General features: G+C 40.4%; 4 protein-coding genes across 6 annotated transcripts in view; 3 read left to right on the top strand and 1 right to left on the bottom strand.

Annotated features, from left to right (window-relative positions):
• LOC113135393 (G protein-activated inward rectifier potassium channel 1-like) overlaps nt 1-8,985 on the bottom strand; it is a 10,885-nt gene extending 1,900 nt beyond the window's left edge. Inside the window, exons 1-3 of the mRNA XM_026315394.1 lie at nt 7,911-8,985; nt 440-656; nt 1-72 (exon numbers count right to left, since the gene is read on the bottom strand). The exon at nt 1-72 is cut by the window's left edge and continues 1,900 nt beyond it. Coding sequence (XP_026171179.1) covers nt 1-72; nt 440-656; nt 7,911-8,579 — 958 coding nt within the window. The 5' untranslated portion in view covers nt 8,580-8,985. The remainder of the gene's footprint in view (nt 73-439; nt 657-7,910) is intronic.
• Nucleotides 8,986-11,503: 2,518 nt separating this feature from the next.
• On the top strand, nt 11,504-18,876 carry znf281b (zinc finger protein 281b). Of its 3 annotated transcripts, none has more exons than XM_026316427.1 (7): nt 11,504-11,620; nt 13,595-14,119; nt 14,329-14,442; nt 14,641-14,764; nt 15,353-15,436; nt 15,559-15,677; nt 16,066-18,876. In XM_026316427.1, the coding sequence occupies exons 2-7, from the start codon at nt 13,667-13,669 to the stop codon at nt 17,692-17,694; spliced, it is 2,523 nt and encodes an 840-aa protein (XP_026172212.1). In that variant the 5' UTR covers nt 11,504-11,620; nt 13,595-13,666; the 3' UTR covers nt 17,695-18,876. The 3 variants fall into 3 exon arrangements, with proteins under 3 accessions (XP_026172212.1, XP_026172210.1, XP_026172211.1); XM_026316425.1 differs by having other exon boundaries at nt 15,344-15,436; XM_026316426.1 differs by lacking the exon at nt 11,504-11,620 and adding an exon at nt 11,679-11,898 and having other exon boundaries at nt 15,344-15,436.
• Nucleotides 18,877-24,202: 5,326 nt separating this feature from the next.
• On the top strand, nt 24,203-30,271 carry muc13b (mucin 13b, cell surface associated). Its single transcript, XM_026314761.1, has 12 exons — nt 24,203-24,338; nt 24,734-25,603; nt 25,710-25,832; nt 26,244-26,353; nt 26,854-26,912; nt 27,034-27,197; nt 27,564-27,692; nt 27,804-27,849; nt 27,966-28,003; nt 28,510-28,597; nt 28,835-29,102; nt 29,328-30,271. Exons 1-12 carry the CDS (start codon nt 24,284-24,286, stop codon nt 29,574-29,576), a joined length of 2,199 nt encoding a protein of 732 aa, XP_026170546.1. The 5' UTR covers nt 24,203-24,283; the 3' UTR covers nt 29,577-30,271.
• Nucleotides 30,272-32,195: 1,924 nt separating this feature from the next.
• Nucleotides 32,196-67,204, top strand: lrp2b (low density lipoprotein receptor-related protein 2b). Its single transcript, XM_026315296.1, has 81 exons — nt 32,196-32,262; nt 33,153-33,263; nt 33,477-33,599; nt 33,824-33,940; nt 34,152-34,262; nt 34,911-35,027; nt 35,622-35,738; nt 35,941-36,084; nt 36,503-36,619; nt 36,938-37,066; nt 37,373-37,542; nt 37,700-37,923; nt 38,375-38,581; nt 38,701-38,903; nt 39,032-39,172; nt 39,579-39,788; nt 39,976-40,168; nt 40,506-40,631; nt 40,767-40,897; nt 41,125-41,262; nt 41,556-41,834; nt 41,948-42,187; nt 42,284-42,406; nt 42,620-42,736; nt 42,958-43,335; nt 43,670-43,918; nt 44,036-44,244; nt 44,421-44,605; nt 44,713-44,941; nt 45,261-45,438; nt 45,849-45,977; nt 46,211-46,377; nt 46,611-46,754; nt 46,844-46,953; nt 47,175-47,352; nt 47,433-47,646; nt 48,393-48,629; nt 48,746-48,937; nt 49,188-49,660; nt 50,083-50,530; nt 50,687-50,852; nt 50,979-51,137; nt 51,232-51,521; nt 51,874-52,077; nt 52,178-52,420; nt 52,753-52,878; nt 53,039-53,158; nt 53,567-53,698; nt 53,882-54,083; nt 54,184-54,479; nt 54,613-55,126; nt 55,249-55,404; nt 55,641-55,811; nt 55,931-56,154; nt 56,255-56,432; nt 56,632-56,828; nt 57,042-57,287; nt 57,940-58,068; nt 58,595-58,714; nt 58,988-59,104; nt 59,190-59,306; nt 59,466-59,603; nt 59,908-60,030; nt 60,972-61,100; nt 61,344-61,475; nt 61,691-61,816; nt 62,128-62,271; nt 62,385-62,550; nt 62,827-62,955; nt 63,200-63,420; nt 63,555-63,737; nt 63,950-64,069; nt 64,356-64,443; nt 64,749-64,813; nt 64,932-65,076; nt 65,394-65,445; nt 65,539-65,670; nt 65,974-66,063; nt 66,267-66,347; nt 66,591-66,647; nt 66,998-67,204. Exons 1-81 carry the CDS (start codon nt 32,196-32,198, stop codon nt 67,019-67,021), a joined length of 13,827 nt encoding a protein of 4,608 aa, XP_026171081.1. The 3' UTR covers nt 67,022-67,204.
• Nucleotides 67,205-67,519: the final 315 nt, after the last annotated feature.

Below are 67,519 nucleotides of genomic sequence, written 5' to 3'. Positions count from 1 at the left end.
TGACAGGAAGGAAACGATGGCCCCACAAGACTTCATCCTCAGTGTAAGATGTTCTCGCCTGGCATGTCATGCCTGTGATAGAAGAGAAGAGTAGAGAAATATTTTAACTACAGACAAGAAAAAGAGAAAGATGGAAAGACAAAAAAATATCACAGCATTCCACAGAAAACTGTAGAAAGTGGGCTTTTAAAAAATGGACAGAAGCAGGAAACAGAAACGAAAAGTGGTGAATTACTTCAGGGAAAACAGACAGAAAGATGAAGAAAATATGGCAGGGATGGAGAGGAGGCTGTGCTTTTGAATAATTAAACCATAAAATTAAAAATTCTGTTAAATGTTGCTGTGAAATGCTCTATGCCACAGTGTGATTAAATAAATGCTTAAGGAAACGGAAGCTTATTCAAAGCAAGATATATGTATATATAAAATTAGCTCTAACCTGTGGTTTCCACAATGCCCTCTAGGATTACAACAATCTCAAACTGCTCGTTCATGAGGGAGCGTTGCGAAAGATCAAAGAATGGGCTGTTGGTGTTGATCTCGTGGCAGATGGTTAGAGGCGACACCAGGAAGAGCTGGTCGGCCCCCGTCCCAAAACCCACATCTAACTCACACTGGTCCAAAGGGAGAAACTCACCCTCTGGAGTCTGCCGGGACTGGAAACACAAATAATTACAACATACATTTACATTCTTACTTACAAGAAGTGATAATTCAGAATAAATCTTCCACATTATTGCATTTTTTATGGAACAATCTGCTAGGCTTTATAAAACACAACACACACTCCTGGTATCTGACAATACAGGCAATATATGAAAAGGGTGAATAAAATGGAATCACTCCAAAATTCAAGGCACTGCTTTGTTGTTGGGCAGAAAATGTAAAAGGGTTTTTATGACCCTCTCTGCTGGATAATATATGCCTCATTGGTGGACATTTTTTCATTTTTAAAGCTACTGCACACATACATGTGTGCATTAGTTTGTGTAACCCTGATGGAAAAGCAACTGAAGCAGTACTAAGGTTCCCAAGGTCATTTTCTTCTGTGATTTCATGTGGTTTCCCATAAAATGGGATGTTGGGGAATTAAAATGAGGGACTCAAAAGCAGGTGGAGCTAAGTCTGTAACATGGATGCAATCACGGCTGTTCAGGAAGTTCCATCATGCTGACGAGAATCGAGAAGGATGTATTTTTATCTTCGGTCTCAGGCTTCATATTGATCTTGCTGCAAAACGATGACACCTAAATCCACACATCTGGCACAGCTGCTAGTGTTTGTTTTCTTGACAGATCTGCATGTTTTTGTAAAATGGTAAGGCTTCATGTCCCTAAGTCTGACAGTCAGTCTGACATTTAATTGGATGGAATATTTATTTGTCTCTGCAGGATGAGTCAACAACACTTTTTTTGGCAGAGAAATTGTGGATTTCGATACTAAAATTCACAAAAAGGAATATTTTTGACATATAAAACATACAGTGGAACAATACACTCATGGGGAAACCAACACCTCACAGGACGTGATGTTCTCTGTGCAGTCTTGGGTAAAGGTGAGAATAAAGGTGTAAAATACAGTGGTCTCCCACTTCTGTCCCAACACCATCAGACAACATGAGCAGTGGAAACATTGAAACTTTATGATACTTTGGTGTAATAATGTACTCTGTACGAACCTCCTCATTGCCAGCACATTAGAGCACTTAAACACTGTGTAATAGGCTGACCTCAAAGGCAAGTATCATTTGATTATGTAGAAGGCACTAGTGCTCACTCCTGAGAAACCAAGCTCGATAAGTAGCCTTTGAATTAAAGCATTAAAGCAAATATTAATAAGGAGGCTCAAGGAAGGATGAATTAGAGAAAGTTAGAGCGTATTAAACCTCTTTTCCTGACAGTTGTAAGCCTCTTATTCCAGTTAGTATGATTGACCTACACAGGAAAAGGTGTTTGTTTCACCCAGAAGGCCAAAAATAAAAGCCCTGAAAAAGTGACTAAAAAAAATAAAATACATGAAAAAAAGATCAAATTTGTATATTCTGCTATGACACAATTCAAATAGTTTCCACTGTCACCTCATGTTAACTTGCATGCATAATAGTCCCTCTGGCCTTTGGAGTGAGGAGCCACTTGGTCCACAGATGGCAACCAGACTGTCATTTGTATTCACAGTGGTGTTGAGGACACAAGGGTGTGACATTTCACAGGAAGACGTCTGTGCCCACACAGCTCTGGCTCGCCTTGGTGAGGGGAAAGTGTCACCCATCATGCTGTATCATGGAATATGGAGACAGGGAGCCTATGTCGCATGTCTGCTGAAGTTAAATCAGGATAAAACTCTCATGAGCGGTGGATGTTTAGCAGTGTTTAAAAGCAGCGATGCCTAGAAAAAGCAATGCAAAAGAAAAACCCCACCACCTGTATCCTGTAATCTCCCGCTCTACAAGGTATTCTCTTAATAAATAAAACACCATAAATCCATTTTGGCATTTTCCATGATACCGTCCCTAATCACAGATAGTATTAAAGTGTAAAAAATTGTTGACATTTGGAAAAAAACACTGCGTTCCTTTCTTTCTAAGAGTAGTTGGATAAAAACATTACTACCACCTCACGTTTGTAGAAAGAAACAGTCGGCAGCTAGTTAGCACACTGGAAAGCACTAGACAAATTTCATAAACTAGTACCTGTAAAGCCCATTAATTAACAGGCTGTGTCTTGTTTCATAAAACCAATGCATATCTAGTTCTAGTGTTTATGCTAAGCTAACTAGCTGCTTACTGTAGCCGTAGATTTAATAGACAGATGTGAGCGAAGCATCGATTTTAACTTTAAGCAAATGCAATTTTTTCTAAAAATGTTAAACTATTATACTCATATTATCCACATTTGTATTATAGAACAGATTTCCTTTAGGTAGGCCTAGATTAAATTTCTTTGATGTTTTCATTTAATTGTACTTTTTCTGCAGCAAAATGACCGCAACTGAAGTTCTTACTTAAATCTTAATTTATTGCCTCTATCTCTTATTTGATATTGCATATTAAAAAAAAAACTTGGGTATTTAAACATTTATAGCATTTGAATACAAGTGTAACGCTGATCTCTGCTTTTAGAAAAGCTTCCTCCATCTCCTATGTGGGCGGAGCACATGAAATCATTTAAAAAGCCTGTCATGATTATTTATTGAACTTATTTATTTCACCCAGTCATTTACAGATGTAAATTGTCTTTGAGACACTACAGGCAGGTGTCTCATTTGTATGCAATGCTCCCTACAAGTCATGAGATTGGAAACCAATTTCCTGGGAAGTCATATTTAAGCCATTCTAGTTATGAACTTGAAGATGCTATTTTCCAGATAGTGTTCATAGCTCCGTTGACGAGCACCATAATGTTGCAACAAAATTATACCTCTGCTAAGGAAAGAAGAAACCTGCTTGACACTAAATGGTTTTAACAGGGTGAAAGCCTTGTGCGTTATCGTTTTGCCGCTAATCAGTCAGTGCCACAAGGGGGAAATTAATGGCCTTTAGAAGAAGACCTGATATAGAGGGAGTACTTAAATTAACAAGCCACCTGAGATTCAGGTTGAGTGAAAGCAGGCCCCATCCCTGGGGCTCACTTCCTCCTCAGTGACCATGTGTGCAGGTGAAAGCAAAGAAACACAATACAGGCAAAGTTAAAATACATGTGCATGTGCATGTGTGTGTGTGAGAGAGAGAGTCTGTGTCCTTGTGTGGGACGTTAATTCAGCTGTGTATTGTGTCCATGTGTGTCCAGCTGGATCCTTTGAGCTGTTCTCAATCTCTCAACAGAACCGTTAAAGCTAATTAATCTGTCTTTCTGCTCGCCCTTCACTGTTAGACAGTGGCAGATGTGGCGAGTCATGGCGAGACATGTCTGCCCGCCTGTCTACCCAAACGCCTGCATCCATGCCTGTCTATCTGCTGCTACTAGCTCTTATCACTTATTTCCTGCTGTGGACCAACCTACTGAGGCAAGCTTCTGTTGACATTGACGGGCACCGCCCAGCTGTCACTCTCTCCCTCTGTCTCTTCATCTTTTTGTTCAGTTCTCTGTGCCATGCTGCATCTTTTTTTTCTCTCTTGTCTGAGCACTTTTCTTGCTAGGATGAGGATGAGGATGCTTCCTCCATGCATTATTGGCGACATGTTTTAAAATCATATTGCTGCAGTGGTCAGTGCACCACCACATTCCATTGATTTAATAATGAAAGAGAAATTCAAAGAGGGTTATTGTTTTAAGTTAATATACATTATGGACACAGAGAAATGCAGAGTATTGTTTCCACTGATAATTAAATTTGTTATTAAAGTCAGTATCTAGTGAAATATAGCTCACACTCAGAGTATTTGGCTTTATCCATGACAATTATGATAATACAGTAACTGCCTTCCATTATTAAGTTTTCATTAGAATTTATTCATTACAATATGTCAATTACTAGAAAGTTTTTTGCAATTCATAGAGTCAGGTATGTGGGCCCAGAAATGCTGACTGTAAAATACCAAACACTATCTCTCGAACTCGTGTTAATGATTTGTGAAGCATGAGGATCTATTGTGGGTGTACTGGTTCCCGGATGTAAACATCCCATTAGTCCAGCGGCACCACCCATGTGCATGCTGGAAAATAATTGAGACGTGCAGGGTTTTTGGTTCTTAAAAAGCATTTCGTAGAAAGTTCTTTTGGCCCTTCTGTTCATAGGCAATGAATTCACAGTGCCAAGGTCAGTCTTTATATAATAGTCTTCTATCACTGCCTCCTGAATAATTATGTAAAACTGTGAACAAAATAAAGTCAGAGAGTTTGTTTGTGCTTATTTGAGCTGAGTATTATAAACCTTTTATTTTTAAAATAGAAACATGCAATTGATAAACAAGAATGTAGTCGACTTCGATTTCAGGCAAAAATATGGAGGAGCCATAAAGATTTAAGAGCGCATGCCTAACCCTTACTATCCCTGACACTTAATTGCTGTTGCTATGTCACAGTGCCTTTACACAGCTCCATCATTAGGATTTACTGCAGCATGCCTCATTTCTCCAGTCAGCTTTGTACCCATCTGACACTGACCTTGCGCTGTGTGTTACCTGTACTCAAACTATGCCTTTGTTTCCACATTGCAGTATAGTACTTACAGGGCGATGTTGTGCGAGTTTACTCCGCAATACCCCGCTGTCACCACAGTGATATTGTTTTATGGGCTCTAAAGCACTGTCTCTGGTCACCGTAATTAAAAGACACATTAGAAAACCACATCAATGTAGCGGCAATCCTGCAGCGGTATCTTGGATGCTGTATGCTTCTTAAAGACACATTATTTCTACAGTGTAAAAATGAAACTGAAAAAAGGCTTGACCATGGCAACTTATGACTAGTGAAAATTGTGAAAAGTGACACTGTACTGAAAAAGGTCATCTAGAAAACACTTTGTGATTGGTTTCTGTTTGTCCTCTGGGAATTATTGATGACACGTGAATGTGATTCTGTTAATCGATCAATTAGGAAAGTCCTAGATATGTGACCTTTCACAGGTATGTGAATAGCTTATGTGATAAATTAATAACCATTTAGAGATCATCAGTTACTGGCAGAAATCCCAGATCAGGCTTATCACCTAAATCTAATCAACTCATCTCTGAAAGTGAAAGAAGGGTTGTTTACCAAAAAAAAAAAAAACTGATACACAAACACCATCAACCTTCCTACTATCATTTGGCTTGTAGTATATTATATTAGACTCAGGTAGGTTCATTTAAAGAGGGAATGGCTGATTGAAATACAGTGTAGCCAAAATACTAGTTCTCCATAATGTATCTGATCTAGAGCACAGCAATGATTTAGAACAGAAAAAGAAAAAAACTCTGCTCAGAGTAGCTGTACACCATCTAGTTGAACTTATTTTAAACTTTACCTATTATTTCCCTTTAATAATAAATATGCAGTGGCTCTTAGCACCATAAAGAGAGATCATTCTATTAAAGTATTAGATATAATACCGCCACACTTATTGTGCAGATTAATCTGACCAGGCGTAAACATGACAACGGGTCCCATGGATGAATATCCTACTGCTTTCATTGTTTAAAATTGCAATCAGTGGGCATTACAGAGAAATATTACAGTGTATTAAACTGTCTGAATTTAACTATTGGACCTTGTGGGGGGAGTAAAGTTGATGACATTGCATTTGTGCCTCCACGATGCTGTGTTGATTAATTGAGATTAATACAGTATATTTTTCTTTGCCGTTCTGGGCTATTAATTAAAAAGCGAATGACAATGAAATGACATAAAAAATCATCCCAGAAAGAGCTGAAACATTAGTCATAATAAGACTTTTAATGTGTAAAGTGAGTGGCTTTTATTTCTCTAATGTGTACCATTTCAGGTTTTCTTTAATCAAGTGAAAAATGACAGAGACCGGACAGAAACCATTCCTTTAATATTTTATGCCTGGATACAATCCTAGTGCAACACTAAGCACAAAGTAGAACAAACTGGAAGCTTTCTTGTGACTCTCCCTCGAGGTTTGGAAAGTAAACTGTCACTTGAGGCCATCATACTAATGTACAGAGATAAAAAAAAAAAAAAAAAAAACACAGCAAAGCACCGCTGTCCTTTATCTGCTAAGGTGTGGAGGGGAGAAAAGTAGATTTCATGTGTAAAAGATGCCAGTAAGAAAATGCAAGTTTGGACATAAAATTCAAGGTAAGGAACATCAGCCAAAAGGATGTGGCACTGATGCAGGAAGCGCTGAAATGATGGCTGTGTGACAGAAACATTTCACTGATTTGGGAGTGCGACCCCTCTTTTTGTGATGTGTATATAACACAAAATCTGCTTTTGGCCAAACTGAGTGTGGTGTATTGTGCTGCATGGACATGGCTTTTTCAGCAGCTGCAAGAATTTAGACATGCTAGAAAATAAGAAAATCAAAGTCCTGTTCATCTGTTGGTCATGAATTCTACAGAGAACAGAAAACACCATTGAAGGGACTTCAGAAACACGAATCCCCCTGGTGAAAAAAAACAACCAGGTGTGACTTAGAAAATGTAGAGCCCCACACCGCAATTTTAGTCTCTTTCAGTTGTGAAGTTACACGACACAAAATGTTTGCCTCTTCTCTTTTATCACAGCCAGCAGCTGCCTCAGCCCTCCTTTCATCCTGGCACTGAAACCATCATACACACAAAGGTGCATCACAGTATTGAGCTCTCTGCGCTTCAGATTAGTGGCCTTTTGTCTTTTTGTGGCTTTAAGAAATATAGCTTTTATCTCAGCGTGGCACACTAGGTATAGGAGTGTGTTTAATAGCTCTTTTAGTCAATAAGCATACAGTTTCCACCTATTGTCCCCTGGGGACCTGGGGGCATTCTGCTGACAGGTGAAGCAGAGACTGAACTTAGATATACAGCCCATTTATAGCTATTCTGCTGACTGAGTTTGTACCAGCTTGTGATGACCCTGACTGTACCAGGCAACATACTCAGCAGCTCAGAGATGGAGTGGGAGGAGAACAGAAACAGTAGACGGTGTTCAGGATAATTCCTCCACTGATGTAGCTGCTGCTGGGGGGTAAATGTAAATGGTCCCTCATTAAAATGCATCTTAAGTTGAAGTCCCCTGTTAGAAGCATCTATAGACCCGCAGGGAATGCAGTCAATTCTGGAGATGAATGGTAATTCGATACATGACGTGGAAAAAGCTCATAAAACATAATAAGCAATTTCAGAACAAATTCAGTGACTCCCAGTTAGTCTCAGCCTGAACAATGGTATTTCAAATTCTGGGATGAAGCAGGAGGCAAATCCTCACTGCGCCAAAGTGAACCCAGTAGTCCAGTGATTCTGGACAGACTTATTAACCTCTATAGCTTACCTTGATGAGTTTGCACCTGATCTGCGCGGACACCATATGGCTGTTCCGCAGGTTCCCCACTCGGAACATGAGGCACAACTTCCCGTCCCGCTGCGAAATGACCGCGTCCTGGCTGAACATCAGCGTCTCCGCGCGCTTCTTCGGCTGCGACATCTTGATGAACATGCAGCCGATGAGGAAGGCGTCCACGATGGAGCCCAGCAGTGACTGGAAGAGGAAGAGGATGATACCCTCAGGGCACTTCTCGGTGATGTAGCGGTACCCGTAGCCGATGGTCGCCTCCGTCTCGATGAAAAACAGGAACGCGGAGGGAAAGTTGTACACGTTGGCGACGCACGGGGTGTAGGACGAGTCGTGGCCGCCGTGGCTCAGGTCGCCGCGGATGTACGCGATAACCCACCACATTGAAGCCATGACCAGCCATGCAACTGTGTAAGTGAGGATGAAGATGAGTAGGTTCCAGCGCCACTTGAGATCCACCAGCGTCGTGAAGAGATCGGAGATGTACCGGCTGGTCTCCCCGCCAAGGTTACCGTGTTGAACATTGCAGCGGCCGTTCTTCTCCACAAACCGCTGCCTCTTTCTCTTCACCGGTGCGGAAAAAGTCATGCCCCGGTTTGTGTTTACCACCTGGTAGTCCTCTCCAAATTTCCTCCGTATGGCCGACATCCTATCGATCACCTACTTGTGCAGATTCTGGCTCTTTACGCAAGTTTGGTACTCCCTGCCCAAAACTATGCAGTAACATCCAGTGCGCTACTTACATCCTGTGAGCTGAAGATGCGCCTCTGTCCTGTAAATTAGTAGTAAGTGAGCAGAGATTCTGCGCAATACATGATTCAGAGTCTGGTCTTTACGCATAGGAGTCTCCTATTAGTGCCAACTTTTTGTTCAGGTCTCATCCGTGCATGAAAAGACACATTCAATATCACATTCAAAACAAAAGCCGCATTCAAACGGATTGAAAGGCTTTGTCCTTGGTAGATCCACTCATGGGGTGCTATTCAATAAGCCTGTGAATGTGAATAGCAGACAACGACACGCACTTCGGCCAGAGGGAACGCGCGTTCTGGTAGGAGTGATTTCAGGTTAGACTGTAGAGGAGCTGCAGCACGGGAGGTGGGGGAGCTGATGTGGGTTTACAGAAATGTTTTTTTTTTTGTGTACCCAATCAGATAATGGGATCCGAAGGAGTAAACAATTTAACAGGGAAATCAACCATGGCCAACCTTTCAGCCTTTTTTTTACATTTACGTTCAAATTTGATTCCTGGTGCCTAATTATCACTATCTCGGGAAAACGCTTCACTATAAAAATAGTTATTTTAGTTACCAGCGGAGATTGGCGGCTATTTGGGTCCCCCTAGTGTTACTGCAGTGGATGTAAACCTGAGACACTGCCAATTAGTCCAGATGAACAGCACTGAAAAATACAAAGTGTAAAGTTCTAATTTCAGACAGATGGCGAAGACAAATGTCTCAACAAAGCGCCACATGTTCATTAAAATACTACAGGGATTGTTCAAGGAAATGGAAACATTTCTACACTCATAAGCATGCTTCACATCAGTAATATAGTCTGTCTTATGAATTATTTGTTGTCAGAGCTATTAAGGCAGTTGGGATGTGAGATCATGTTTTGATCTTCTGTAGCTGACTACATCATTAGTGAGTGCAGCAATGTAATCAAAACCATATCTGCTCTGTGTATTTTTTCCAATAAGCCATTTGTACGATTGTCTAATAGCTCTGTGGAAGCAGGTAATTGCACTACTCCCAGGAGGAATATCAAGTTGGGATGCACTAGGAATTTTGCAGCATTGTGATTTTCTCTGCAGTTGCCTCAACATTGGTCATATATCATTTCACACTATCCAAAACAGCCTGTTTATTTTACTGATTAACAGAGAATTCAGAAGTGTGAGACACACACACACACCACAGAGAGAATCATCATGTATCCCAGCAGGAACAGAAGCATCCACACAGTTTTCATTAAAATCATATTTTAGATACACAATGGAAGGTGCATCTAAAATATGATTTTAATGAAAACTTTAAGTTAAAACACATTTATTGGTGGATGTTTTTGTATTTGAATATAGGCCTAACAATAATAAACTGCTCAAAATCCAAATTTAGCACTGTGAGAGCCCTACAAAATGACCTTCAGCAGGCTACTAGTGTGTATGATTCTGACCAGACTGTCAAAAACAGACTGTATGAGTGTGGCATAAGAGCCCGATGTTCTCTAGTATGATCTGAGCACAGAGCCCGACACTGTGCAGCTCAATAGGCATTCACCAGACAACACTAGAATTGGCAGGTCCACCACAGATGAGAGCAGATTCACAGTGAGCACATGTGACAGCCATGAAGGAGTCTGGAAACGTTGTGGTGAATGTTATGCTGCATGTAAAAATGTTTCAATTTGAATCAAAATCAATTCACTTTTTAATGTTTGTGCAGTAAAAGATTCATAAGACTAATGTGTTTTTCATCTTTATATATACAAAAGACATCTGTCCCCAAACATTGTTCAGAACACAGGGGAAAGATCTGACTTGTCAGCTCAAATGAAATGTACCTAAAACATAATCTGTGACAATGAACTGTTAAATGATCTTTTACTCCTTTTAATCCACATAACATCAACTCCTGACTGGCAAGTTGACAATGAAAGCTTTCTATATTTATTCAGGTAATGATTATAGATTGATTCTATTCATTTTATGGAAAACCTTTAAAACATCCCATAAGCACAGCAACATAGAATATCACTGCAATAACACTGGAACACATAATAAAATAGTGAGAGTCAAGGTCTGTGTTTCTTACATTGGTTCTGCCACAGTCAGATGAGCCTATTAGGGATCCTGAAAGGTCTCAGGATGAGATGCTGGCACAAACAGGACTACTTATAATGCATGGGTACATGGTAAGATTCATAATGCAAGACCCATTTTAGTTATTACTTTCATGGTGCAAATTCTCTAATGAAATTTGCAGTGAATCTAATGACCTTGGGGTCCAGCTCTGTATTTTTGTACACCAATCTGATACACTGAAATCAATAGCTACTGGCATATTGTGTTTTTTTTCATCCAGGTTATTACAAATGTACTGGGCTTGATTGGCTATATTTATATCAGCATATCAACCAAGTGAGCACAGTGTAAAATGAATGAAATAAGGCATTAACTACTGACTATTAGCTACTAACAGCATTCAGGTCATGAATAAAAGTAAAGGCAGGGGCAGAGCTTCCTCATTACATTTTCATTCATCCATAGTAATACAGTGTGTTTATGCAGTTTTTATATAAACAATCAAGAAAGTAATCGTTACATTTAAATTCAAGAAGAATGCATCTGATCTCACACTATTAAAGGTGCTAAAACTGGATTTTGAAACAGGCCCCTCTATGAGTCTACAAGACTGGACTGCAGTTTTGTAACACCATGTAGGTGTGTTTACATTAGTGCAGACCACACAGGGTTTCTTGTGCTGCCCGATGAGTCTCTCTCAAACCTCAGTACCCTTCGCCTGGCTCCTCTCACGACCCGTCCTCTGCACCCATAATTCCCCGCGCCAGGACAAGATGGAAGAAAGCAGCAGCCGCCGGAGAACAATGTTTTGGCGATAAAACCCCAAAGCGGTGACTACGGAGAGAATATAGGCACGTTTGAAACCAGCTGTGGTCATGTGTAGGTAAGTGGGAAGCTAAATAGCCTTTTATTCGTGGCTAATGCTTTGTCTTTGCTGAGGTTTTACGCGACCCGATTGTCTGGGGCTCGACGCGGACGGGAGATGCACAGAGACCCAGCATCATTGTTTCTGTTGCATGGGCCGTAATGCGGGTTTTCCGTCGGGGCAGCTAGCAGCTAATGAGCTAGCTCGTGGCAGGTTGATTGTTATAAACACAGCTGCCTCGAAGCGTGGGCTGTTTTATTTAGTTCCAAGGAATGCTGGGCTAGTTAAATATACCGGTAAGCATTATGCGATTGTAATTACAGCTAAAGTTAGCCATCGATAAATAAAGCGGCAGCCAGACAGATTTAATTTCACGGGCGTCATCAAAGCTTGGTAATTGGAGAATGAGCCGTTCGTGCCGCTGACCTGACTTTAACGCAAAATTACCTCCCGTTTTCACCTTAGCCAGTGTTATTGTATATTCTTTTCTTAAAAGAGTTTATGCAGTTTGGTGTTAGGGTGCTCTGCTCTGCTTTGGCCGTTTAAATACTCACCAAATTCATTAATAGTTTGAAATCGTGGATTCAGTTTTAGCGTTAGCTAGCTTGGTAGCAACAAAATGTATTAGGCTAAACGTTACGTTGGTTATAGCGGATCAAATTGGATATGATCGACTATAAACATGGGTTGTTTCAGAGCACATACCGAGTGTTGATGTGGCTTTATTTGAATGGGTCATCGTGGTTTGTTTGTGGGACGGTTTAGTCGATTGTTTTGATTGAAGACGTAAAGATCCGTTGATTGTGTTTCATTGTGACTAGCTAACTATGCTAACTAGCTGGCTAACTGTTATGCATCACAAAAGCTCATCCGCTTTCTGTTGGATTCAGTGTCAAGTAGCCAAATGGTCGCCTGGTCTAGACTAAACAATAAATTCCCACTCCAGTCATTCTGGAGTCGTTTCGACGCACGTAGCACTTAACTGTTAGCCAGCCGACTGAAATCACTTGAATGAGTCGCTGGATTTGACCTAAATGTCGTTTGTTTTTGGGGAGGTGTAGTGAACCGATCAAATGGCCAATACTGCAACCGATCCCCTCAGCCTTTGCGTTCACGTCGGGTTTTATTAACCAAACACGGTCAGTGGTTTAGTCAGTGGCATGCGTTAATGTGTAAAACAATAGGGATCCAAAGGCATCAAGCTACAACACTGATTTTATTTTGGCCACGATCCAAGTCACATGTGGTTCTAAATGTCTCAAGGAGAACAATACCAGCCTTGGATTAATTATTACACAGGGAACTTTTTTTGTATAGAACATCTTAGTGCTGAAACATGTTTCATATAGCTTCACAGTTCATACTTTATTAAACCCTCATACAGCAGATCACTGATATTTATCCTTAATGTTTGTTCCTTTGCAGAATTTTAACACGATTTTGTATTTGACCTTAACCAACTAGCAAGCTAAGCACACATCAGCTGCATTTATCAATTGTCATTAAAATAAAATTTTACAATATATATCTCGTATTTATCAAAAGTAGGTGATCTGTTCTAGTTTCCATTCATTACATTTGATTTACCATGTTTCTCTTGACTAGGTTTGTAAGTTTTCATTAAGGTTTTCAGATGTTATACCCAGTTAGGTAAATGTGGTGGGGTTCAGATTATAAGAAATTTCTTTTGGTGAGATGGTGCATACATAGAGCACAGACATGACGAGTAACATGTAACATATATTAAGTGTCCTAAATAAGCAGCATAGATCAAATAAAGTAAGGTGCAGTGAAATAAAAAAAATGTATACTTTTCTTTTTTTACAAAATGAATTTACAGATTGAGTAACAATGTGGCTAAGTAGTGCAGTGGGATAATCAGTGCAGCAAGTCATCAGTTATAATAAAGACATGGCAGTTACAGTTCTATACTTATGTATTCATCATCAATAGCCTGTTTAATGGTCTTTTTTTATTTGCCCTCTCCTTTAGGATGTTCTCCTCCTGCATTCCTCTTTAGATTTTTTGCCCTCCTTCTTCCCTTCACAAAGCAAATCTACCACCATGAGTATTATCCAAGACAAACTAGCCAATGAGTTTTTGCGCAACGGTGTCATGGACCCCAATTATGCACCAGGTATGCTTATGTTCAGCCACCTACCTCCTGTCACCAGCTTTACACGGCTGGCCTCCCAGTCTGTTATGGGTGAGCTTCCCCAGGAGATGATCCTGAAGAAAGAACGTGACTCCCCCCCAGAACATCAGGGCACCACTGCTGGAAACACAGGGGGCTTCCTCCACAGCATGGGCATTAAGCAGGAGCGGCTAAGTGAGCTGGATTACCGTATGCCCCTGTATGGTACGGGTGGAGGAGTAGGGGTGAACTGTGCTGGAGGGGGCGCGGGGAAAAGTGGCACTGACATGCCGGACATGTCTTTTGGCAACCACCACCAGAATCATCAGAACATGCTCCTGCATGACCTCAGCCTCAGCAATGTTCGCTCTCTTGGAGAACCGGTGAGAAGCGGTTGTTGTAAATATTGTTTCAACTTGTTTAACGCAAAACACTTTTCTTCTAGGTTGTCTTTGCTTCTGCTTAGTTTCCCCCTTACTGTTTTGGCATTAATATTAATGCACAGGTTTTTTTAATTGAACCTTTTTTACTTTTACATTCCATACCTGTCATCTTTACACAGTGGTATACTTACTGTAATTTTTGTCCTTAGATTCCCGGAAGACCGGGTAAAGAGCCAAAAGAGTCCTCAGGTAGAAGAGGACGGCGGAGCAATGGGGATGGGCAGGGAGGCAAAGCCCGAAGGAAACGCAGCGACGCTTCAAAGGTTAATCAATTATCTGGTTTGCTCCGTTCATTGATTACAGCAGAAAAATATGTGCTGTTTGGCTGAAAAATATTGGCATACATAAAGAATGGTCTAATGTCTACAATGCTTGTAGTTGTTATTTTAGTTTGAACTGTGTTTAAGTGATGTTAAAAGGTCAACAGAATTCTACCTTTAGTAACGGTTTTCTCCATGTAGGCCATGATGCTGGATGCCGACGGAGGCTGCCTCTCCCCCAACTCAAAACCACATATCTGTGAGCACTGTAATGCTGCCTTCCGCAGTTCCTACCACTTGCGTAGGCACGTGCTCATACACACAGGTGAGAGATGTTCGCTGCTCACTTTCACCAAATACGCCATTGTTTACATTGATTACATACAGGACATGTCATATCAGAGCAGATACATTTAAGGGAGGCTGTGTGTGCTTCTGTCTTCTCTATAACATTTGTCAGACTATAATGGTAGAGGCTGTTTTAAAGAAGCATAATAAAGGAAATGTAAAATAAATAATAACACCAATGCGTATTATACTCAGAACAACTTAAATTTCAAAACCACCAATAAACTGTCCTCTGCCAAATATTCCACTCTAACATATTCTCCTTTACCATGAGTGCCTGGGACCTTATTTAAAACCAGACTGTCGCCAAAGCCGTGGATGACTCAGTGATTGCTCATGTGTTTCTGGACATGTTCGTCATTCTCTTTGCTGGGAATTCCAACTTTTTTTTTTTTTTTTAACAGCCTTTGTTAATTTGTTGTAACATAATCTAACACATACACCAAATTCCTGGTAAATTGCCACAGGTTTTTTTTCCCCATTGATTATATGGTGAAAACAATTGTGAGGCTTGCTGTGCGTTAATTAATGTGGTGAGCGGATGGTTGTACTCTTGATCGCACAGGTGAGAGGCCTTTTCGGTGCAGTCAGTGTAACATGAGCTTCATTCAGAAGTACCTTCTCCAACGGCATGAAAAGATCCACAGTGGTGAGTTTCTACGGTTGGATTGATAGTTCTGAAGTGTTTTGGAATGAATGCCTTCACTGAATACTGAAACACTGAAATCTGTTGGAGTTGCACATTAACGATGTCACTGCGGTCTTTTGCAGGAGAGAAGCCTTTTAGCTGTGACCAGTGTAACATGCGCTTTATCCAGAAGTACCATATGGAGCGGCACAAAAGGACACACAGTGGCGAGAAGCCATATCGCTGTGATACCTGCCAACAAGTAGGCAACATTAAGTCTATCTACTAAGTAACTTACCATTGGTTTGATTTTATATTTTTTATATATATAATTATTTCTTGTTACCTGTATATACACTTTTAATGCTTTCAGATGATCCTTTAGTGGCTAGTTTATTGAGAGGCATTATCATCAGGTGTCATAAAGTAGGAGGTTCTGAATTTTGATTCTGCACCTCATAAAATCCTGTCTGTGTGATTAGTTAAGAGACAAGCTCAGGGTATATAATACTCAGTCATGAAATCAAGTGGTGAAGTAACCTAGCAACATAACCTCTGCAGTACATTCAGTGTGACTGAAATAAACATTTTTTTTTTGTCCATGCAGTGAAAAGCTGATATTTCTCTGTCATCCTTCTATCCACTTTTAGTTTTTCTCAAGAACAGACCGGTTACTGAAGCACAAACGGACTTGTGGAGAAGCCATAAAGAAGGGCCTGGACCCAAGCATGCTGGAGCTCAGTGAAGCGGAGCTAGGCCAGGGCAGCTATTCACTTACTCAGGGAAACTCAACCACCTCTGGACGTAAGAGGGCCAAGTCCAAAACTGGTGAGGGTGGTGAGCGCAAGAGGAAGAAGAATGCCTCAGCATCAGTGGCAGCAGCATCATCATCATCCTCAGCCGGGATGGCCCGTGACCTGGGTTTGCAGGACTTCAACATGGAGCATCCCTCAGGCTCTGGCCCCTCCATGCAGGGGCGTACTCCCAAGTTGGTCTTTAAAAAAGCAGGCCGCAAGGTTCTGGACAAGGGCCTTCTCTCTCTGGAAGACAATGCTGATAGACAAAAACTGCTGGGCCAGAAGCCTGGCACCATGGATCATGTCGAGGGTTCTGGGCTTGACAACATGGGTCTACTACAGGGAGCTGGGGACAACAAGCAGGGACCCACCACCAGCAGCAACTATGACGATGCAATGCAGTTTGTGAAAAAGCGGCGCTACCTCCACGCAGTTAACAGTGACTATGGAGCCAGTTCACTGCACATGGCACCCCAGGGCAGTAGTGTAATCCAGGGTTCCCTGGGGCCTGAGCCCACACTGGCCATGCTGGACTCCTCACCTTTGGAACTCAAGCACGACAAGTCGGGCATTCCAGATGAGGTACTGCAAAGCCTGCTAGACCATTATAAACCAGAGGGGACACACCACCATGATGTGACTTTTGATCTGTCAGATCACCCACACCATGTAGACCTCCAACCAGCAGCCCCTGTTACCCCTGAGCTGGAAGATGACTCACCCAACGGTGGTGATAAAACAGCAGTGATGAGTGAGTACTCTAAGTTCCTCCTGCAGGCCCTGGAGCGCACCAGCCATAGTGGACCCTTCCCTACCCTTGGCCCAACAGGGCCTTTCCCACTCCTGTCTAGCAGTTCCAGTCCCACAGGGCCCCTGTTCTCTGACAAGCATGGGTACACCACATCCCCACTGGATTGTGGCTACCCACCTGCTGTCTCCTCCCCTCTGCCTATCGCTGCCCCTTCGTCAGCCTCCTCCTCATCCTCATCTAAGTCCCACTATGGCATGCTTGTTGGCTCACCCTCCCAGGCAGGCTACCACCTCAGCTTGGAATCTACCAGCCACCAGCAGCTGACTCCATCTCAGGAGCTGACTGAGCAGTTGGAGAAGCAGCATTCCCCTGGCACCTTCAACCTACCTCCCCAGGAACTGACTGCCTCAGCAGAAGGCTCCAAGGGGCAGCAGTCCAAGGCTGGAGGGGGCACTGCACCAACCAATGGCTCCAGCTACCCAGACCTGTCCCCATTGAACACCCCTAAAGAAACCACCTACCAGATTGAGAACTTCGCCCAGGCCTTTGGCTCCCAGTTCAAGTCAGGGCGACGGACCCCTCTGAGCTATGGCAGTGATGCTGGGGCAGAGGTCGACCACCGAATAAGGACTCCAGTGTCAGAATTCTCAGGGTATACCAGTTTGTTAGCTGATGTCAGTGAACCAGTGAGTACAGGATCAAAAACCCCGACAAGCCAAAGTTTCAGATAAGGGTCAAGAGAGATGAATTCAGTAGGGGGTTGTTCTGTTACTGTCCATACGGTCCCTGTGCCCATCCTAATTTTGTTCTTGTAGCAAAGTTTTTTTTCTTTTCTTTTTTTTTTCTTCTTTTTTTTCTACACTGCCATTAAATGTTAATACAAACATGACCAGGGAGAGTCTTCCATGGCTTCAAATGCAATTTTTAAAATATTCTCGTTTTTATTATGTATTTAGTCACTTAACTTTTAAGAGTAGTGATTTTGATATGAACGTACCGTAGATTTAACATGCAATTTAAAACATTTAGAGGGTAGCTATAAACTTGCTTGATTTTTTTTTTTCTTTTTTTTTTTCTTTTTTTTCCCTTTCTGGACTCTTGTGTTTTACCAATCATCATACCATTGTAAAGTAATAATGAATAATGTTTGATAATTTCAATAATAACATTTGTGGCAGGGAAAGGCCCAGAATTCAAATGGCAAAAAAAAAAAAAAAAAAGTATATATTGTCTGTTACAAGAAACGTATTAACTCAGGAAAATAGGCAAAATTGTGTAATAAGTCTTTGTATTATGAGATGCAATTAGCACAGTTTTTACAGGTGTACTTTGAGACTACAAAGCTTTTTGTTTGTGTTTTTTTTTTTTGTTTTGTTTTGTTTTTAATCTCATCAGAACAACAATTCACAATACATGATCACGTTTGATTTCTACTGCATGTGGCTTTGTGGAGATTATGGTACTGTTGTGTCAATGTGAAGACATCCACATCTCTTTTTGCAAGCCACATCTGTACACGAGGTAATATGAATTGTAGTGGAGTTTAGGCCATGACGCACACACGATGTTGGATCATAACTGACTATTATTTTGTCAGCATACAGAGTTGGATGACGAAGCTTGTCCTCTCATTCTGCTCATGTCCCATAGAAAAGACACTGATTCAACAAAGTCCTACTTGACGCGTTACAGCAATGAACACCGGTGCGTGATCTTTTACCACGCTGTTGCTGAAGTCACCACTTTTCTACTCCACTCCTTGCTGTTCCTTTATTCAGGAGAATCAAACAAGCACTTTTTAAAAAAAAAAAAAAAAATCTTCATTGGAAACCAACCACCCATTCAATTTACACATGTGATACGTTATAGTTATGCTAATGATTAATATTATTTTAAAAGGAGAAAAACTGTGAACGGGTCGGGAGTGAGGGAGGGATTGTGGGTGGGAGGGTGGGAGGAAGGGGAGGGCAGGATAATTGTTTTATTTGAGGTTTGATCGGGGTCGACTAGGTATGACCATGGGCATTGTGTTGCATTTTCTTAAGGGTAGAAGAGAGGAGGGGGTGGGCTGGGCGGGATTTTTTTTGTTTGTTTGTTTTTTGGGTTTTTTTGTACGGTTTGTCGGGTGATATTGTAAAAAGATGATCTGCCATAATTTTGTTATACAATATTTTGAGAGTACCTCTTTGTATTTAAGTGTTTTGAGAGATGGGCTGACATGCTGGAACCCTTATAACTTTAATCCCTTGGGTATGTTGGACGCATACTAAAACCCCTATTATTTATTCTCCGTATGCCACAACAAAAGTCAGCAGCTGATATTTTTTGGCAAGTAATCACCGGACCTACACCCCGTTCCCACTTCTTTTTTTTAATCATTTATTTAACCCCATTTTCAAGAAACTGCTACAGTAAAACAGTTAAGAAACAGAAAAGTTATAGCCACCTCCCTTCCCAAAATGCAGCCCTGCACTCACAAGAATAAACAATGGCCTTCTTTGTCTTCCGTGGCTAAAGCCATTCTATCCTGGCAGCCAGGGTTGATATTTAATTTAGTTGATTTCCTGTGAGTCGAAACCCCCCCCCCCCTTTTTCCTATTCCTATGTCTGTGAGCTCCACAGCCAAGAGACTTTGAAGCTGCTCAGATCACAGGGAACAAAGACTGACTGACCAGCCACTTCACTCCAAACACACACTATGCTTTTATAAGGAGAGAAAAAGCGGATGAGAGATGGAGGAAAAAAAAAAAAAAAAGACAATAAGATTGACCTAAATATACCTCATATCACTAAAGCGTAAGAAAGCAGGGACACGTGTTTCATGTATGTAGTGGAAATATTTGTAGTATAGGTTCGACATATTATATAATCATTTAACACTGCCTGTGTTTACAATTATAGAACAAATGAGTTGTCAAAATGCAAATGTATTATTTTTTTTTTTCTGTAAAAACATCCATGCCAAGCAGTGTTGCATTCTAGATGCCTCATAGAACATTCATTTTTCTCGTTATATCCCTTATTTTTGTTAAATGCCATAATGTGTTTTGATATGATCTCTAGAAGGATATTGTTTACAAAAATGTGCAAAAACACTAAAAATGTGTGTCCTTTTTTTTTTTGAGTTTTTTTTTTTTTTTTTTTTTTTTGAGTTTTTCTCAAGTATGCATGATAAAGACATTTTTGTATGGCTTTTTTTGTCACCTCAATACCAAATTTTGTAGCAGAAGCCTTCCCATTCCTTTGTCTTATTTGTTCTAGACCCCTTGTGATACAATTTCCCAGGCTGTACTTGTTATTGAGATGATGAACAGATTAGAGAAGCCAATAAAAAACCTTTTGTTACAAAAAAAAGTACATGGTCTGTGGGTTTTGTCTTTCAGTAGTACTGAAAAATCCTCTACAGTACATAGTAATTTTACTGACTAGATTTATAGATTTACACTGTTGGCTTGTACTAGTCAGAATGAACTGATAGCCAGGAATAGACATCATTTTAAAATATTGGTACCACTTTATTGAGGCAGCCTTAGTAAATTGTAACTAGTAGCTATATTAATGGAAATCAATAACATGTTCAAGGTTGCCAGGTTGTGAAATATGCTAGAGCTCCACATAACATCCACCCTTAAAATCCCATTAACCCTTACCCCATTATCCCAAGTGGGTTGGGCACCAACAAATTTAAATATCTGCAACTCAAGAGGCTTTGTGTTTTTAGTGGGTTTCTGTCCACAAAGACACCTCTGGGTTCCCGTGAGTGTTTCTATTGTTCAGGAAGGACTGGTTGGCCATGTTGTGAATCCAAGCCAATAGGCCACCAGCATGTTTGACCAGTGGAGGAACTTTTCAAAATCTGTAAAATAAGCAGTATCAACTTAAATTTCTATATAGTTATTGAGGACATTCATAAAAAAAATCCACAGACCCAGATGCTATGATACCTGCCTCTCACCCTGCCTCTTTAGATTTAGGGATTAAACAGTGGACTGAAGGACAGGGGGGCACAGATGAAGAAGAGATCTACAATAAACATAAAATGCTGAAATTGGGGGTTTCAACACTTTTGAATTGTATGCAATGAAAGTTTCACATTCCAACACTGGCTTACACTTTGCTCCTACTGTGAGTGAGTATGTGTTTAGCACTGAGCAGTCATCCTATACTGCTGCCAGAGGAGGGAGCTGTTTTCCACTAAGTAACTGGTGCTGGGCTGCTGATGTTGTGCGCTGTAAATAAGATTCCTTTGTTTTCACATCGACGCTGAACAGATGTTACACTTTTCACATGACCACTGGCTCTTTACCTTTCCCATAGATCGTATCGGCAGCTTTTGTCCTGTGTGAGTACACTTTCCAAGAGCCAGATATTATAAAAAGCATTGCTGGAAAAAATGTTAAAAGTCTGCAATGGACTTTAAAAACGTTATGAGTTAAGTGGTATCTGATGTGCCCTTTACAGATCTCAGTCTAATCACATCCATGGGAGATGTGAAGTAGCAGAACAGGCTCTGCAACACCATTATCAAAACAAAATGAGGGAGAGGTTTATGGGAAAATTGTATTAACCCGTTGAATAAATTCCCAGACTTTTAGAGTCTGTGCCATGGAGCACTGAACCTGTCCATCACCTTGATAAGATGCTTAATGTTTATATATATATGCATATCTATTAATAGCCTTCTGCCTTTTCCCTGTTTGCTTTGTGCATTCTCTTCCTGAAGACGTCTTGAGCAAACGGATTTTATAGGAATTCATGACACTTCCACCTTTTGCAAAGCTGTTATCAGTCCTGCACCCATCATAAACACCATGTTCTAACTCATTATCATCATTGCCAGGAACAACTGGTTGGTTGGGGTGAGGACGGCCATAACTGCAAGTGACTTTGGACTTAAAGTTAGCAAGAGGGCACAGAGGCAGTTATAACTCGGTGAGCACACCTCTGTTGACGCTCATCATAAAACCTGCTGCTGAAAAATGTAGCACAGGAATACTGCAGATGTCTGATTACACAAACTGAACAATCATCTGCTTTGAAACAAATGTTACAATAAGCTAAACCCCAGTTTGGAAGGTAAAATTGTACTTCCTGCATGACAGTGTGACAGTGCATCAGCCGTGACACTGTCATGCCCACCCACATTGATTCCTGGGCCCGTCCACCTCATAGATATAGTATATGTCCATCTACTTTCTTGACATTTTAAAATTTTTATTCTCATATTTACAAGCACAATTTATGTTGAAAAAAAACCCATCAAAATAAATTATAGTTTCAGTTCAGTGCTAATGTTAAAGACGTTGCAAATCCAAATCATTTGAAAATTTTTATAATTTTTAAAAACTAGCTATTACTGATCACAAATGTGAGCGTAGTGTAGACAGAAAATGTGTTAATGTGGATGGACATCCAAAATTAACTGGTGTATTTTATTTATCTATTACATGTATTTTTAAAAAATTTCAGTCACTGTTTGAAACACTTCACCTTTACCTAATCATAGCTGTGTTTATCTTTAGGTAATTTCATTCATTTTTCCACTGACACTCATGATGATGCTGAAGTGGCGAAGAGTTGAGTCATGGACTAATTCCTATATGGGATCAAAGTTAACATGGAGATGACGTTTATGGGATGATAACCCAGTTCTTGTTAAAACTTTCAAAAACATTACTCTAAATTTACATTGGTATGGGGGCAGTTTAAATAATAATAATAATAATACTTTTATTTATAAGGCGCTTTAAGAACAGCAAGAGCTGACACAAAGTGCCGTACACCAAAACAAAAGCAGTTTAAAGCAAATTTGTATATTCTAGTTGCTCCAATTTTTGTCTAAAGGACACCTCTATTTTTTTTTTTTTTTGGCTGTTTAATTGCTTACAACAAAATTGTATCATCTTTTGACATCTTTAAATCAAAGATCACGTTATCCTCTGCCCCACCCCTTTTTATTCTTCACCTACTTTCCATTAACATTGTTGTTGGTGGAATGAATCAAATTCTAAAGGCACAGTATATTTTTAGATTTTTTTTATAATAGCATTAGGTTCATGGCCTCAGCTTCTTATGTTGTGTTGTGTCGACAAGCTCAAGTGCAACTGGTGGAACGTCCATAAATTTATGAAATCACTTGTGTGTAATGCGATCTTTGTTCCTTGTTTTTTACTGCAGCAACATAATCAGTGACTTATAAAGTCTGAGTTATGCAGAAGAAACTGTGGCATTTAACAAGTGGATGCATTGCTTATCATTACAGTGTAGTGTATAGTGTATATTTGTAGAAATCCTCCACTTTAGTTTTACTGTTCCCAGTTATGCAGATAAGGTCCAGGAATGCCAGGAAAAATGTCTCTTTGCCAGTGTAATGTTTTTTTTTTTTTATTTCACAGTGATAATAATCTCTGTCATTTAACACTCTACTATTTACCAAACTCCAACGCTGTCAAATGGTAAATATCTAGGACAATAAATAATAGTCAATATAGGACATAGGCTAGATATGAATTTATTCCTATAACACCTTGCAGACAGAGATCATTGTTTCCTTTTTGTGTTTCACACTGATTGTGTTTTCAGAAACCATTTTTCCTTCTACTAAAATGATGTAAAAAGCACTAACTCTCTATATCAAGAAAACAATAATTCACCATTTTAAAACTGCATCACACTCCATAGGTAACTCTTGATTTAGACTAATATAGATTATATTTCAATTGTAGGATTACAGGAGTCTCTATATTGTCTAATGTACCATATGGGAAGCTTTGAGAGTTGGGGTGATGGAGAACCTGTGCTTGTAGAGCTGAAACTATTAACAGATCAACATCTATTTAGATACTTAATTTATTGTTTATTCATTTATTAATTTTAATACATTTTTGCAAAAATAACTAATGTTTAGTGTTTCCACCTTCTCACCTGTGAATGATTTAGGCAGTTATTCTGTAGTAGTGTGGTGATAATTTGTAAAACAAGCATGGGCAGCTTGTCTTTTGCTGGATTTTTTGTAGATGGAAAGTGGCTGTTTATGGCCAGATACTCTTCTTTTAGGCCATGACTTTTTAGGTCTGAGACACACTTTCCATGTCTCCATGTCATAAAAATATCTGTATGGCATGAAGTGATAGAAAGTACATCCCTGGATTTTTTTTTTGTGTTTACTTTAGTGCACAGTGCCGCCCTAAGAGGAGTGGCTAATGATTAAAACTGCCAGTGCTGGACACCTGAGCCCTCATTATCTGAGAGGGCACTAAGCCTTGTCCACTCACAGCCTTCACTGGACTTTATTCGTTGTTGTGGTAAAGTTCTTTGCCAATGGCTCAAGAATTCAAACACCTGCCTGTCCTTTGGCTTGTTATAAGCTGTCTGGGTAAGTTACCTGTTTTTTTTGTATTCTAAATTAGTTCATATCACAATGCATCTAGAGTACTGTTTTAGTCTGGAGACAGTTAATCCAGTTTAATAATCTAATAATTAATATAACAACTTTAAAGTGTAATTCTTGTTGCTGTGACTAGTTTTTATTTTGAGGGAATAAGAATAAGCACTCCGTATAAACTCATAAATAATGTTGCAGTATTGTATAGTTGTTTTATATTGTATCACAGCTGTGGTCATAATTGGCATTGCTGCATTTTTTTAGTTGACTTGATTTTATATGTTGTCTAATTTGAAAGTTTCAAGGTTAATTGAAATTGAACACCTTGAATGTCAGTTTATCATTTATTAACTTCTACATTGTCATGTTCCTGCTTTTTACTCCAGCTGCCGCGTCATCTACGTCACCAGCCACGACTGCCACGACACCTACTCCATCTACGTCACCAGCCACGACTACCACGACACCTACTCCAACTACGTCACCAGCCACGACTACCACGACACCTACTCCAACTAAGTCACCAGCCACGACTACCACGACACCTACTCCAACTAAGTCCCCAGCCACGACTACCACGACACCTACTCCAACTAAGTCACCAGCCACGACTACCACGACACCTACTCCAACTAAGTCACCAGCCACGACTACCACGACACCTACTCCAACTAAGTCACCAGCCACGACTACCACGACACCTACTCCAACTAAGTCACCAGCCACGACTACCACGACACCTACTCCAACTAAGTCACCAGCCACGACTACCACGACACCTACTCCAACTAAGTCACCAGCCACGACTACCACGACACCTCCTCCAACTAAGTCACCAGCCACGACTACCACGACACCTACTCCAACTAAGTCACCAGCCACGACTACCACGACACCTACTCCAACTAAGTCACCAGCCACGACTACCACGACACCTACTCCAACTAAGTCACCAGCCACGACTACCACGACACCTACTCCATCTACGTCACCAGCCACGACTACCACGACACCTACTCCAACTACGTCACCAGCCACGACTACCACGACACCTACTCCAACTAAGTCACCGGTTATGAATACTACCACGACACCTACTCCAACTAAGTCACCGGTTATAAATACTACCACGACACCTACTCCAACTAAGTCACCGGTTATAAATACTACCACGACACCTACTCCAACTAAGTCACCGGTTATAAATACTACCATGACATCTACTACCACTACATCAATGACTACCAAGTATCCAGGTAATTCTGAGAGTTTCCAAAATCTTTCATTTCTTCTGTGCCTGTCACATTGAGGTGCTCATATAAAGCTGTAAATTCTGATGTCGCCATGTCTTTAACTTTAAAGGTCCTTGTGCTATTAACCCATGTGGCCCTGGGAGCACCTGTGAGGCTCGTGCTAGGGAAACCTTTGTGTGCTTGTGTCTGGCTGGTGATTACTACAACTATGACACCAAAACCTGTGAAAATGGTAAGTGTGGTTATTTTTTTAATGACAAAGACAAAGTTACTTGATGAAAACGTCTTGACTTACTTCCTGGCTGGATCTAATTGTTTGTTCTGTTTGAGATCCTGGAAGGTGTGGTTAGACAGGAGTGTAGAGTACTGACTCTTACATGGTTTTGTAATTACCTCAGTTTGATTGAATTCTGCCACTATTGGGTCAGTTGACATTAAAATCACCTAAAGGGGAGGAAGAAGTGGTGCAATATTTATTACACAAAATATTTGAAGCTGCAGTTAATTAGATGAGGAGGTCAATTTAGTTTTTGTATCTACAATGGAAGCAAAGGATTGATCGTCTCATCTAATGCTTGAAAACAAAGAAGCATGCTTTCCAAATTGTGGTGCTTTTAAACAAGATTTTATGTTTCTGTTTTAGCTCAAGTTTTCCCTGGACAGCTAAACCTGCCTAGGTTAAGATATTTTGAAAGTATGAGTGACAAGACATCATCGGAATTTAGAAATGCCTCAAAAATGATAACTGATGAGGTAAGTGATCATTTATCTTTTTTTGTGTCTTTAACATTTTTGAAAATACTAGACTTGGAATATAATACACACATTACTTTTATGTTTTAATAACCTCATCTACCTGTCTTAGTTTGAAACAAATATCAACCCATCACTTGAGCACATTTACTATTCCAGTCATCTTCGAACAACTGAGGGTAGCTGTCGAGGACAATCTGGTACAACAGCTAAGGCCATATGCCATCTGTATCATGGAGGAATGAAATGATAAATAAATCTTTCCCTATATTTTGCATTTAAGACATTTGATACTATGATGCAAAAATACTTTGAAGAACAGAGAGAGTTCATCTAACTCACCTGTGCTGCACTTGTGCATTAAACCTTATGTGTGTGGTGATGAATGTTTTATGAATCAAATCTACTAGAAATCAAAGCAATCGATCACTCTCTGTCGGAGAGTGCTTTACCAGTCAGATGAAGACCTTATCAGAATGTTGTTTTCTTTCCAAACACAGCTGGACGCTGTTTTCTATACATCTTCAGGTTACTCTGGATCTGCAGTGCAGGAACTCCAGTAAGTCTCAGTATGACAATGCTTTTTACCAATTGTCTATATATTCTTACATTACACTTACAATATATTGCATTTAAGTACAAATTGCAATTATCTCTGAATGTGATTTTTGTCCATTTAGACCAATCACAAAGAACAAAGATGGCTCACGCTCAAATATCGGGATCAGTGCGTCTGTAGAGATCATCTTCAGACCAAATTCTGATATCACATCAGAGCAAGTTCAAGAAAAGGTAGACAGTGCCACTGACTGTGACTGTCTATTGGCAAATGCATCATTCAGTGGTAAGTTTATTCCATGTATCTAGGCTATATGTCTGACCGAAAAAATAATAATATGTCTGACTTTAATTGGAGTTTATAACTTTAATTTCTCTTCAGATCTAATATCCAAATCTCACATTTCAGTATCAGGATAATACACAGGGACGAGACATCCTGTTCATTATGTCTCTGTATGCGCCTCTGAATAATGTCTTAATAATGCATAATGCATAATAATGCATAATTGTATTTCTCAGTTTCTGGGAGCATACTGTACATTTCAGTCCCCAGTTCATATGATGTTATTATTATTATTCATTTTGTACTGCTGTGCTTATTTGAATAAGAAGAACTGAAGCTGCCTTCTTTTGTTTCTTTTATTTAAAGAGACAGACCTGTGTAGTATGGATCCCTGTGAACTGAAAACTACAAACTGCTCAGCAAAAAATGGAGCTTATAACTGTACCTGCAAGGCAGAATACGTTATGACGAGCTTCAGTGGCAGAATGTGTGTTGGTAAGGGCATTTAGTGAGTGGGGGAGAAAAAACATGTTTGTTTGAGTGTGTCTATGTGTGTGATATAATAACCTTAGTTTTACTAAGCTACAAATGTTTATGCTTTTGCAGCTTGTCCTGCTGGGCAGCGGACATATAATTCTCTCACATGTGAAAGGCAAGTGTTTAAATGTCATATAATATTCTGAGAATTTGTATGTATCTCCTTCCCTCCTGCCAACCTACTTATCATGCAAGTGTAGGTGTAAATGAATCATTCTTTTTGTCTTTCAGCTGCTCATTTGGTTATTCTGGTTTAAACTGCAATGAATGTGAGTATACAGTATGTATTTGACTGGGAAGGGAAAACAACCTAAAAATAATTACATTATAGCAATCCTCCTTTTAAAAAATAAACATAAGAAATCACCATCCATCCATCATATTTGACTTATCATGGAACATGGTCAAGGGGGGGGGGGGGGGGGGGGGGGGGGGGCTGGTGATATTGGATAAGAGGTACACCCTGGACAGATAGCCAGTCCATGACAGGGCTGACACAAAAAAACAAACACTCACATTCACATCTACAAGCAATTTAGAGTCACCAATTCAACTAACCCCAAACTGCATGACATTGGCCTATGTGCACACTGCACACAGACCTGTACTTAAAATAAGAAACCAGTTGAATTCATTAATGCCATACGTTTGGTTTGCTCTTGTGAAATACTTAATTATTTTTGTTTTCTAAAAATATTTTATAGCAAAGTTGTTATTAAAGTCACTTGAATAGTTTAGCCTTATTACAGATGTCCCTGTCACTGTGTTTTGTTAGCATGGCAGCTGTGGCTGGTAATTGTCGGCTCTGTGCTCGGGGGACTGCTTCTTATCACACTCATCCTTTTGCCTGTGGTGGCACTCACGTGAGTTTCTCATCTATTCATTCACTCACTCCTAGTTATTCATTATTCCCTCAGCTGTTCCTGTATGAAATTTCCCTCTCACACACACAACTCATTAATCTTTATGTAGCCAGACAGATTTATTATGAACCATTTTTCATTTTATTGTTTATTGTGGACACAAACACATTTTTGCTTTTACTGAGACTATAACAGTAACAGTAGACATTAATATATACATTTGTTTTGTCTGGTTAGACCCAAGAGCTCCAAGAAGCCGAAGAACACAGACGAGAGGTTTCCTGTCAGCCACTCTGCGGCCAAGGAACCAAAGGTTAACAGCAGCTTAACCAACAGCCAAGCCCCCTCAGTCAATGGGGTAGCCAACGGCTTGGCTCCCTTTACCAAACATGGGGTGCATAAAATCCCCCGGGCCGCAGTCAACAGCAGCTGGGACAGTAGGAACAACCTTGAGATGACTCCAACTAACAGCCTTCAGAACCTGCTCACTCTAGATAGAAACTCGGTGAGCATCCCTCTGTGTGTGTTTGATTAAGATGAGCGACTAGGCTACTAGGGGTAAATTAAAGACGTCCAAAATGTAAAAACTGTTTTTAAAAGGGTTTTAGTTAACAGAACAGAAAGAACCAAAATAATGAAAACATTCAGCAAAGTAAAAAATTGATTAGATTATGACTATATACACTTGATATTGCAATTCATTCATGAAGATATTTTCTTTTCATTCTAGGAGCTCTATGATGACCAAGAGGACATGAACCCATCCACTCAGTCTCAGTCTCAGACCAGCCGCTATACTCAGGTACAACCACAAAACAACCCCTACGCTCAGGTACGAGCCCAGAACAATCCCTACGCTCAGGTACGAGCCCAGAACTACCCGTATGCTCAGAATCGACCTCAGGTCAACCCATACGCTCAGAGCCGAGGCCAGACCAACCCGTACACCACGCACAACAATGAAAGACAGTTCCACTAACGAGAAATGGTTTATCTGATGGTGACATTTAAAAACATGCTTTTATGTTTTGTTGGAAACCTCATAATTATTTTTCTATTTTCCAACAGTTACATAGATACAATGTTTGAAGAAATGTGCAGTAATAAATAATATTGTAGTATTTCTTCTTTTACTACATTCACCCATATAGTGTGGACTCTTGTCTTTCCCTGATTGATCTTTATGAAAGTGTTTATGAGATACATTGTGGGTCTCTTCAGAGGGCTGTTAATAATTTTTTTATGGGAAGTATTATTCACTATTAGTGTCTAATTATTTATTGGCGTTAAACCAGACTTTCTGCAATGGTGAACTGTTTGCCATTAATTTATTCCCCAGCTAATGCCTCACTCGTCTATGAGTTTACAGGTAATCATTTTGTATGCAAAATGTTTTAAACATCTCATGAGTCACCATTTTGTTTAGCTCAGTTTTAGTAAATGAGACGAGTTTCTTTTCGTTTTAATAAAACGTAATGATTCATTCCTCCAAAATTCAGGACATATTATAATTAAGTGTAAAATGTTTACTAGACAGAAACTTTTTGATTATGTGTTTTGTACAACCGACAGTATATATTTTATTTATCTTTAACCTCTTTCATAGATCACGACTGATTTATACCAAACTGTTATTCAACATGAATAAAACAGCAATATTTACCATGCATTATACCGTATGAGTTTTCTTTTGCACTCATAATATTTTGTAATGTTCAATTTCTTTTAACTAAAAAAATGCCTCTATAATTTAACAATAATTGCCACACAATTATATTACACTAATGGTCAGAACTTTTTAACCCACCTTCATGTAAATAGTTTTTACTACCACTGGAGGGCGCCAGAGTTGAACAGAAACATGTCAATCGACACATCATACAAACTTCAACCCATTTGTGACCTCAACCTGGCAACCTGCAACCCAGATGCGCTGTAGCTGTCTGCGCAGGTGGAAATGGGAGGCGAAGACTCAGGTGGCGGAAAAAACAAAATAAACATCCAAATTTAAAAACAGCTCGACGGAACAACGTCCTTTCATGTGCCGAGGTCAGACTGACGATACCTACGACTTTTGCAAAGTGTGTCGCACTTTGTTGTTGTTTAATGTCGGACACGGTGGAAAAATTAACATTGGTCAACACATTAAATCACAGTGGAGACACAGAAAGGCTCACCGACCATTTCAACCTGCGTCACCAAAGGACAGGTAGAAGAAGAACGTCATGTGATATCTTTTCTCTATACTACACCCATATGTATATTATTATGACACCTTATAGAGCTTATATAATAATTATATAAAAAAATATATATATGGAGTCAAATATTACTCCAATACAAGTTAAAGTTGCTCAGTCAAAATGTTACTTGAATTAAAGTACTGGAGTATGTGCTTTCAAAAATACTTAAGTATTCAAAGTACTTTGAGTGCATTAAGAAACTTTCTTACATTGTAGTTATTATTTGCAGTATTTGTACTAGTTGAATATTACATATAGGTTAGACTAGAATAACTAGAGATGTGTTTGTACAGAATCAGTATTTAGTGTAAACTAGAAGTCACTAGGATTTAAAGACAGAGGTGGCACAGTTTTAATGAAGTCAAACAATGTTTTTATTAAACATTGCTGCAGCAAGTCTAAGCAAAGTTAGTATTTACTTTTTTAAGTATTGAATATTAGATGGATCACGTTAGAAAAACTAGAGACATGTCTAAACATTAAACTGAAATGAAACCAGGGCAAAATCAGGTCTAACCCAGGACTCAAGTTAGCAATATTAAACCAGGACTAAACCAGGACTGAATCAGGTCTAAATCATTACCGCCATGCAAAGCACAAATGGCCTTATCAGAGCAGGATGTAACTGGTATGGCAACACCAGTGGGACAAACCTTCTTCTACTTCTTGGTAGGTTGCAACAAGCGATCAAAGGTGCACACCGCTTACTTACTGTACAGGAGTGTGTATCTTTAGGATGTGTAAGTTTGACAAACCACACGCGAGCAAGAAACATAATGAACATAGTCAAATGTCTTTTGGTATTAAGACAATTTATCCGCAAAAGTAACGAGTAACGAGAACCTTTATAGAAATGTAATGGAGTAAAAAGTATTATATTTATCTTTCATATGTAGTGGAGTAAAAGTAATACATTTCCCCCAAAATACTACTCAAGTAAAGTACAAATTCTCAAAAACTGCACTTAAGAACAGTGCTGAAGTAAACTTACTTTGTTACTGCCCACCTCTGTACCCTACCAAAACCTTTTACCACCCCATGTAAAAATGAAAGTTACTACCATGGCTTCAAATTGCAGGCAATTTTGACTTCCTAGCAAATGAATAGTTACTTTTTCTTGCTGATGTAGACAAAATAGCAACAGGTAAAAGTTAATCTCAGATCAGTTTTATGCAAAGGAACAGGCCATAAAGAGATGTATCGCTCCATGTGACATTACTGGTCTGCTGGTTGCTCTGGGTTATACATCTCAGTCCCAAAGGCACAGTCTTCCTCAGACTTAACAGAGTCAGATTTAGCATGAGTGTTCAAACTTTGTCAAAGTAACACCTGAACACAAGAGAAGGCTGAGAATTATGGGCCGAACAGGTCTTTATCTTCTATCTCTTCTACTACTTTGCCAAGGAATTCAACTGGTTGGAGGTATGTGTGTACTGTGGATTTCCGAGTATGTTTTCTAGGAACCAACTTGTTAAAGCTAATGAGAATTCAAATAATGAAAGAAGATTAAGACACTGGGTAACGGTAATAGTAATACTAAGGAATAACAGGATTTTTGCATCATTATTGGGTTATTTTGGTTTCTATCCTGTCATTTTCTTTAGCTGCACAGAAATATTTTACAGAGATTCATACTAAAAAGGGAACTGAGAAGTTTGACAAACACTGTGAAAAAAATATTATTGAAATAAAATAATCAGTAACAGCTTTTAACTTAGAGGGTTGATCTGACATGATATTGAAATATCGTGCAGTGAGCACATACTAACTATACTTCCTAAACTATATTGCCATTCTGAAAGAAATCTTGATATGCCAGTGTCATTTAACATCGCTTGGTAGTTATTTAAAAGTTAAAAATAATTTTATACTTTTTGTGAAGTCATTGCTTGTACTTTTACTAAATTTTACTGAAATGCCATAAATGCACAAATGATACAATATACTCATCTCTGCCATTCATACATGAATTCCTATTTTATATGATTGGCTGCGCACTTCAAGGTCATGAGATGAGCTTTTTTTGTGTGTGGTGACAAATTAACTTTCTTTTAAAGGCCAAATCACATGTTAAATGCTATAGCTGTCATAAATCTGGTAACTCATTTGTCAAGAAACAGTAAAATACACTTTAATTTCATTTCATTTAAGTGAGAAGGAGATCAGTCATTCAAAAGTGCAATGTTAGAATTAGACTTTAACAGTGTGGAATATCCATATTAACCGTCTTACAAACCTTTGGTGAACTAAACCACATAACACCCATTAAAAAAAATGGTATCGATGCTTCTTTCTCTGTATGTTTTCTGCAGGACGTTGTGGCAGTGGGGAGTTCCAGTGCACCAATGGACAATGCATAAACGTAGCCTGGAGGTGTGATGGAACTAAAGACTGCACAGACAACTCAGACGAGCTGAACTGTCGTAAGTATTACAATCGCTCGAAAATATAGACAGTACAAATTACTTACTTTTTAAAAAAAATTAGTTCACCCCACAGCCATAACAATTTGTTAGCTGTAAAAATACAGTTATGTAGCAAAATTGCAATAAAGAAACAAACTAAAATCATGAAATCAACCTTAACCACAGAACCATAACTGTTTATGTGTCTGTTTTGTTTATTTTTTATGGCAGCACCTACAACATGCAGCTCACAGGAATTTCAGTGTGTGACGAGTGGTGAATGCATCTCTTTGGGATTTGTCTGTGATGGGGAGGAAGACTGCACTGATGGCTCAGATGAACAAAGAACCTGTGGTATGCAGTCTCATTGTTTGTCTTAAGGAAGAAAGACAAGAATTATATGGCTGTTTATCTAATATGATCCATCTTATATTTAAGAATAAAGAACATCACACAAGATTAGCAGCTGCCTGTTCATGGTCAGTAATGAAGAATAGCTAAAACCACTAGGCGGCCACCTCATCTCAGTATAAAGCTTAAGCATTTTAAAAGAATAACCGCTCGTGTGCTTGGTTCAGGTGGACGAACCTGCAGCCCAGACCAATTCACGTGCCAGGAAGGACAGTGCATCCACAGCAAATACAGATGTGACCACGTAAAGGACTGTGTGGACAACTCTGATGAGAACAACTGCAGTAAGACTTACAGTTTTACAGAAATCTAACCACACTTCTTTTCACAGTTCATTTGGATCATACTGATGCATAGTGACAGGTATTTTCTCACTCCTACAAGTCGAATGTCTTTTCATTGATTTTTAAAAACAATTTTTAAAAAATGATTTATTTATTTTGCTTAATAGAAACAAACTCTGTTGACAGTAAAGTAAGGGTGTATCTTTTGCAGACTATCCACATTGTGCTGAAATGACTTGTGCTAATGGGGCCTGTTTTAACAACTCCCAGCACTGCGATGGGCTACAGGACTGCAGAGATGGTTCTGATGAATTCAACTGCCGTGAGTAGACAACACACAGCAGACCGGGAGTAATGGTTTTCCAGATCCTTAAAAGCATGAATGTTCTATTGATGTAGGCTTCTTTAAAAGAAGTTTTGCTAAATGGGCTATATGTGCAAAAACAGAGCAGTGATTGAGTTTGTAGGCCTAGCACATTCATTCAAAGCTGAACTAAAACTATGCACTGCACTGAAAGGAGTTTATAGGCTATGTAGCATAGAGATGGACACTAGGATTTAAAATTCTGTCTGCAGCTAAATAAATTATTATACGGACCATGAGTCTCTGTCGTAATGGGCTTAAGTTGTTTGTAAGCATGTTTGGACCACTGGCAAACACAGACTGTTTACTGGAAGGGACGTACCAACAGACAGGGTAAAAATACAGTAGTTGCTATTGAAAAGCAGACAAAATATTTGAATACACAACTGGATCATGATCAGGTAATATCTTCATACCAGTGGAAAGTAAGTGTGGTGTTTTACCAAATGTGGCTCTTTATCTTTGATGCTGAAAAACTTACCCTGCAGTTGGGTTAGTTTAGTTGGCTCAGCTCAGGGTAATTCTAGACTTCAGATGGATGTCACTGTCACTTTTTCAACAATTTTCAGATCATTTCTAAATTCAGTCATTGTGTTTTATTTGCAGCAACTCGGCACTGTCCCATCCACCAGTTTCAGTGTGTAAATGGCTACTGTATTCCACAATCATTTGTCTGTGACCACTGGGATGACTGTGGGGACAGCAGTGATGAGCAGGGCTGCGGTAAGTTTGACAAGGTTGTTGTATAGGTGGCAGCCACCGTACCCTCTCTCATACACCGTACCCTCTCTCAGGCCGTACCCTCCCACACACCATGCCCTCCCACACACCGTACGTACCCTCCCTCACGCCGTACTTCACGCCGTACTTCACGTACTGCTGGGTAGCTTGTGAATTTCCTACTGATGATCAATAAAGTTTTATAGTTATACTGTATTTTGTATTATATATCTGATTCCAAAAAGTAACTTGTAACTAAAGTTATAAAACCAATGTAGGGGAGTAAAAGTATGGTATTTTTCTCTGAAATGTATGAAATAGCAGAAAGTGGAAATACTCAAGAACAGTACAGATACCTCAGAACTCTAGTTAAGTACAACTCTTGAGTAAATGTGGTTATTTTCCACCACTGGTTATAGGCTGCTAAGCAGAAGTTACACCGTTCAATGGTACTCTTTGGAAAAATACAGTATTTTAAAGTTGTAAACAGGTACTCTAACAAATAGGTATTGTGACGTTAATGATAGATCCATATTTTCAGGAATGCAGGTAAGACTTAAACCTGAATAATTGTGAGTCGTATCTGTTTATTCATAGTGTACCGGACCTGTAGTGGCAGTGAGTTTACATGTTCCAGTGGTCGCTGCATCCCTCAGCATTTGGTGTGTGACAAGATCAATGACTGTGGGGACAATAGTGATGAGAAAGGATGCGGTGAGAAACTTGCTCATGCAACAGCACAAATACTTTGTCCTGAAATCCCTGTATACATATGAAGAGTTTATTTAAATCACTACACATGTGTAAATGATGTTGCTATAACCCCATTAAAACTAATTGAAAATACTAAATTGATCACTTAAAGTCATGTGATAACTCATTTGAATTCATAATACAATGTTTTTGTGATTTGTAGATAGTAACTCTCAAGACTGTTACCCTGGTGAGTGGGGATGCCCAGGCTCGACTTTATGTATACCAGTGGGTAAAGTGTGTGACAGCAAACCTGACTGTCCAGACGGAACAGATGAAACCAATTCCACAACACAGCAAACATGTAGTAAGTCACTCAGAGGTCAATTTTTTCGGCATGTGACTTTGAGAAATCTACACTGGTTCCCCAGCACACTACAGAAAACATTTAATAATGCCGATTTATATTTGTCTGTATGCCTACAGTGAAAATAGGTTGATCTGAAAACTGAATTAAATTAAATAAATAGACATCACAGTGTTTGATATGCAAAAGTGTTCCTCAGAAGCCAGCTGTTCAGACTACACTAAAATTATAGATTTTTCCTTCCTTATTATTCCATTCATACAAACCTGGTGTATGATTAGCTTTTCTCTGGTCGTTTTTATTTGATGGCTATCATGCTGACGATCAAGTTCTGATAGTCAAAATCATGGTGATGGTCCAAATAAGGAACCTTAAATTGTCACACAGATTTGACAGCGATGTTGATTTTTACTCACAGGCCTAGAACGGTGCTCCACCCTGAGCTGTGAGTTCTTCTGCCACCCGTCTCCTCAAGGAGGTGCTTGCTACTGCCCTGATGGTTTTATTGTAGCCAATGACAGTCGTTCCTGTACAGGTGAGTGCCATATGTGATAACTGTTCTTGTGAAAACATAAGCTACATTAGCTGCAATCTTGATAGGTGTCTTAGAGCATGGGAAAAGCTTCTTGAATCATGACTTTCTTACCTTGCTGGACCCAGTGAAAAGCAGCAAGGTCTTAGTCAAAAAGTCACAAACACAACACAACATTTTATTTTATATTTTAACATGAATCCGTCTTGAATGTTTGAAATTATTGGCTTAATTCCACAGCACACTGGCTGGAAATTACTGTTATATATCCTCATCCTAATGCCCAAAACATAGAAAAATGTTGTTTGTTTTATTACCCAGACTATAATGACTGTCAGATCTGGGGGATCTGTGACCAACTGTGTGAAGATCGTCCTGGGACACATCACTGTAGCTGTGCTGATGGATACTTCTTGGAGCAGGGTCATGTCTGCAGAGCCAATGTGTCAGGTACAGGGAGTGTAGTAGTTATATAAATACATGTGTTTACTGTTTTACAATATTTTAACCATGCAATCCCAGGCGTGTTGTTCATGAGCATACACAAAGTTGATGAATCTTGTTGATGGTTTTTTTTTTTTCAGATTACTACAAATTAAACATTTCTTGTGCTTTGCAATGACATAGATAGTTTTTATATGGTTGTTTATCTATATGTACAGTGTATATTTTTTGTATAATCCTATGAAATATATAGGATAATTATAACATTTTGAAATATTTTTACTGCTGAGTTCTGGTATTTGTGTTTTCCAGCTGGAATGCCACAATTAATTTTCACAAATGGAGGTGATGTGATGATGGCCGATATACACGGGCGCTTTGTTAGAACTATAGTGTCGTCCCAGGGCAAAGGTTATGCTGTAGGAGTGGCATATAACTGGCACATGGATATAGTCTTCTGGAGTGATACACACACCAAAAAGGTCAGTCGGGATCATTGTCTGGTGACAAATTTCTTTCCTCTTTACCGGTCATACACAAAGTTGACATCTTCTTTATATCATTTTTTCAAGATCACTAAGGCAGTAGTTAAGTTGGAGGAAAACCTATTCATCCCAATCTTTTTCATTCATTTGGCAGGTATATTCTTCCAACTACAATGGGGGTAACATTAAGGAAGTTCTGACTGCTGCAGTCCAGAGTGTCCAGAACCTTGCAGTGGACTGGGTCAACTACAAACTCTATGTATTAGAGGCCATGGTGGAGCGCATAGACATTTGCAACTTTGATGGAACTAATCGGGTCACACTGGTTGCTGAAAATTTGGTTACACCACACGGCCTTGCCCTGGATCCTACAGTGGGGTGGGTTTAAATGCTTTTGTCTTTAAAACCAGAGGCGAATCTGTTTAAATAGATTCTGGTAATTTCATTATTTCAAGGGGTTTTACTTCTATTGCCCTAGCTCCATATACAGTGGTGTGAAAAAGTGTTGGCCCCCTTCCTGATTTATTCTTTTGCATGTTTGTCACATTTTAATGTTTCAGATCATCAAACAAATTTAAATATTAGTCAAAGATAACAGAAGTAAACACATCATGCAGCTTTTAAATGAAGGTTTTTATTATTAGGAGAAAACAAAATCCAAAACAAAAACTACATGGCCCTGTGTGAAAAAGTGATGTCAAATTTGTTTGATGATCTGAAACATTAAAATAAGTATAAAAAAAATAAGGAATCAGGAAGGGGGGCAACACTTTTTCACACCACTGTAGCTTATATTGCATTCTTTCAAATCTGTATTTTGTGTTTGCAGCTATATGTTCTTCACAGACATGGGCGTTTCCAATGAACAGATCAAGCTGGAACGTGCCTTCATGGATGGCAGTAATCGCTTAGAGCTGGTGAAGAGCAGACTTGGCACTCCAACAGGAATTACTCTTGACATCGTCACCCAGAGGGTCTATTGGTCTGACAGCCACTTTGATACCGTGGAGACTGTAACTTACAATGGTTTGGACAGGTAATGGTAATAAAGACTTCTCATTACCTGCAGAGTTACTTTAAGGCAAAGAACTAAATAGTGATGCATCCATGCTTTTCTCTCATTGATGGCCATTCTGTGGTGTTACTGTCTCCCAGGAAAATAGTCCTTAATGGTGCAACCCAAGTTCCACATCCTTTTGGAGTTGCTGTGTTTGAAAACCATGTATTCTTTACTGACTGGACCAAGATGGGTGTGGTGAGTGCCAACAGGTTTAACGGCAGCAACGCAAAATTCCTCTATCGTACTGCAGAAAGACCAGGCCATATTGTAGTCTCACACCCTATCCTGCAACCCTTTGGTAAGGAAGTGCACATCTAACCACCCTCCATTTAAAATGGTCTGATCCATTATATTTGCACGCTAATACTGCACAAAGCTGATCCCCAGCTGTGTAATGAAATCAACACATCTATCTTGTTTTTGCAGCGAGGAACCCTTGCGGTAAACACAACGGTGGCTGTGAGCACATTTGTGTCTTGAGTCACCCTTCGGACAACAATGGCCTGGGATTCCGCTGCAAGTGTCGCCATGGTTATGACCTGCAGCCTGACCGCCAGACCTGCTTTAGTAAGTTTCCCTTGATTGAGGGCAAAATGACTGGACGTTTAGGGTTGGTCTATTCTGCTGTCAGATGTTCACCTTTTTAGTTCGTCATAAAACAATGACATTTACAATATTTTTACATAGTTTCTAAATGCAGTTATATTTTGTTTGATTCATTAAAGACATGTATTTCAAACAGCTTGTTATTCAAAGTGATATGTCTGGTGTCATCTAGGCAGTTTGTCCTTCAAATGAATTTACTCTTACCTTTACTACCAAAATTATTCTTAAAGTTATAAGCCATATATGGATTATAATACCATTATTTTTTTCTCAAATATTTCTTATTAATATCTCTTAATTGCTTACTAAAATCAAACATAAAAAGGATATTTACCTGTTTACTTTCTCTCACACTCACTCTGAGCAGAGGTGAAGGACTACTTGTTGTTGGCCACCACTATGGCCATACGGGGAATCCCTCTTAATGTATCCCTGCAGGAGGACATAACTCTACCCCTCACAGGACTTGGGGCATCTTTCTCTGGCTCTGCAGTTGAGTTTGATGGCAACAAGGAGGCTATTTTCTACAATGACAGGTCCAGAGGACTTGTCTATCAGTCAAATCTCAGTGGTACTGGTGAGTTTTTTATTGCATAATGTAATAAAACTCCACTAGAACGGCACTATGTAACTGTCCTGTTTCTGTTGTGAAGAATTCATTTTAAGTGTTTCATGCACAAGATGCAATCAGAATTTAGTCTTTCAAAGCACCATGCTTAATCTAGTGTGTCCTCACTGTATTGAGTTTATTTGTGCCTTTTCAGTCCAACAGATTTTGACAGGCTACAGAGTGGGAATGATTGATGCAATGGCCTATGACTGGACATCCGAAGTGTTATTTTGGACCACAAGCACGTACAGGTCGGTCGTGGCCTTCAGAGTCACAGACAAGTCCAGACGAGACATTGTGACTGGACTGAAAAGCCCAAAGGGAATAGCAGTACATCCCAGTGTCGGGTGAGTGCTGATTACTAAAGAGTGGTTTGCTCAGAGCAGATTTCAGATTGAACGGATGGGAAGAGAATCCAACACAAACACATTATAACACATGTACTGCTTTACAACCTTTGCACTTCTAGTAACAGCAGTGCAGAAGTAGCTTTATGTTTGATATGCTCTGTATGTAGCATTTTCACTATCAACTTGAAAGCAGATCTTTTTTACTGTTAATCACTGTATTACTTCACTTCAGTAGTTTTGATACATTTTATCTGCTTTGTAAAAATATATATTTAAGAGTTATTATCAATAAATCATCTAGTTTAACTGAGTTCATTAACATGTTGATCCACAGTTACTTGTTTTGGTCTGACTGGTACCGCCCAGCAGTCATAATGAGAGGCTTCACTGATGGGAGCAATGCTGTTCCTCTTGTCAACACAACACTGGGAAGGCCATATGGACTTGCCGTCGACTTTATGTATGCCCATTGGTGACTTACAGCAATGCTGTATGGTTTCTGTGCACAATTCAAAGGAGAAAACATTAGAATGTATTTTGTGTGGACTATCGCTTTACATTCAGCAGCTCATGCCTCGTGATTGCTCTTTCACAGGATGAACAGGCTGTACTGGGTGGACTCACTCTTGAGCCAGATTGGCCACATTAACATTGAAGGCTATGACAGACAGACGTTTACCAACATCGGCCAGATTACTCAACCCTACTCTCTAACGATTTTTTCAGGTGATTTTCTTTGTTTCTCTTAATGAATCTCATATTCATTTATAATGGAATTGCACAAATTTATTAATTTCACAGCATTTAGTTTACATTGCTGTGAACATTGAACAAGCTGGCTCTTGTGCATAAACTGACAATTATTACATTTTTGTGGATGCTATAATTTGGTATCTTTTAGTACATTCACTAGTGTTTTTTGAAATGCTTGATGACATGTTTTTGTCGTATAGACTACCTGTATGTATCTGATACAAGGACCAGAGCAGTATTCGAGATGAGGAAGAGGGACGGAGGAGGTAATAATATGATCAGACAAGGAATCAATGGCATCATGAATGTCAAGGCCTACACAGCTGACGTCCGCAACAGTAAGTTCACATACCAGAAGGCAATGGAGTCTGAAAACATTTTAACATTGCAGTGGCAGAGTAACTAATAGAGAGGTAAGTAAAGATTCTGAGAATGTGTATACAAACAGGTTTAAAGGGATTTGGCTGCCTGTAAGCACGGAGAGCTGCAAATGATGAGAATGTTATGCACTGTCAAACATGTATAATCAATGACTACAGAGCCAGGACAGTAGCTGACCAGTGAGTCAGTCAAATATGAAATTCCATCCTTGCTGACTGTTTCATCTCTCACATCTTCATCTTGCTGACAGTGTTTACCAGCCGATGCAATATGGTGGCCAATGGGTTTTGCAGCCACTTCTGTTTCCCACTTCCCTCCTTCTCTCGAGTGTGTGGCTGTCCTTATGGCATGAAGCTTCAGGCCAATCACAGGGACTGCATCAAGGATGATTCTGTTCCTCCACCTGACAACAACTGTGGCAGCTACGCGTTTGAGTGCGATGAAGGACGCTGCGTTTCAAACTTCTTTCGCTGTGATGGGATTGCCGACTGCATTGATAAGAGTGATGAGGCAAACTGCACAGAAACAGGTGACCGTATAAGAAAATGTGTGTGTTTATGGAGTAGTAGAAAAAGAAAAAAGATAAGAAGCAAAGCATTTTATTAATCTTACTTCCTGCCTTATATATTGTATCTTTACCAGGAGCAACTTGTTCTCCATATGCGTTCACCTGCAACAACAAACACTGCATCCTCTCCAGATGGCGTTGTGATGGCGTGGACGACTGTGGGGATGGTTCTGATGAAATGAACTGTCCCACACATCTCCCTACTACCTGTGCCGAGGGGTACTTTACCTGTGGCAACAACAGGTGTATCTCTCAAGTATGGGTGTGTGATGGTGACAATGACTGTGGCGATGGCTCTGACGAACACAACTGCAGTAAGTTTGGGGTTGTCAGTTCACTGTTACGTCACTATAGTAGTGCACGTACAGATATCTTAATATTTATCAACCATAAAAATCTGTGATTGGCAGATTCAACCATCACTACATGCCCCCCTGGCTATTTCCTGTGTCCTGACCACCGCTGTATCTACAACTCCTATGTGTGTGATGGAGATCAGGACTGTCTTGATGGTTCTGATGAGAAAAACTGTGGTAGGAACCACTAGGACTACATTGTTGTTTGAGCTCTGTTTCAGTTGTGTTTGTCATTTATATAACACAGAATTCTTGCTTTTTGAGCCAAATAGATTCATTTTGGGATTATGAAATACATGTTTGTTTGGTTTTTTTTTTTTGAAGGATTATAGTGATTTATTTCTATATTTATTCACATTTTGCCAACTATTTTCCTCTTTCCACTTTAAGAATTTTCTTGTGCCTCCTATGAGTTTTCCTGTGCCAGCGGGGACCAGTGTGTCAGTTCGATGTATCGGTGTGATGGAGTCTTTGACTGCAGGGACCATTCTGATGAACAGGCTTGTCGTAAGTTAGCGACACTGACTGATGCCATGAGTTAGAAAATGGATTGTAACAGCTGTGTTAATTATTGATGTAATTATGATTGATTGGACCTTGTACTTCTGTCAGGTTTATTGTTGCTGTTGTCACAAACAGTAACAATACCTCTGTCTAGATATTTCGTGTTTTAGCTTTCTAAAAATCCACTGCTATTTCAGTCATTTTCATGTCTGTGGTCCACACAGCCACTCGAGGTCCAGGCCTCTGCCATGATGATGAATTCCAGTGCCAGACTGATGGCTTCTGCATACCAGGCGAGTGGGAGTGTGATGGCCATCCAGACTGTGAGGATGGATCTGATGAACACAACTCCTGCCCCCCTATCACCTGCAGACCCAACTATTTCCAATGTACCAACAAGTTGTGCATCCCGACAAGTTGGTTGTGTGATGGCAACAATGACTGCCGGGACATGAGTGATGAACAGAACTGCCCCACCCCGCCATTTAGTTGTCCATCTGGGCAGTGGCTGTGCCCCACTGGCCAGGTATGCATCGACCTGGACAAGGTGTGCGACGGCCAGAGGGACTGCCCCAATGGAGCAGATGAATCACCTATCTGCAGTGAGTTTTACAAATATAGCACTTTATACTGTACATATACATTATACAGACAGATGTTTCTGCTATTGCATCTAAACTTACTTGTATAAAATGAGTGGGCAAAGGAATGGAAACACCAGTCAGTTTAGTGCAAAGAAGTTTGGGTTATTTTGTGTCATACTTCTGCAGTCAAGTTAAACTTATTTAAGAACAAAACTTTAGTCATAATCAACTTATTTAAAACGAGAAAGAAAGTTTTGCATGTCAAATATAAACCAACCAAAGTTGGAACTAATTTAATTTCAAACAGACAAAAATGTAATTTTGCTGTTAAATATATTTTATATGACTGCAGACGAGGATGATTGTGCACTGAACAATGGGGGCTGCAGTGACGGCTGTATCCAAGGACCTTTTGGGGCTGAATGCACCTGTCCACCAGGGTTTCAGCTCCTCAATGACTCCAAGACCTGCGATGACATCAATGAGTGTCTGATCCCCAGTTTCTGCAGCCAACACTGCTACAACGAGAGGGGAAGCTTCAGGTGCTACTGCTCAGATGGTTACTTCCTAGAACCCGATGGACGTACATGCAAAGCTGCAGGTAAGTAGCTTTAAAAATAAACTTATGTTACATGTGAAATTCTTGTTTTTGTTGAACGTGGTAAACACAAATATACACTTCAGATAATATATACATAAGTTATTTCTCTACCCTTAGACCCACTTGCAGCTGTACTTCTGGTTGCCAAGCATAGCCAGATCATCGCCAACCACATAAACATGAAACCACCCCAGATGCATCCAGTGGTCAGCGGTTCGAGAATCGTCACTGTAGACTTTGATCGCGTGACTGCCAGGGTCTACTGGGCCGATGCCTTTCAAAAGAAGATATGGAGTGCTTACCAAAATGGCACAGGCAGACAGGAAGTAAGACAAATTACACAGATCGATTAAACCAAAATTATACTATGAAAGTATAGTAAAATTTCCATCAACAACCACAAACTAACATATTATTAAAAATACTATACATCTTTGTCAAAACATCACATTCAAAATTAATGGCAGTGACAAATATGTTTGCATTGTTTCTGTTTCTCTAGGTGTTCTCAAATGGTCTGATGGAACCAGAAAGTATAGCTGTGGACTGGGTTGGTAGGAACCTTTATTGGACTGACTCCGTCATGGAAACCATTGAAGTATCGACTTTAGATGGTCGTTTCCGCAAGGTCCTCCTCACCAAAAATATCACCAAACCCCGTGGGCTGGTTCTGGACCCCCGCAACCAGTAAGAGGGGACTTTCTTTCATTTTTGCTCCATAATTCTAATGGTGTTTTTTCCAAACCTTTGAGCCACTAAACATCCCAGATGTAACACACTGTCGTCCCTCCCAGTATCAACCTGATGTTCTGGTCAGACTGGGGTCAGAATCCCAGGATTGAGATGGCCAACATGGATGGAGTAGCAAGGCGAGTCATTGTCAGCACAAAGCTCTACTGGCCCAGTGGCCTGGCTCTGGACTACACCACACGCAGGGTCTACTTTGCTGATGCCTACCTCAAATATATTGACTACTGTGACTATGATGGCAGTAATCGCCAACAGGTCCTGGCAAGTGACATAGTAGGTTTAATTTGATTCACTTATTTGGGGAGAAATGGTGTATTTTCCCTGTGGTGGCAAATTTACTGATTTGCCACCACAGGGAAAATACACCACTGGAACAAGGAAAAAAACATCAAAATCTGTTTAAAACTTCAGTGTGACAAGATCAAAATCATATCCATCTATGTCTCACATCAGTGTTACCTTTGCCTGTTTTTTGGGAATTTGACCTCTTTGTTGTTTCGGGTCCATATTAAGACTAGGAAATATGTAAACATAAGTTAATATAAATAAACTTTAAAAACAACCACCTTTGTGCAAACCCACTGTGCATCAGGTTCTCCAACACCCACAAGGTATTACCATTTTTGAGGATAACATCTTCTGGTCAGAGCAATTCACCAGCAAGGTGATGAGGACGAACAAGTTCCATGGTGGTAACATCACCACTCTGATGAACAATGTGTACCAGCCCACGGGCATTGTTATGGACCATCCTATCAAACAACCCACAGGTAACCTCAAGTTTTCTGATGTGCTTTAAATGCTGTGTTGATGCAGTGTAGCTAGGTAAAAGCATGTCTTAAATAATCACTGAGTCTGGAGGTGTGGGTTCACTTTGCTCACCTATTCATGTCTTTAATGAACATAAATGAGAGAGAAAAAATATTGTACTGCGTGAGAGGCAGCATTAATACAGCCAACCACAGACTTTTAATTATAAAAACACTAGCAGCAGCTATAGGTTTGGATATTAAAATAAACTTAAAATAAAAATATATATGCTAATTTAGTGTTTATATAAACACTACCACATGGCTGCACCAAATTCTCATTTAAGTATTAACATAAACAAATAATAGGTTGAAATGGTATTGTAGTAGTCAAATGTCATTCTAGGTCTGATTGAAAGTTTTGTATTTAGCCACCAACCCATGCAGTGAACACCTGTGCAGCCAGCTGTGCCTGCTGTCAGGCCTGAGACCCAGGTACTACACCTGCCACTGTCAGTCTGGCTGGAAGCTGGATGCTGACCAACGCACTTGTATCAAAGGTAGGTGTTTAACTAGTATTTTAGCTAGTATTTTATTATAGTGCTCGCTGCACCACTGTTCACAGGATTTAACCATGTTGAAATATTGATATATATATAAAGAACATTAATTAGGAACATTTAATTTAAATTTAATCCTCTTCTGAAATTGTTGTAGTGGTCCAGCTAAAATGTGGTTTTGGTGCTCCTTTGTTTGTTTGTTTGCTCTAATGTGTATTTATGTTCTGTTCCAGATGAGGCTCCCTTCTTGATGGTGATGAGAGATTCAGTAATTTTTGGCATCCCCCTGGACCCTGCTGACCCTTCTAACAATGCAATGACCCCTGTGTCTGGCATCAGCCAGGGCCAAGACATCGACTTTGATGACCAGGAGCAGTTCATCTATTGGGTGCAGAGCACTGTGAGTTAAGGTCTTAAACTGATCCTTTGAGTCATGTTTTATAATATGTAATGAGCTGTGTTATATTTGAATAATATACTTGTATATGATGGAGAGAATGCTTAGCAGAAACCCTTACTTAAGTTGATTAAGTAGTTAATGTAAATTTGTGGTTATTTTTTTTGTTTTTTGAATATGTTTATTTCTCAAAGGCTTATTTTAATGCATGGTGTCTGACTTTGCTCTAATGTCAGGGCTCTATATGGCGAGTGAAAACCAGCGGTACCAACAGGTCAGAGTTTGCTCCAGCTGCTTTCATGGGCTCGCCATCAGGTCTGGCTTTTGATTGGATAAGCCGAATAATGTATTACACCAATCCCACTGTTAAAGCAATAGAGGTAAGCACCTCCTGAGAGGAAAATTAGGATCCATGTTGATTACTCACTATACAGTGAAAAACAGAGCCTTGCCAACACTTCACACTTAGGTTATCCGTGTGGATGGAAGCCAGCACTATCGGAAGACCATCATCACCTCCACTGGCAAACCTGAGGGAGTAGGAGAACCCTTTGGAATAGCCCTGGATCCAGCCCGAGGGTAAAGCATCTGATCAGTGAGGAAGAAATGAAATTCATTAACGAAAGAAATTATTAACGTCGACAAAATAATGAAAAGTACTAATGATCAAATGTCAGTTTCTTTTGAAGCATATTTAGATGCTTTTCAACATACCTGTGGTGCATAAGGGCTGACTCACTTATTTTGCCATTTCTGAAAGCCCTTGTTGTTATTCCTCACATTTACGCTTCCTTCCACAGAAAATTGTTTTGGACAGACAAGGGGTCAGACAGTGGAGTTCCTGCAAAGGTTGGCAGTGCTGACATGGATGGAGGAAACCTTAAGAATCTCTACACAGGAAACATGGCTAACATAGGAGTGATCGCTGCTGACATCTCTGCCAGGAAACTATACTGGGGTGTGGCAGGCTCAGGGGTGGTATGTACAACAATCATGTTCAAAACCAAAAACACAAATTATTTTATTATTAATTTGCTCTCCCTGCTTCCTTCGCACAGATTGAGAGTGGCACCATGGATGGAATAAGTCGGGTGAGAGTGGTCAGTGGTCTGTCCCATCCGTGGGGCCTGACAATCTACCAGAATTATCTGTACTACACTGATCTAGACTATGAGGTCATTGAGAGGGTGGAGAAGGACAATGGTGCCAATATGGTGTTCATGAGGAGTGGCGTGTCAGGCCTGCGTGCTCTCAAAGTGCATGCCAGAGACAGTAAGTGGATACACTGAAGATATTTTTAATTTAATCCAGAGGTGTCTGTCCTTGTCCTTGTTTTCATCAGACTGCTTTCAATGCAGCAGATAATTGCTGCCATTGAATAAGCCAGCAGAAAATCAGTGTCCTCCTCAAGGATAGCACATAACAGGATGGAACAGCACTTTTATTTCATCTTTTGAATGTAGCTTTTTTTGTCGACAATGCCTTTTACCATTACACTTATCATAGTTTCTTATAGGAAACTAAGTAATCTGCAGTTTTTGAAGATTAGGACAATATTTCTCTCTGTTATTCATCAGGTATAAGAAAAAAATGTGTGGTAGGTGGATGAATGAATACCATTGAATCTTTTATGAATAGCAACTAATGTATTGTAGTAAATAACACTTTTTTCCACGCAGCATACATTTTCAGATATTTTGATCCTAATTAAATAAACTGATAAATGATCCAGTGATAATACACATGTATATAAGTGTATTTATAATATTTTGCTAAACCAAAGTGACATTGCACATTACAATCCAAACGAACAAAATAGAATAAAACTAAGGTAAAACCATCACAATGATGGAAAAAACAAAAAAACAGATTTAGAAGTATATTTTTAAGTGAAATACTTTTTATCTGTTTCCCTTATGTAAGTGTTATTTATAAAGCAGGTGTGTTAAAGTATTATTATGGCTAATATGATCCAGTAATGCTCACCTCCACCACCCTCTTTCTGTTCCCCACCTCAGACTCAGCAGGAACCACCAACGCCTGCAGCTCCAACAATGGGGGCTGTCCCCACCTCTGTCTACCGAAACCAGAGAATCAAAAGACCTGTGCCTGCACCACAGGCTTTTACCCCTCTCAAGACGGTTCCCGCTGTGAACAATATGAGTCCTTTGCCATCGTTTCCACTTCCAAGTACATTCGTGGCTTCCACATTAACAGTTCCGATCACTCTGAGGCTATGGTGCCTGTTGGTGGATGTGCGTTATTACTTTTTTTGCGCTTCTTTTGTATATTATACTTTTTTTTTTTTTTTTGTAAAAGGTTGGTGTTAGTCGCCAACGAATCAGATTATTATTTTTTCTCTCTTTTTCAGTTTCCTACTCCATTAAAGGTAATTTGGACCTCCATATTGAATCTGGCTTTGTGTATTGGACTGACAACACCAGCTCCACCTCATACAGGGGCATCTTCCGAGCCAAAACAGATGGAGGGGGTTACAACAGTGTCATCAGTTCTGGTGTTGGAAAGAGAGGCATCCAGGGCTTCACTGTAGACTGGATTGCAGGTATGAAGCTGCTTACCCTGCCAACCATTCCTTTGTTACTTCATTTAATTTTCAGGGAGGGATGAGAAGCAAAGAAAGGGGTTAGTACTCATAGAAAATGTAATGATACATTAACAATTCACTATAATGTATTCATTTTATGCACTACCAAGCTGCTATGTTACCCAGCCAAGGACTAGATCTGTGTATCCCTATGCTCGTACTGACCTTACCATTGTCTTCTTTCCAATTTCTGCTTTCACTTTCTTAGGTAACTTATATTTCACCAATGCCTTTGAGAGAGAGACCCTCCTGGAGGTGCTTGCCATCAACACCACATACCGAAAGATTCTTCTGAAGTCCTCCCAGGACCAGCCCAGTGACCTGGCTGTCAGCCCCAAGCTTCGTTACCTCTTCTGGACTGATGGTGGCCAAACTCCCAAGATTGAACGGGCCCTGCTGGATGGAACCAACCGCACAGTGTTGGCATCAGAGAGCCTGGCATCACCACGTGGCCTAACTGTTGATTACACTAATGATTTCCTGTACTGGACTGATGATGTTCTTGATATGATCTCCCGCATGGCCATAGACGGCACACAGAGACAGATTATCCGTTATGGGAGCAGGTATCCATCTCCGACAGGAATGGCTATATTTGGAAACTACATGTTGTGGGTGGATAGAAAGCTTGGAAAACTCTTCCAGGCCCGTAAAGACCCAGCCAACGCTGACCAGCCAGAGGTAAGATTTCAATTAGTTTAATTTAACAGTGATGCTGTTTTCTAATTCTCTAATGAAAACTATTTGGAACTACTTACAGAATTTGTTGTGAAAACACTGTGTATGGGCACAAATATTATAAAGGCTCTATTTAATCTATGGCCTCAGTTAGGGTTAGCCAGAATAAGCATTGCTGTGTTTTTTTTTTGTTTTTTTTTTCAGCTTCTACACCAGCACTATAACTGATGTTGGTTTTTATAATCGATTTATTGATTGGTTGGTCCATTTGACAGTATAGAACAAAAATTTGAGAAACCAATTTTTTTTTTAATTGATTATCTGATTGAGCAATGGTTTAGGCTTTATCTTTCCTAATGTAATCTGATGTTAATGTGTATGCCCATGCTAATAAATAAAAAAATATTCACTTATGATTTTACCAGGTAATTCGAGACAGTCTTGATGGGCTGATGGACGTCGCCATCTTTGATGCTCATGTCCAGCCTACATCTGCCAACCAGGTGGGCTTTAACCCATGTCAAGAAGATAATGGACGCTGCCAGCAGTTTTGCTTTGCCTTACCAGGCCAGGAGAAACCAAAATGTGACTGTGCACATGGGTCACTCCTTAGTAATGGAGTAACATGTGGTTATGGGCAAGATGAGTTTCTAGTTTTTACCACAGACTACACGCTGAATAGCCTGAGATTAGACCCTGCGGATCACAGCACCCCCTTTCCAGCAGTAAATTTGGGCTACAACTTGATGGCATTGGATTTTGACTCTAAGGAGAAGCGGATTTTCTTCACCCAGTATATTGGGACTCGTCGGAGTAGGATCGGCTATGTCACCACTACGTCCATCACCAGCCCTCCTGTCATTATAGCTACAAGTAAGTTTAGCCTAATCCACAGTGGGGTCTTTTTTTCTGCTGTTTGTTTGCCTCATTGTTTGTCCTTTTCACTCACCTCTCTTGCTGCCTTTTTTTTTTCATTTACTTGCTTGCGTCATTTATTCAGCACCGTCTTTTCTATGTTACCCCCTTCAGATTTGGATAACCCACAGGGTCTAGCATATGATTGGGTCAACAAGCGTCTCTACTTCACTGACTACTATAATCGTACTGTCCAGGCCATTGGAGTAGATGGAAAGAACCGCTCAGTCATTGCACATGCAAACCTCCCCAGAGGGATTGTTGTCGACCCCTGCTATGGGTAAAAGCAACTGACTACAGTAATATTTCAGTATTTCTATTACAATAGTGTCTACAGACATTATATAATGAGAAATATATGTATGAGCTCCCTCTCCTTCTTTCCCCCATGATTCTTATTTTTCAGTTACCTTTACTGGACTGACTGTGGCATCCCAGCCAAGATTGAAAGGGCTACACTGGGTGGAAACTTCCGGACCAGCATTATCAACAGCAGCCTGACAACACCCAATGGCTTATCTCTGGACTATGAGGAACGGATGCTCTACTGGGCTGATGCCTCATTGTATATCCAGTTTTTTATATTATATTGTATCCATGAGCAAATTTTGCAGCAGCCTTTTTTGCCAACGTCTGTCCTCCCTCTTTTCTTCCCACAGAGACAAGATTGAGCGGGCGACTTTGACTGGTCAGAACCGACAAGTGATCATACAGGGGGTTGTTTACCCATACGCACTGACTGTCTTCCAGCAGGACGTCTTCTGGACTGACTGGACCGAGAGATCCGTATTGAGGGCAGGGAAAGATGATGGCTCTGGCTACGCAGTGCTGGCCAGAGAGTTGCAGTACAAACCAAATGACATCCATGTTTTTGCTGCTTCTAAGCAGGAGAGCTGCTCCAGCTCCTGTCTGCAGTTCAATGGAGGCTGCAGTCATGTCTGTGTTCCTGGTAAGAGCAGATATGTGGGTGCTACATTCCAATGCACTACTACCTGCCTCTAAATACTCCATTAGAGATACACAGAAATCAACATAAGAAGTGAGGTGACCTGGCTGCAATCATTTAATTGTGAACATGGCCTCTTTTTTTTTTTTTTTGGATTCATCATTTTATATACCTGTCTGCAGCCTCTCAGCTGTAATGGCAGCTTTAATTTCTGTTGCAAGGTTTGGTTCCTGTGGGAAAGTGTGAAAATTCTAACGTGAAAAGTACAGTTGTACAAATTGAAATTCATAATCTCTGTGATCCTATCGGTTCTTCTCAATTATTAAACACCCCCGACCTCCCATCTCGTTTGCAGGTCCATTGGGCCCAGAGTGCCAGTGTCCTCATCAAGGGAAGTGGTACCTGGCCAACAATGGCAAAGACTGCATTGAAGACACAGGGAAACGTTGTCAGCCAGAGCAGTTTACCTGTCTGAATGGTAACTGCATATCAGCACGCTGGAAGTGCGATGGTTACAACGACTGCCAGGATAACACAGACGAGCTGGAGAGAGTGTGTGGTAGGAAAGAAGAGTTAATCTGACTTTGAACTGTAAAAAATTAATCTTTCTACTTTTCATGTTAAAAATTAATCTGGAGTTTTTCGTTCCTCCTGCCCAGCCTTCCACACCTGCTCAGCTTTGGACTTCACCTGTGACAACGGGCGCTGCGTGCCGCTCAGCTACGCCTGTGACTACACAAATGACTGTGGTGACAACAGTGACGAGAGGGACTGTCCCTTCCCCACCTGTAACCCCGCTACTGAGTTCACCTGTGGCAACGGACGCTGTATCAGTGCAACCTTTGTGTGTGACGGCCGCAACGACTGTCGAGACAATGCTACTTCTGATGAAATCAACTGCCGTGAGTGATGTTTGGGCTGAACAAGGGATTCATTTAATAACTGAGGAAATGATGATGGCGAAGGATGAAATGTTTACAATATACACATTTTAACATCCAAACTGGGAAGGTGGTTTGAAATTCTTTCTGACTTGGAGTCACTAGCACAGTACATCCCTCAAGACAGTGGAAACATCGCCTCTTCCTCAGTAACTATAGATGAATCAAGCCGCTTGTCAGTGATTGGGAAAGGTTGTACTAGGCACCTTCAGGGTTTGACTCTATGTTGCTAAATAAGATGCATGTATGTAGAATCAGGACTGTCACTGACCCTGTGCCCTGTCCCTCTCCAGCTGAAAGGACGTGTCCTGTTGGCCAGATCAAGTGTGATCGTACCAACATCTGCATTTACCCTGAAAGTCTGTGTGATGGCTACAACAACTGTGGAGACAACAGCGATGAAAATCCTCTTTTCTGTGGTGAGTTGAACACTCAGCATTTGTCTTACTGCTGAATATGAACAAGAAAAGAACCAGCATTTTAAGGGCTCTAACACCCACAAAGTTTAGGGTTTACCAGCTGGGTACAATGGATATAGGTAAATCTGTGCAATTATATTTGTGTGTTTCTCTACTGCAGCGGGCCACACATGTTCTCCAAACCAGTTTCGCTGTGATGAAGGAAAGTGTATTCCTAACTCTTGGGTGTGCGACTCTATTAGAGACTGCAGTGATGGGACAGATGAACCTCCCTCCTGTGGTGAGTTATTTTCAGTTAAATTTGATATTAGCTGACAGGTACAAATTAAGTTCAGAGCATCTGTTCAATGCCTTGGCAAGTTGACAAGGCTTGTTTTCTGAAGGAAGATCAAGCTTTTGACTTTTGTACAGTTAGATCTAGTATGATTTTTCATATGAGGCATTTTTAAGTTAAGTTTGTGCTGAGAATTTTTAATATTTTACTCATCTAAAATTGTGTAAATATTATTGATATTGGTTTCTTCTTCTTTAACACCGAATATGTACAAGGTATGAACAACAATATGTGGCCTGTTATGTCTGTTTATTGACGCAATGACTCTATAATCAAATCTGTTCAGTCTTCTGTTTAAATTAAGGAAGATCACTTAATCCTTCTTGAAAATGATTTCTCTTTTTTCTCATGCAGAGGATCAGATCAAGACGTGCAGTCTCAGTCAGTTTACTTGTACCAATGGGAACTGCATTCCCCAGTCAATGGTCTGTGATGGCAACAATGACTGCTGGGACAACAGTGACGAGGCTCCTGAACTGCAGTGCGGTGAGATAACACAGACATACAATACTCTGTGTGAGGCCAATACTAGCAGTCCATTTATTTTGAGTGATGTGTTCAACGCTAGAACAAACACTATATTACAGCTAATTCTGTGCATACATTTAACATATGTCATATAGTTTCATCCCTGCTTGACTTTTCTCATTCTTTTTCTGTCCCCTCCAGGCCAACGTACCTGCAGTTCCAACCAGTTCACCTGTCCGATCTGGTACCCTGGTCACCCGCGCTGCGTGCCCTTAAGCTTCGTGTGTGATGGGGAAAAAGACTGTGCCAATGCAGCCGATGAGCTCCAGAACTGCCCCAACCGGACCTGCCATATGAATGAGTTTGCCTGTTCCAATGGACTTTGCATCATCCTCCCCTATCGGTAAGTAGGAAATGTGTGATTTAATGAAAGCAGAAATTTGTTTACTAGTGCAAAGACTAATTCTCTTATCACTGAATAATAAATTACTCCTCCTCCGCAGCTGTGACCGTGTGAACGACTGTGGGGACAGCAGCGATGAGTTGGGCTGTACATACGACACATGCAAAAGCAACCAGTTCACCTGTGGGAATGGAGCCTGCATCTCCGCCTCCTTCACCTGCGACGGGGACAGCGACTGTCTGGACGGCTCAGATGAAGCGGACAGCTTGTGTGCCACGCCCCAGCCTACCTGTGCTCCTCATCAGTACATGTGCAAGTCAGACGAGTGCATCGACATCAACAAGGTGTGCAATGGACAGAAGGACTGCCAGGACAACAGCGACGAAAAAGGCTGTGGTGAGACTGCGAGAAATATAACATTATATGGCAAAATTGATACAGTACAAATGAATGAACTGTCTGATGAATTTTATAGGTTCATTCTAATCTGTGAGAGTTTTATACAACTTTTTAAAATCTCTTTGTTTAGGGATCAATGAGTGCATCGACCCTTCAGTCCACCAGTGTGCCCAGCTCTGCACCAACACCCTCACTGGTTACTACTGCTCCTGCCACCCTGGCTACCGACTCATGCCAGATGGCAAAGCTTGTGAGGACGTCGATGAGTGTCGTAGCACACCCTCCGTCTGTAGCCAGATCTGTGAGAACACTGTTGGCTCATACCACTGCAAATGTGCCCCAGGATACATTAGAGAACCAGATGGGCGCACCTGCCGCCAGAACAGTGGCATTGCACCATACCTGTTATACAGTAATCGCTACTACATCCGTAATCTGACCACTGACGGGTCATATTTGAGTATAGTCCTGCAGGGGCTATCCAGTGTAGTGGCATTAGATTTTGATCACTATGAGAAGAGGCTTTATTGGCTGGATGCAGGGACAGGGAAGATTGAGAGGATGGGATTTGATGGGAGTGACAGGCAGACACTGCTGAATGATGTACATGGAGCCGAAGGCCTGGCACTGGACTGGGTAGGCAGGTGTGTGACGATGGAGGAACTTCATTATTAATATAATAATGTAATATAATAACTGTAATATGAAATTATCCTCCACTATTCAAGTATGAAATCAATCTGACTTTCGTCTGTGTCTGCTGCAGGAAGCTGTACTGGGTAGACAGTTATTACGGCTCTGTTCATGTCATGGAGCTGGATGGGCGCTACCAGAAGAAGCTGCTGTCAGAGCACTTCACAGATGGAAATACCACTTTTATTATCAGCCGACCTCGTGCTGTGGCTGTCAACCCTAAATATGGGTACTGACACACACTCATGCCCTCCCATACACACACACACACACACACACACTGAAGGTCCTTATGATGCTAAAACCAGATTTTTAAAGTTGATTCAAAAACATTTTTTCTGATCACTCATTTGTATTTCGTATTGTGGTTGCACTTCATTAATTCTGTCCATACTGCTGAGTAATACAATTTTTTGTTTGAAAATTTACCCACTCCTCCTCTCTGTCCCACTTTCTTTTTCACAGATGGCTGTACTGGACTGACTGGGGTGACAGCGCATATATTGGCAGAGCCGGCATGGATGGAAGCAATGTCAGTGCCATTATCACAACCAAACTGGTGTGGCCCAGTGCTCTGACAATAGATTACACCACCAACAAGATCTTCTTTGCTGATTCCCATCTTAACTTTCTGGAGTGAGTTCAGAGGTTCAGACAGGAGTCCATATTAAGTTTCCCTAAACATGGCACTGAAACCATGAAGCCTAGTGAAATGTCAGCAATGTGTACTAACCCTTCACTGTATCAACCTTCAGCTTTGCAGACATGGATGGCCAGAACCGACACCGGGCCATTGCTGGAGCTCTTCCTCACGTTTTTGCTGTTTCCCTGTTTGAGGACTGGGTCTACTGGACAGACTGGAATACATACACTGTGGAGAAGGCTCACAAGTACACTGGCGAGCAGCGCACAGTTATGGGCAACAACACACACCGGCCCTATGACATTCACGTCTACCATCCCTACAGGCAGCCTCGAAGTCTGTTGATTACAACTGAGCATGTTTACATTCCTATTGTCGCAGGAGACTGTAGGTCAGACTTCACCAATATGTTATTTTTAATCATCTTATTTCCCAGGTGAAAACCCCTGCTCATCCCATTACCTGACCTGCAGTCATCTGTGTCTGATTGGACCTGGTGGGCAGCAAGCGTCCTGCAAGTGTCCTGATCATTTTGTTGGTCTTGCTGTGGGCTTCAAGATCCAGTGTGTCGCTGACTGCTCCAGCACCCAGTTCCGCTGTGGGGACAATGAGAGGTAAAAAAATGTTCCATGTCTGATTTTAGACATATACATTATTATATAAAAATACTATACTCAATAATTGCATTTCAGGCACAAATATCAAATGCCTGTTAATCAAACATATCAGGGATAAACATCTTCATTTTTCATGTGTTTTAAGCTTACGTGTTAAGCTTACCTGCTTTTCATGACATGGTGGTGTTGTTTTTAGGTGTGTTTCAATATGGTGGAAGTGTGACGGGCAGTCAGATTGCGGTGATGGCTCAGATGAACCTCAGACCTGCCCACCCCGTACCTGCCCCATTGGCCAGTTCCAGTGTAAAGACAGCAACTGTACCTACCCTGGCTTCATCTGTGACGGCCACCCAGACTGTCCTGACAGCTCAGACGAAGATGCTGCTCTCTGCAGTATGATAATTACCAAACTTCTAAATTATTGAAAACTTGCAGAATTTATTTTATGGCTAGAATGTTTTTAAATTTGACCTTTTTTGAATGTTCATAAAGTACTGGAGAATACTGAATTTATTGGCTAAAATTCGGCCTTGATGTATGAAGAGAAGCTCTCACACTTCGGACTGAAATTTTAAACACTGGTCAAGCTGCTGTCTGTCCATGTAGGTGACCACAGATGCCAAGAAAACCAGTTCCAGTGTAAAAACAAGAAGTGCATTCCTGTATCCTGGCACTGTGACGGAATAAGTGACTGTTCAGACGACAGTGACGAAGACCCAGAGATTTGTTCCCACAAGACCTGTCGACCAGGACAGTTCCAGTGTGCCAACGGGCGCTGCGTGCCATCCAGCTACGTGTGCGATTACAACGACGACTGTGGAGACAAATCTGATGAGCCATATGACATCTGCAGTAAGTGGAACGTAAATTAAAGCCAGAATCAAACAAAGAAAATGATACGGTACTTGACTTAGACTGATGATCCTCCTCGTTATGGGAGCTAGGAGAGAAGTGTGATGTCTTGTTGAGTGGCTGTGGCAGTAATTGAACCTGTGAGGCTCAAATCACAGGCCAAGCTATTTGATTTTCCTGCTTCTTGTGCACTGTGGCAGAACTGATTTGACAGTTTAATCAACCATACATTTAACCATTATCCAGTGGTATGTAATCAGTGTAGACTCAGCCATGTCTTTAGAGGAATCTGAGGGAATTAATGACATTGTGTGTTTTGTGTTTTTTCTAAATTTACATGGTACAAACTATATTTTTTCCCTGTGTTCCTTCTGCTGTTTCTCATGTCTTGATCTTTTTTGTTTTTTTTGTAAAGTGCCTTAAGATGATTTGTATTGTGATTTGGTGCTATTCAAATAAATTGAATTGAATTGAATTGATCTTATTTCATCCTCATCATTTGTCCTCTTTTATGTTCTTGTCACCTTATAATTAGTCATTATGTTTTGTGTGTGTGTGTGTGTGTGTGTGTATGTGTGTATGTGTCTCACTCTCACTCTCCATTCACACCACTTTATTCATGTTTAATGGCGCTGTTTATTTCTCTGACCAGTTGGTCCAGACTACAAGTGTGATGAGGAAACTGAGTTCTCCTGCAAGACAAACTACCGATGTATTCCTCAGTGGGCCCGCTGCGATGGCACCAATGACTGCATAGACAACAGTGACGAGCAAGGCTGTGGTCAGTGGTTTTGTTGGCAGATTTGTTATTATATGAAGCCGGGGCTGTAACAAATACTGCAGCTCTGTATTGTACTCTCTATGGCTACCTTCAGCTTTATGCAGCCAAGTTTTTACAACTTATCAGATGTATTATTGATTTGTTTCAGTGCACAAATGACTGTAGACGTAAATTTTCAGATTATCCAAAAAGTTGCCAAGCAAAAAAAAAAAAAAGTGTAAGGTGTTTGCTAAAGTTCATAAATGCTAAGCAAGCAGAGTATAGGCACTCTTGTTTTTCCAATTATCAAACACCAGCTTGGAAAGAAATGACTGATCAAGTCAACGTTTCCTACACCTTTTGTAATGTGCCTACCTGTACTTTTCTTCACAATTGGAAGAATCAGGACAATTAAGTGTCTTGCTAAGTACAGCTCATCTGTATATTTTACCAAATTCCAGCATGTAGTCAGGTTATGCTTGTTTCTGTCCTTGACCGCATGTTTTAACAGCCTCTTTCTGCTGCTTTCTGACCTTGCTTCCAACAGGGGAGGTGACCTGTGATCCTCTGGGAGATTTCCGTTGTGATAACCACCGCTGTGTTCCCATCCGCTGGCAGTGCGATGGCAGCAATGACTGTGGTGACGGCTCAGATGAGAGGAACTGCCGTGAGTGCCATAATCAATTTGAATACCATTACAAACCGGAAAACATGAAGTAGGTTAAAGAAGAGCTGTATATGGGGTTAGAACTTTCAGTTGTGCTTTTTGGTTGTACTGACCTTATTTTAACAATATGGTATGGTATAGTTATTTTAACTATATGGAATCAGAACAATGCAATTTTTTGTGTTGTCATTTAGCCCTAGTCGTACGAGTAGTAATATCTCTGATCTCACACTAAAGACATGTTTGTTGTTGGACTGTGATTGTCATCTTTAGAGCCAAGGCCTTGTTCTGAAAGTGAGTTTCGATGTGACAACCAGCAGTGCATCCCTGGAAACTGGGTGTGTGACCATGGCAACGACTGCGGGGACAACTCAGATGAACGAGACTGTGGTAAGCAGGTGCTGCACACAAACCCACTACCTGGACATATCCTCTGCCATGAACGGCACACTTTAACATGCTGGCTCTCTTCCAGAGTTGCAGACGTGTCGTCCAGGTACATTCCAGTGTGACTCGGGTCACTGTATCCCTGCTGCTCTGCAGTGTGACGGCCGCCCTGATTGTCAGGACCTGTCAGATGAGACCAGCTGTCGTGAGTAAACAACATGAAACCTAATGGCAAGCTGCCTGGCCTGTAAAGTGTTTTAGTGCATTTCCACAGTATTTTCCTTTTCTGACAGCACAGAGATTTTAAAGTAAAAATGTATCAATAGCTGACATTAATTATTAAACAATATTCCATACCCGACAGCCACTCGGTACCCAGGAGGCCGTTGGTGTCTTCAGAGCCAGTTCCAGTGTGCAAACCGTCTCTGTGTGAGCCAGAGCTGGGTGTGTGATGGTACTGATGACTGTGGGGACCGCTCCGATGAACAGCTCAGTTTGTGCTGTGAGGAAATATCTTTATTATACAACATATGCATATCTCTGTATTTCTCCGTGTGATACACTGATTGATCCCTTGAACCACGTTACAGTTCTAACTCTAGTCATGACAGATGAGCTTAATACTCACATAGAGAGTTAAATGCAATTAGATTTTCTTTCCTCTCTATGTGAAGAATATAAAGCAGCAAATGCAGCTGCTTTCCCCCATTAAATCTGCATCATTAATATTGTCATTAAAAATGTAGAAGGAAAATGAAGACTTGATAAGTTAACAGCTAAACTGAGATAAGTGTGTGTCTGTTCAGTAAACATCACCTGTGAGATGCCGTCCAGGTTCCGCTGTGCAAACGGCTACTGTGTCTACTCCGGTCTGCTGTGTAACCAGAAGGACGACTGTGGAGATGGCAGTGACGAGAAGGAAGATCTCTGTATGACTCAAACACTCACACCACCATCTAAAGAGCTCATCAGAGCTAATTAGAACAGAAATTAAACATACCGCTATTATTTATAGGAAAGAACTCCACAACAAATTGACTGTACAGGTCAGATTGTTCCATTATCAAAAATGAGAAGTTTGACATGTAGAGTTGTAAAGAGAGCTACATGCACAATTCACAGACAATGATGCACTGACCCTACAGTATTGTTGGTTTTAATATTAAAAATTCTGTGCTTTTTTTTTTCTACTTTTTACCCATAATCATAACCAGATTTGTCATTCTAGGTTTAGTAAATGCACCAGGGCTCTCCAAGGATTAGTCCAAACAGCACTAATGCTTCCTGAACCTTCTTTTCTAAGGGCAGTGAAATGGGAAGTCCCAAAATGACATCATTGTCTGCAGAACAAAAGCTCAAAACATGCAAGGGATAAGGAAGTAGTCTATTTTATGGAATTGTTACACAATCAGCTTAACTGTCAATCAGAACAAATTATTTTGAGAAGAGATTATATAGTTAGGATCAGAGCTGAGGTGGACATTGGCTAGCTCATCCAAATCCAGCTGTTTTTAGGGAGGACTCAGTAAAGACAGTGGCGAAACTGTGGAGATTGTAAATTAGTGCATGTTGCACGTTAGAATAAGTATATGATTACTTTACTATGAGAAAAACCCCTGTGTACATACACGTCAGTAAACATACTGTATTTGTATACATGTGCCTGTGTGATCTAGTGGGTGGTTCACTCACAATTGTTTTTTTTGACAGTTCGGGTGCGACGCTGTAATAAAAAAAATTTAAAAAAAAAAGAAGCTCTTTCAATCTTCGACTGGTGGAGGCAGCCATATTTTTACATATGGGTTGCATTCCCAGTCAACTTTCCCTGAGTACTTGTGTCGATGACTCATTTTGACTGTGTCCTCCTCAGGCCGCAAGCCCACGCTGCCCCCCTGCACACTGGAGGAGTTTAAATGCACCAACGGACACTGTGTAGCCCTTCCCTATGTGTGTGACCACAATGACAACTGTGGCGACCTCACAGACGAGTTAGGCTGCAGTGAGTAGCACAATAAAACACTATTGTTTTATCTAGAGCAGCAACATTTCAGATGGACAGAATAGGCTGGTTTATTTATGGCCACATGAAAAGTCAGTGCAGCAAATCATTGTGACCAGATAAGTGGATTATGGTCAAGAGCTGAATCATTCTGCCAATGTAAACAGAGTAGCTAAGTCTTAAATTTGGCTTGAGACAAAAGCTTTTTTTTAAACATGAGTGTTCTGTGTTGTCTGGCTGCAGATTTTGGCCATGAACGTAGCTGTGAGGAGAAGCTGTGCCAGCACGAGTGCACTAACCTGAATGGCTCTGGCTTCATCTGCTCCTGCAGACCCGGTTACAGAGTGGACCCCGACAGAACCTTTGCCTGCCTGGGTGAGACGCACATGAACACACACACACACTTGCTGGAGCCTCTGGGGGTATTCCTTTTTATTTCACTTATATTTATATGATTGCACATGGATAAATAATAAGTAATAATGAAGTTTTAATAAAAACAAAGTAACTGTTCCTGTTAAAGGGTATAACCATACCCATCATATCTGGAGAGCAGGGCAAACATGACCAGTCTCTTCTGACTCTTTCAGACATCAATGAGTGTGAGGTGTATGGCACCTGTCCCCAGTACTGTAAGAACATGAAAGGCAGCTATGAGTGTGAATGTGCCCCTGGATACAGGAAAGTGGGCGATGGCAACATGTGCGAGGCTGAGGGTAAGTACGATGTTTTTATGAGCCTAGATATTTATGACAGGGACATACTGGTATAACGTTTGACCTAGTAAAGATATAGTTAACTTGATGGCTTATTTAAACTAGTCTTTTGATATAATATTGTTGGAGTATGATTGTAATGTTTGGAGCTGTTTTCATTAATTCTAATATATATATATCTCATCACCATGTGCAGGCCTCATGTTTACTTTGAATGATTAACTTTGCAAAGTACTGTTAAAATTAAACAGAATTTTTGCTAACCCATCATAGCTAAAAGAGGAAAGCGTAAATGTCTGTGTTTCCTACAGGAGCACCTCCCGTACTTCTTCTCCCAGAGAACTATCGTATCCGGAGGTTCAACCTGCAGACGGAGGCCTACCACGATTTCCTCCAGGAAGAAGAGCACATCATGGCTCTAGACTACGACTGGGACCACAACAGCACAGGATTCAGTAAGATCACACTTTGATTATTAAAAGATGCGACAGAGAGAAATAACTGGGTCTTTGCTTTAAATAATAACAAATGTGAATTCTTGTTTAATGATGTGCTGCTGGGTTCTTAGGTATGGTGTACTTCACTGTGGCCGCTAAGGACTCTGTGCCAGGTGCCATTAAGAGAGCGTACATTCCTTCAGTGGATGACGGTAGTAATAACATCGGTGCTGCCATTGACCTCGGCATCAAGTACATCACCAGACCAGATGGCATTGCTGTGGACTGGGTGGGCAGGTGAGGCTGCACTGACATTACTGGCTTTTGGTTTTGTCTTGGATTCTTTTATATCAGGTTTGGTTTCTGAGCTTACCTGTGGTGTTTGGTTACCTTAACTTTGAACAGTTTCATTTTTCGTTTGCATGAGAGGATTCATTTACAGCAACCTATAAGGAAATACTGTATTTGATTGCATAACTTTCTCATATTGTATAATTATTGAACTTTCTATGCCTGAGGGCAGCACTTGCAAAAAGGAATATTTTAATCATTCAGTATTTCTTCTGCCTGTAGGAACCTTTACTGGGCAGACTCCAGGTTGAAGAGGTTAGAGGTGGCCATGTTGGATGGACGCTACAGGAAGCATCTAATTAAGACTGAGCTGGGCCACCCGTCTGCTTTGGCCGTCAACCCACGATTGGGGTAAGGCAGGCAGGACCACCAGGCCTGAATTATCATCAGACTGTGGGAAAGCCTTATGGAGACTCACTTTGATTGTCAGGGAGTTTATTTAGTTTTCTGCTATTTTTATGACACTCCATTTGTACAGCAGAAATTGTGAAGCCTGTAGCTGCTATGCAACTGTGTTTAGCTGTCCTGGAAAGCTTAAAATACACTGAAGTCCACAACATCACAGAGACCAGATTTCTTATCTATGTCTCTGCAGGACATTGTACTGGGCAGACCGTGGGGATGCAGCCAAGATCGAGTGTTCTTGGCTGGACGGCCAGGAGAGGAAAGTCCTAGTAGCCGATCGTCTCGGTTGGCCCACTGGCCTTTCAATTGACTTCACCAATGGTGACAGAATCTACTGGTCCGACTCCAAGGAAAGCCGCATAGAATCTGTTCTGCCTTCAGGAGAGGACCGTAGAACTGCCGTCTACATAGGTGAGATTTAGGAGGAAAAGTCATTAAAGTAGCCTGATATGAGATGTGTGACTCTCAATTCAATTATTCTGTACGTATTCTGTCTAGAAGAGAATACACTGTGTGTGGCTGACATATTGTTGCACCTTGTCTAGACGTGAGAAACCCCTTCAGCGTGAGCGTTTTCGAGGACCATGTTTACTGGAGCACTCAGGAGAAAGGCGAGGTGTTCCGCCAGGACAAGTTTGGCCACGGAGCCAAGACCAAGCTGATGATCGTGGGACCCTGGCTCACGCAGGTCTCTGTGTACCAGCAACAGAGATACAACTCCATAACTAGTAAGCTGCTCACTTACTCAGAGCACATATTCACACAGACACATGAACACATACTGTACTAAGAACAGTCTATTTTACATGTGCTTTTTATACTTACAGTGTACATTACACCACTCTAATAGAATCAATGAATGAATTTATGAAGTCTAATTGTTAGTAAGCCATGATCTTCAACATGCCTAAATGAAAAACACCTTCCCCTGTCTCTACAGTGAAAAATCCATGTAAGGGAACCTGCAGCCACCTTTGTCTGCTCCGACCGGGGGGCTACACCTGCGCCTGCCCTGAGGGCACAAGCTTCATCCTCGGGAGTAATACTGAATGTGATGCTGGTAAGAACAACCTCCATACCTGTCACAGAAACATGAAGCATCGTGTATTGTTTTGAACTTATTGTCACCTTTCATTATTTGTGTAGTTCAGAAATCCAGCAGAATAGTGAACTGTCTGATTAAGAGGTTATCTACATGCATTGCAAAATACCATAACAATAATAACTATGATTTTACAGAATGAACCTACCTGCCCATCTACATTTTATCTTTAATAATGTTTCTGCCACAGGGCATTAGAAATTATTTTCCTTGTTAAAATTCATGATCATATCAAATATTTCAGGGGCTGTTCCGCCACCAACCATGCCACCTCCATGTCAGTGTCAAAATGGAGGGACCTGCTACTTTGATGACAACAAGGCTTTGTGCAAGTAAGAATTCTTTTAGTCTTAAAAAACAGAAGTTAAGAATAATAATAATAAAACACATATATCTCTATATCTCTGTCAGGACCACACAACTACAAACTTATCAAATAAATTAAATCTGCAGCAAAGAAAGACAGAAAGCATCACTCGCAGTAAAGGGGGTATTTTCTGGTGACACTAATGACAACATATTTATTAATACTGTATTCAATTTCTTTCTTTGTTAATAGATCCCTCCAAATATTACACATTGTACCTTTAACAAGCACAGTGTTTTCAGATGATAAATCTCTAGTGTTTTCTTTCAGATGTCCTCCCGACTGGGAAGGAGAATACTGCCAGATAGGCGTATATGACGTGGTCACATCCTCAAGTATATTGAATTTTATAGTTGGAAATATAATATTTACAGTCTTTATAGACATGTAACCAGTTAGCCTTATTTTATTATTAATAAGCTCACCTGCTGTGTCCTTGTGCCTCTGTCTCAGTTGGAATAGCCATTGGAGTGACCGTGGGGATTGTGGCTCTGTTTATCTTGCTGGTCTATGTGGCCAGGAAGAAGTCTAACGTGCTAGAGAGGCTACAGAACAACTTGCCCAGTATGCCCTCCATGCCTAAACTGTCAAGCCTCAGGTGAGATGAAAAGCAAAGATACAATAGATTATTGCAGATTTTTAATGTTTAAAATGTTTATTTTCTAAATTGCATCCCCATAGTTTTTGACAAGCAACAAATACTACTAGAAGATAAGACTAAAAACAAATTACTCTGTCACTGAAACTAAGTTTAATTAAATGCTTAAAATATACAGTACATATATGTTGAGTATTGCAGTATACCAAGTATTTCTCTATTCATTTTTCTTTCACTGTCAGGGTTATTTGACATTGAGTTATTTTGAGCAATCAGTTGCAGCTCAGTGATATACTGATATATATGTTGATTTTCAGGAATAGTTCATTGAAAACAGAAGGCGGTGAAACAAGGGTGAATTCAGAAACGGTCAGTAGCACAGTAGCCATTCAAGTCGGACATTTCATCAGCTGCTGCTGATAAACTTGGGCTTAACATAGTTACTTTGTTGCCTGTTGTCAGGTTCCCAGCACGTGTGTGTCCATAGTGGACAGGGAGGAGAAGGGTTTTGAGAACCCAGCATATGCAGCAGAGGAACAACCTGCATCCAGCAGCACGGTGACAGATACGCCTGCGCCTGGTGGAACAAATCAGGTCAATAAACAGAAAGCACTGCTCGTCTGTAGACCTCATTGATTCTGCTCACACTGCACCTTCATTTGCTGGTTGGCTGCATATAATGTGCTATATGTCACATGCTGCAAAATGCCAAGGGCAATAGTGTCAAGGAACATACATGTGTTTTTTTTTTTCCCTTGTGATTTTTGCCTTCTGTCCTGTTTCAAATTCTTTATGGTGTTTTTTTTATATAAACTTACTACAAATCCTCCACCTACAGTGTTTATATTATATTCTTCTTATATTTTCATATATTTTGATTTGCTCTGTCTTCCTCAGGAGAATATTAATAATCCCTTATATATGGAAGAAGTTGAAGTTGCAGACGAACCCAGGGAAAGTGTAGCTGAACCTGTCACTGACAATACGGTCTGTTTAACATTCAAGTTTCTTCAGCTCTAAATGTTCTACAGATCTGCTAAGGCCAATGAAGAAACAATCACTTACATGTAGATGTCAACTCTTCAGTTGTTACTGATCAAATTTATGGGAGTCTGTTTTGATCTTTATCTGCTGAACTTTCTAACAGGTGTGATGTTCCTTTTAATTTTATTACATTTTGCACATTGTAGGCGGCCTTTGAGAACCCAGCATACAGCTCAGGAATAAAAGATATTCCCCGTTCTCCACAACCAGCTGCTTCCAGCACACAGGTATCCATGGAAACACGTGTCAAATTTTTCACATTTACTGCTCAGTATTTGAAAATATTTGTAATTACATGCTCTGGATGTTGAAAATGAGCATGTGGGTCTGAAATGAAATGTCTCACAGGAGTTGGTAGAGTGTATGACAAGGCAGTGTTTTGTGTGTGTGTGTGTGTGTGTGTTCACATGCAAATATGCTCAGTTTTTGGATCATTTTATTTATTTATTTATTTTTTAAATTTCTCTCAGCATGTTGAACCCATTGGTGATGACAGTTTGGCATCTTTCAAAAACCCAACATACACGGTGAGAATGATTGACAACTCAAACTGAACGTGTCTGATGTAGAAACAAAGGATCTACAGGCAGAATTAAAGTGTTTAAAAAACAATGTCCATCATTCTCAGTTTAATTAGACTGGTGAGTTTTACTGGGAACTGTGATCACTAGTTTCACTTTTTTGAAAATTTGAAAGCTTTGACTACAGTTTTAATAGCATCTCACAGCTCACATGGACATTTTGAAAATTATTGAACATGATATTGCTCAGTGTCTGATGTACAATCTTCATTTACAAACTTCAAGTTTTACAGGTTTCATTTTCTGTTTAATCATTGCTGCCGTTTTTGTTAATCGCTCTGATTATCTTCCAACAGGAACACACTCATGTTTTCTCCTGATTCTGACACGTGGTGGGACCTCAGACCACATTTGAAGACTGAAAACTCTTCTCTGGACATATTGATGTTGAAATAACAAGCAGAACTTTTCAAACACTAACAGACCTGGAACCAGTTAATCAAAACAGTTTGTAAAATGAAATTACAGGCACCTACAGTACCCACCTTCACTTCAATGTTAATGCCACTGCTGTAAAAAAAACAATCATATAGACGTGATTTAATCTAATTCATATGAGACTAATTAGCTTAATAAAATAACTAGACACTAATAAATGCAATCTTTGTTTTTACTATTACATTTCTTACTGTTTTTCTGCCTTCACCTTGAGACACAGTCCTACTTGTACCTTACTTTGTGTATATCACAGCTGTTATTATTTCAAGACTGAAGCTCCCACTGGTGCAAACATCTCATCACAGAACTCATCACTGTGTTCCCCAGCTACTGTACCCGACCTACTGAACTAAGATGAAATGCTTTGTCATCCATTTAGT

Source organism: Mastacembelus armatus, chromosome 19 (genome assembly GCF_900324485.2).
Source record: "Mastacembelus armatus chromosome 19, fMasArm1.2, whole genome shotgun sequence".
Taxonomy (NCBI): Eukaryota; Metazoa; Chordata; class Actinopteri; order Synbranchiformes; family Mastacembelidae; genus Mastacembelus; species Mastacembelus armatus.
The sequence above is the reverse complement of the archived record's forward strand: the minus strand, read 5'-3'. Positions and strand labels throughout refer to the sequence as shown.

Coding starts and splice junctions, on each gene's coding strand:
- znf281b (XM_026316425.1), top strand. CDS start 13,667: ATGAGTATTATCCAAGACAAACTAGCCAATGAGTTTTTGCGCAACGGT. Junction 14,120..14,328: donor TTCGCTCTCTTGGAGAACCG/GTGAGAAGCGGT, acceptor TTTTGTCCTTAG/ATTCCCGGAAGACCGGGTAA. Junction 15,437..15,558: donor GCATGAAAAGATCCACAGTG/GTGAGTTTCTAC, acceptor GGTCTTTTGCAG/GAGAGAAGCCTTTTAGCTGT.
- muc13b (XM_026314761.1), top strand. CDS start 24,284: ATGGCTCAAGAATTCAAACACCTGCCTGTCCTTTGGCTTGTTATAAGC. Junction 25,833..26,243: donor CACCAAAACCTGTGAAAATG/GTAAGTGTGGTT, acceptor TTTCTGTTTTAG/CTCAAGTTTTCCCTGGACAG. Junction 28,598..28,834: donor TTGCCTGTGGTGGCACTCAC/GTGAGTTTCTCA, acceptor TTGTCTGGTTAG/ACCCAAGAGCTCCAAGAAGC.
- lrp2b (XM_026315296.1), top strand. CDS start 32,196: ATGGGCCGAACAGGTCTTTATCTTCTATCTCTTCTACTACTTTGCCAA. Junction 36,620..36,937: donor TGACAGTCGTTCCTGTACAG/GTGAGTGCCATA, acceptor TTTATTACCCAG/ACTATAATGACTGTCAGATC. Junction 64,814..64,931: donor TGACGTGGTCACATCCTCAA/GTATATTGAATT, acceptor CCTCTGTCTCAG/TTGGAATAGCCATTGGAGTG.